A 72,089-nucleotide genomic window follows, 5' to 3' on the forward strand; every position below is an offset into this window, starting at 1 on the left:
TCACCATCAAGGCATCATACATATGCACCATAGAAATGAATTATATCTATCTCATTTGATGAAACAGAGCACCTTATTACTTGTTAATTTACTGCTTAGCATAGGTTGGGGCTTCCCTGATAGCTCAGTGGCTTCCCTGATAGCCACTTGCAATGCAGGAAACTCCAGTTCAATTCTGGGGTCAGGAAGATCTACTGGAGAAGGAATAGGCTACCCACTCCAGTATTCTTGGGCTTCCCTTGTGACTCAGCTGGTAAAGAATCTGCCTGCAATGTGGGAAACCTGGGTTCAATCCCTGGGTTGGGGAGATCCCCTGGAGAAGGGAAAGGCTACCCACTCCAGTATTCTGGCCTGGAGAATTCCATGGACTGTATAGTCCATGGGGTTGCAAAGAGTCGGATATGACTGAGCAACTTTCACTTTCATCACTTTCAGCCTAGGTTGAGCTCCTAGAAGTTCAATAAAGATTTCCAACTTCAAGCTCTTCATTTTCTGTGATTCAACTAGAATGTCGCAAGTAGGCTGACGGTCTCAGATAGAACTTCACTCACAGAGCTCCTGCACTTTGTACCTTCTAGCCCTGAATGAAACAAGTTCCTGTTAAGCACTGGTAGAAAAGAGTCAAGTTCTATGCTGGAAGGGATGGAAACTTCAGGAGGAACAATAGGAAAAATAGAAAAGTAATAGAAAGGTAATAAGAAACATAAGAGGGAGGGACTTCCCTGGTGGTCCAGTGGTTAAGAATCTGCCTGTCAACGCAGGAGACATGAGTTCCATCTCTGGGCCAGGAGGATCCTACATGCCTCAGGGCAGCTAAGCCCCTGCACCAAAATTACTGAGCCCATGAACTCTAGAGCCTGTGCTCTGAAACAAGAGAAGCCACCACAATGAGAAGCCCTCACACTGCAACTAGAAAGAAGCCCCCACTCGCCATAACTAGAGAAACCCCACACACATCACCAAAGACCCAGCACAGCCACAAATAAATAAATAAACAAAAAATTTGAAAAAGAGAAACAAGAGGGAGTATGGGTGTGTTACTTGGAGGAGAGGCAGCAGAGGCACCAAGCCACCTTCCCCTTTATTAACCTCTCCCCACCCCCTCACCCTCACCCCATATTCATTCTTTCTTATTTTTTCAGGGTCAATTTCTAGGTATATTTTATTTCACTTAATATTCTCATTTTATCTCCATTTTATTGGGAACATTTATCTGATGCTGGGTAGACTATTTGTCTTTCTCTTTCCTGTTTCCTTAGCCAATTTATTTTCTAAATCTATAACCTTTCATGGCCTTCCTTGAAGGCAGTAAACTTTTTAGAATTTGCCAGTTGCTATTGACCAATTTAGATTTTTTGTTAGTTGCCCTTTACCCTTGTAAATCAAAATACTATGACCTATTCTCAAAGATGCGAGGTTTGTACTAAACTCATTCAAGGGATTACTCACACACACACACACACACTATATTATACATATTAAAACAGCCTTCACAATTTTTCCCAGCTGAATGAAGTGAACTATCTGTTCTTTTGCAGTGTAATATACAAATGCCGGGCCTGCCAGTTGGCTCAGTGGTAAAGAATCCACCTGCCAGTGGAAGGAGATGCAGAAGATTCAGGTTCGATCCCTGGGTCAGGAAGATCCCCTAGAGGAGGAAATGGCAGCCCACTCCAGGATTCTTTCTGAGATAATCCCAAGGGGTCACAAAGAGTCAGATACAACTGAACAACAGCACAGATACAAATGCCACACAGACTAAATTGTCTCTACTGCTCTGGTCCTCATAACAAAACTATAAAGCACTTAAATCAGTGTCATAGGCCACTTAGTCAAATGACTAATTAGCTAACTTGACTCTGCTATCTTCCCTGTAATGCATGTGATAAAATCAAAGTTAATCAATGAAGGGAAGAATAGCGGGAACAAATTACTTACTAACTGTGGAGATAAACATGATAACAAAGCCAGCAAACATGGGGATGTGATATCCAATCCTAAAAGGGAATTAAAAAAAAAAGAGATACAAGTCCAGTAGCCATCCATATACTTGCACTATATTGTTTGATGTAATTGGGAACAGAAATGTGGTTATTTGAGTGTCTCTGAATGCAGGTATACAGATGGAATATGACACATGAATACATACAAATAAACAGGCAAATTTACCTGTCAGCCAGGACCCAAATCCTCTTTTCCAGAAAAGAGAACCTAAGCAGAGTGCATATCTTTTTGAAACATCAGAATAATCTCAACCATGAAGTACTAAGAGGCCAGCACTCTAGACTGCAATAGGCTTGCCCTATTTCCTCCCATTCCCCATTTAAACCATGTTCCAGGGCACTGAAATAACACCAATAGAATACTTCTGTTCACTGGTTCTCTTCTTGGTACTCAACAGTCATGACGTTGCAAAGAAAACCTGAAACCCGTGGCATTACGCCAATATTGTGTTGTCCTTCCCAAATAGCTGACTGCCTGGGATGCAGACAAGTAATCACCTTTATCCCTTCTAACCACCTTTATGATATCTTAGCCCATCCTCCTATTTCTGAGTCCCTGAGTCCCCTATATGGCACTGCGCCCATCAAGATACCTGTTGGTAAGAGGGCCCACGAAGGGGTTGACCAGAAGTTGCATCAGAGCCTTGGAAGCAAATAGAACCCCGACCCATATGTTCTCTTCCTTCAGGAATTCTGTGGCTTGAAAGCAGTTGTTTCCATGTGCTGGGATGGCTTCAGTGACTGGAGGGGAGATGGTGCCAGAAATGCCACTTGTCCTTGCTATGCCACTGGGCACACTTTCTTCAATAGCCACGGTGTTGTTTTCAAAGAAGGAGAAGATGGTGGAAAAGGCAGGAGTGAGGGCAGGCTGGGTAGTTGTGGCAGAGCCGAGGTACCGAGAACTGTTGGTGTCTTTGAACTCTATGGCATAGAGGTAGGTGGGCACAATGGGCACTGAAAGTGAAGTACAAGTCATGAGGGCTAAGGCCAGATTGTCTTTTGACTATTAGTTAATTCAGGGACATTACCACGCAATCCAGATTTATGCTCATGGAGATGTCTAAGTGACATGATCTGAAGTCTACTCAAAGGCTGTGCCAGGACTTCCCTGGTGGTCCAGTGGTTAAGGACCCACCTTTCAACCAAGGACATGGGTTCAATCCCTGGTCCAGGAACTTAGATCCCACATGTTGTGGGGCAACTAAACACATGTGCCACAACTACTGAGGTCCATGTGCCCTAGAGCCTGTGCTCTGTAACAAGAGAACCCACTGCAATAAGAAGTTCATGTACTGCAACTATAGAGTAGCCCCTACTCACCACAACTAGAGAAAGCCTGGGTGCATCAACGAAGAACCCATGAGCCACAAAAAAAAAAAAAAAAAAAAAAAAAGACTGTGCCTGCCCAAATTATCCTCTTAGCTCAAAAGCCTGAATTCCAACCATCATACAACTGGTCCTCATTATTCATGGATTCCATATTGGCTCATTCACTCACTGGCTAACATTTACTTGTAATCACCAAAATCAATGCTCATAGAGCCAGTACGGTTTTTCTCAGACATACATGCAGAAAACTGAGTCATCAGATGTTCAGTTTTGCACCTGAGGCTGAACAAGGCAGACTCTGCCTTCTTGTTTCACTCTCACACAGATATGCGGAGCATGAGGTGGGGAGGAGCAGTGCAGGGCAAGAACGTGCAGCTCTGGGGCCAGTTGCGCAGAGCTTGAATCCACTCGGCACCTGTTAGTGGAGCCGCCTCAGGAAAGTCACTTAACACTTCTGAACCTCGCTATCTCTTTTGTAAAAAAAAAAAAAAAATACAATCTACCAGGACAGATAACATTTTTTTTTAATTTAAGATTATAATCTATATGGGGTATGCATGTATATGTGTGTATTTTCCCAAGGAGCAATTATGTTATTAAAATATTAATTGACTAAATGCATGCATGCATGTGTGTACACCAAGTCAATTCTGTTGTGCCCGACTCTATGGACTATAGCCTACCAGACTCCTCCATCCATAGGATTCTCCAGGCAAGAATACTGGAGTGGGTTGCCACGCCCTCCTTCAGGGGTTCTTCTCGACCCAGGGATCGAACCTGAGTCTCCTATGGCTCCTGCATTGCAGGCAACCGACTAAATATTAATTGACTAAGTCCAGTGCTCAGGGACTTTCCTGGTAGTCCAGTGGCTAAGACTCTATGCTTTCAGTGGGTCATGGGTTCGACCCCTGGTCAGGAAACTAAGACCCGGCATGCCCCAAGTGAAGCCATAAATAAATGTGAATATAGATAAATAAACCCAATGTTCACAGAAACTTTATAGAGCATAATTACCACAAATAAGAACTGACTGTACTGGATTTACAATTTGCCTCCAGAAGATTTTTATTTAGAAGCATATATTTTACCCAAGGGACTTCCCAGGTGGTGCTAGTGGTAAAGAACTGCCTGCCAATGCAGGAGACATAATGAGACACGGCTTCAGTCCCTGGGTGGGGAAGATCCCCTGGAGAAGGGCATGGCAACCAACTCCAGTATTCTTGCCTGGAAAATATCAAGGACAGAGGAGCCCAGTGGGTTACAGTCCAGAAGGTCTCAAAGAGTTGGACACAACTGAAGCAACACAGCATGCATGCATGCATTTTATCCGAGGGGAAATATGTTGGCACCCATTTATATACCAGCATAACTAAATGTAAAAATTAGTATACTACCAACTTAAAAAGAAGAACTGGGAGGGGATGAGCCACAGGAAAGTAAGATTTGGATAAGGAGTTGGAAATCAAAAAAAAAAAAAAAAAAAGGAGTTGGAAATCTACATAGAATATGTTGGGCTTCCCTGGTAGCTCAGCTGGTAAAGAATCCACCTGCAATTCTGCAATGCAGGAGACCCGGGTTCGATTCCTGGATCAAAAAGATTCCCTGGAGGAAGGCATGGCAACCCACTCCAGTATTCTTGCCTGGAGAATCCCCATGGACAGAGGAGCCTGGCAGACTACAGTCCAAGGGGTAGCAAAGAATCAGACATGACTGAGCAACTAAGTACAGCATAGAGTGTGTTATTTTGACAGAACAGACAAAACAACACAGTGAGAAGTTACTCACTATCCCAGAGGCCTTTGGAATAATTAGCACCCTGGAAAGGAGTAGGGGGAGGAAGAAAAGGATTTCCAGTTCTGGCTCCAGGTCAGGCTCTTTGATTCGGTCAGACACTCTCTGAATCACCTTCTCTTTGAACCTCTGGGGTCTTTCAGCAAAGGTTGGTAAGTTTCAGACTCCATTTCCTGCTGTTTCCTCCAATCCCTAGCAATCTTGGTGTCTTCAAGCACAAAAGGAAAAAGTCTCCAGTCCATTCACTGCAGAGTTTTAACAGGGCACATGCTGCCCCCTGGGGCACACAGCAAATTAACCCCCAGCACCGAGACCCCCAAACGTACCCACCACAGTGAGCAGCATGTTGTCCAGGAGCAGAGCAACAAACACCACCAGCAGCACCAGCTTCCGGGATTCTCTCCCCTTCTTCAGTAACCGCTGAGGAGCATCCAAGACTGTCCTGAGCATGCTGAGGGCTGGGCCAGGGCAACTTCTCCACCAGGTTCTCAGGGAGGATCCTGTTATAGTTACAGATCTTTGCAGAAAGAAGGGAGAAATTCTGTCCAGAAAAGTGAAACTCATGATTAAAATGAGAAGCACAAAGAGTTCAAGTGATAGGATGGTATTTGTTTTGGTTTGTTTTTTTCACTTTTTAAAAATATTTTCTTGAAGTATAGTTGATTTACAATGTTGGGTTAATTTCTGCTGTACAGCAAGGTGATTCAGTTATACCTATGTATATATTATTTTTCATATTCTTTTCCATTATGGTTTACCACAGCATACTGAATATAGTTCCCTAGCCTTGTTTATCCATCCTGTATATAATAGTCTGCATTGGCTAATCCCAAACTCCCAAAGATCAGATGGTATTTGAACTTTTCTGTGCTCGCGTCTCTGTTCTCTTCTTACACATCTCCATAACCCATTCCAGGAATGCCTTCCAAGAAAGCACTCCTTATCAGCTTTTTATATCTGGAACTTTACCCTGCACATTAAGCAGGCTTTATAGAGTATCATGGAGTTCTGTGTTTCTCAAACATCAGACATTTGCCCACCACCTTGGTAGTTTATGGCATATCTGAGGACTACTTGTGTTGTTATTTACTTAATCTTTGCCTCTAAAGCCACTCTTTTAAAAGCTGAAACACTATTGTTTAAAAACATAACTTTATGTGCTATGTCAAAAAAATTATATTCTACATCTATGTACCACCCCAAAGTAGCCCATGTGCCACAGTGTTATTAAAACTTTTGCTGCCAGCGAGAAACACTGACCTCGACCAGCCTTTTCATCTCACAGATGAGAAATCTGAGATTCAAGAAGCTAATTGTCTCAGGTCACACAATTAGTGACAAACTAGAACAAAATCCCCAATTTTTTTAACTTGCAGGAAAGTACCCCACTACCTTTCCTTGTTCTGTGGTACTAGAAACACACCTATTTTTTTGTTTAAGCTTGCTCAGAAATTTGTACTACTCTGTGTAAGTAAAATCCTAGCTTTGATGATTCATTTTCTACTTAGGACTTCACCTCTTTAATCAGCAAGAAGTCACAGTACTTTGTTAAACTTCAGGTAATAACAGTTGCTGGGAAGAATTCCATTTTCTTTTATGTTGTTTCTGTTGTAGCATCAACAATTCCAATTTTATAATGTTTGAAATAGATTACTGTCAAGAAACATATCAGGCTCAAAAAATTGTGTTCCCCTTAATTTGAAATCTATCTTAAGAAAATAATCATAAATACAAATATTTTCAAGTAAATAATTAAATGTTTAAAATAAATAATCCTATTTATGTTAGTGAGGAAGTGATACATTTCGATGGTAGAATATAAATAGTTCTCAAAAATAATGTTTTCAAATAATTTTGATGATTTAGAAAATATCATTAATATGTTAAAAAAATGATATTAGACTATTTATAGCCTGATCTCAATTATATAAAAAATATAGATGCACCATTTTAAAAGAATAGAAAGTTACACACACAAGAGCCACACAAGAGTTATTATAATCAATGACAAATTATCTTCTTTTTGAGTTATTCTATAACTTAATTATCCTAGAATTAACTAATTCCATAATATAAGAAATAAATAATTTAAGTGATTATCATCGGGGTTCAATAGCCAACTTCAAATGTTGGAAATATCCAAGCAGTGAGCTACTCTGTTCTAAGGCAAGGGCTGGAGGAAAAATACCATCCACACTACAGATCCAATTGACTGAGGAGTGCCCATGGAACCAAATTTTCAGATCAGAAATTAAGAAATAAGCAGAAAATGCCTGCAAATCATTTAAGAACCTTCATTTCTCTGAATATAAGGAAAAGCTATTTCTAAATACGAATTGACTTAGGATATATAAGAAATGCATACATAAGAAAAGACTAAAAGAAAAACAATGGAAAACTAAAAGATGTAAAATGGAATAAAATAAGTACTCTGAGAACAGACCAAAAATATATAAGTGATCAAAACCAAAGGGAACAACAAACCAAACAAAACCAGGAATTTGTCAACAAATCAGTAGTAAATTTTAAAGTCATAACTCTCTATTCAGAGACACAAATTATAAAGAAGGATTAAATGTGGCCAGAGAGAGAAACATCTTACCTTAGAGTTCACCTGGTAACAGGTACTCAGTGAGGTATTGCCAGCTGTTAACAGTTCAGCACGGACTTTTCTCATAAAGTGTGCCTTCTGGTGGATTTATTGCCACAGGTTATCTGAGGAGGCCACGTGTGCCCTTTGTCCACAAAGATTTAATTGGAACCTTAGCTCCCTGCGTCACAGGGAGGAAAGCAGCACTGAAGAGCACAAAGAGAGGGGAGAAATTATCCTAAACAAAGATGCACTGGGCTACACTGTTTTCCATCCATGCTTATCTATCATCAAACACATTAACTTTTGTCTGGGTCTGAATACAAATTGGAAGATACAACGGAACCAGGGTACAGATCCTGTCCCTTGTTACTTAGTCAAAGAGCTCCACATATCCACTTGCTTTCTGGAAATAAACAAATATTAGAACACCCACAGGACCAATTAAAAAAAAGACCAAAAAAACCCCAAAAAACTGCAATTCTCAAGTATAAAAATCCAACTCCCGTGGCCTCTTTGGAGGCATCGATTGTGCACTTCCATTTTTATATCCCAATGCTAGCTCAATGCCTAGCACATAGCAGCCTCCAGTAAATATTTCTTGTGTTGATGACTGGATGGATGGGTTACATGAGAGAGTATGGCTCATTATGGAAGCATGGAGTGGCCCTATACTTTTATGACATTGAAGAGTCATCATTAGGGCAAAGAACATGAATGCTAAGTCACTTCAGTCATGTCCGACTCTATTCGACCCCACAGATTGTAGCCCACCAGATTCCTCTGTCCATGGGATTCTCTAGGCAAGAATACTAGAGTGGATTGCCATTTCCTACTCCAGGGGATCTTCCTGACCCAGGGATCTAACTCTTGTGACTCTTGCTTTAACAGGCAGGTTCTTCACCACTAGCACCACCTGGGAAGCTCATGCAAAGAACATAAATAATTTATAAAAGAGCAAATACAACTTTTGAGCAGAGTAGCAGCAGAGTTTTCCTAATTGTGCAAGTTGTAGCCCCTCCTAATTGTCTTAATTAACTAGGGAATTTTCATCTTAGGGCTTAAAAAAAAGAGAGAGATTTAAAGAAAAACTGGAAAAAGAAATAGGAAGGAAACAACAGAAACAGGAGGAGGTGAGTATATGAGTTTGCTATTGCTGATATAACAAATTACCACACACTTAATGGCTTATAACAACACAAACATATTATCTTAGAGTTCTTGAGGTCAGAATTCCATTACAGGTCTTACTGGGCTAAAACTCAAGGAGTTGGCAAGGTTACAATTCTATATTTTCAGTTAACTGTAGCCATACTACTACTTACAGACTAGCCAAGTTTGGAGTGTTCTCATAAATGCTCATCATTGTTAATAATCAGAGTGTTGTCTATCAAACAGAGGTGAGTTCTTATCTTCCTCCTGTTTAAATTTCTAAAGTTAGGGCGGGAAAAGCTAGTGTGAGTATATACTCAGTTGTGTCCAACTCTTTGAGACCCCATGGACTGTATCCTGCCAGATTCCTCTGTCCATGGAATTTCCCAGGCAAGAATGCTGGAGTAGGTTGCCATTTCCTACTCCAGGGGATCTTCCCAATCCAGGGATCAAACCCTTGACTCCTGCATTGGCAGGAGGATTCTTTATCACTGAGCCATGTGGGAAGCTCATTATGAATATAGGGAAATATAAATTCAAATACACTATTAGTGTGCAAATAGATACAATTCTTTTAATGAGCAATTTGGCTTTCTATCTCTTGTCTTTTTTCATTTTCTGCTTTGGGATAATTTTTTAAATTGACGAATAGTTAATTTACAATATTGTGTTAGTTCCAAGTTTTGAATGACTCAGTTATATATTAATATGTATATATAAATTTTTTCAGACTCTTTTCCATTATAGGTTATTTTTGAGCACAGTTCCCTGTGTCATACAATAGGTCCTTACTATTTACCTATTTTATATACAGTAGTATGTATATATTAATCCCAAACTCCTATCTCCCCCATCACTTGTCTTTCAAATCATAAAATATCCATATCTTTTAAGGTAGTAATTGCACTTTTTAAGAATCTATTCTAAGAAAATAAGCTAAAATATAGGGGAAATATCACAGGTACAAAATTTTTATCAGCAGCGAGGGAAAAGTTAGAAACATCTCACTGTCCAACTGTAGAAAAAGATTTAAGTGTATGGATTTTAAGGACTGATGTGTTGATGCTAAAACAAGGAAAAAAGGTTTATTATGAAGGCTATATGTCAAACTGGAAAAAATATATATGTTTATACCTAAATATTACATTTATATTACCTGTGATATTTCCCCTATATTTTAGCTTATTTCTTAGAATAGATTCTTAAAAAGTGCAATTACTACCTTAAAAGATATGGATATTTTATAATTTGAAAGACAAGAGATGGGGGAGATAAATTAGTTAGGAGTTTGGGATTAATATATACATAATGCTAAGTCGCTTCAGTCGTGTCCGACTCTGTGTGACCCCATAGACGGCAGCCCACCAGCTCCCCCATCCCTGGGATTCTCTAGGCAAGAACACTGGAGTGGGTTGCCATTTCCTTCTCCAATGCATGAAGGTGAAAAGTGAAAGTGAAGTCACTCAGTCATGCCTGACTCTTAGCGACCCCATGGACTGCAGCCTACCAGGCTCCTCTGCCCATGGGATTTTCCAGGCAAGAGTACCGGAGTGGGGTGCCATTGCCTTCCCCATATACATACTACTGTATATAAAATATATACTACTTATATAAAGCATATAAAAATATACTACTCTATATACAAGTCAGGTATATATATAAAAAAATAGGTAAACAGTAAGGACCTATGGTGAAAAGGAGAGAAGCGAAAAGCAAAGGAGAAAAGGAAAGATATAAGCATCTGAATGCAGAGTTCCAAAGAATAGCAAGAAGAGATAAGAAAGCCTTCCTCAGCGACCAATGCAAAGAAATAGAGGAAAACAACAGAATGGGAAAGACTAGAGATCTCTTCAAGAAAATTAGAGATACCAAGGGAACATTTCACGCAAAGATGGGCTCCATAAATGACAGAAATGGTATGGACCTAACAGAAGCAGAAGATATTAAGAAGAGGTGGCAAGAATACACAGAAGAACTGTACAAAAAAGATCTTCACGACAAGATAATCACACTGGTGTGATCACTCCACCCAGAGGATGTCAAGTGGGCCTTAGAAAGCATCACTACGAACAAAGCTAGTGGAGGTGATGGAATTCCAGTTGAACTATTTCAAATCCTGAAAGATGATGCTGTGAAAGTGCTGCACTCAATATGCCAGCAAATTTGGAAAACTCAGCAGTGACCACAGGACAGGAAAAGGTCCGTTTTCATTCCAATCCCAAAGAAAGGCAATGCCAAAGAATGCTCAAACTACCGCACAACTGCACTCATCTCACATGCTAGTAAAGTAATGCTCAAAATTTTCCAAGCCAGGCTTCATCAATACATGAACCGTGAACTTCCAGATGTTCAAGCTGGTTTTAGAAAAGGCAGAGGAACCAGAGATCAAATTGCCAACATCCGCTGGATCATGGAAAAACCAAGAGAGTTCCAGAAAAACATCTATTTCTGCTTTATTGACTATGCCAAAGCCTTTGACTGTGTGGATCACAAGTTTGAAACTGTGGAAAATTCTGAAAGAGATGGGACTACCAGACCACCTGATCTGCCTCTTGAGAAACCTATATGCAGGTCAGGAAGCAACAGTTAGAACTGGACATGGAACAACAGACTGGTTCCAAATAGGAAAAGGAGTACGTCAAGGCTGTATGTTGTCACCCTACTTATTTAACTTATATCTAGAGTACATCATGAAAAACGCTGGGCTGGAAGAAGCACAAGCTGGAAGCAAGATTGCCAGAAGAAATATCAATAACCTCAGATATGCAGATGACACCACTCTTATGGCAGAAAGTGAAGAGGAACTAAAAAGCCTCTTGATGAAAGTGAAAGAGGAGACTGAAAAAGTTGGCTTAAAGCTCAACATTCAGAAAACGAAGATCATGGCATCTGGTCCCATCACTTCATGGGAAATAGATGGGGAAACAGTGGAAACAGTGTCAGACTTTATTTTTTTGGGCTCCAAAATCACTGCATTTGGTAATTGCAGCCATGAAATTAAAAGACGCTTACTCCTTGGAAGGAAAGTTATGACCAACCTAGATAGCATATTCAAAAGCAGAGACATTACTTTGCCAACAAAGGTCCATCTAGTCAAGGCTATGGTTTTTCCTGTGGTCATGTATGGATGTGAGAGTTGGACTGTGAAGAAGGCTGAGCGCCGAAGAATTGATGCTTTTGAACTGTGGTGTTGGAGAAGACTCTTGAGAGTCCCTTGGACTGCAAGGAGATCCAACCAGTTCATTCTGAAGGAGATCAGCCCTGGGATTTCTTTGGAAGGAATGATGCTAAGGCCGAAACTCCAGTACTTTGGCCACCTCATGCGAAGAGTTGACTCATTGGAAAAGACTCTGATGCTGGGAAGGATTAGAGGCAGAAGGAGAAGGGGACGACAGAGGATGAGATGGCTGGATGGCATCACTGACTCGATGGACATGAGTCTAGGTGAACTCCGGGAGTTGGTGATGGACAGGGAGGCCTGGCGTGCTGCGATTCATGGGGTCGCAAAGAATTGGACACGACTGAGTGACTGAAATGAACTGAACTGAAATATTAAATTGGGAAGTAAGAAAGTAGAGTATAAAACTTCATGTAAATTCACAGTAGTATTGTGCACAATTGTCAAAAGGGGAAAGTAAGCCAAGTGTTCACTGATGAATGAACAGATAAACAAATGTGGTATTTGCATACAGTGGAATATTTTTCAGCCTTAAATATGAAGGACATTCTGACACATGCCACATGGATAAACCTTCAGGACATTAGGCTAAGTTTAATAAGCAAGTCACAAGAAGACAAATGCTGTTTGATTTCACTTATTTGAACTAACTAGAGTAGTGAAATTCATAGAATCAGAAAGTAAAAAGGTTTCAGGGATCTGGAGGGAGGAGGAAGTAAGTTTTTGCTTTGCAAGCTAAGAAACTTCCAGAGTTTGGCTGGTTGCACAACAATATGAATATACTTAATGCTACTGAACTGTCACTTTAAAATGGCTAAGATAATTTTTTTATTATGTGAATTTTATTATAATCAATTTTAAATTTTATGTGCATTGCAATTTTTTTATCTATAAAAATTTCATATGCATAAGACAAATGCGTGCGTGAGTGCTCAATTGCTTCAGTCATGTGCAACCCCATAGCCTGTAGCCCACCAGGATCCTCTGTTCATGGGATTCTCCAGGCAAGAATACTGGAGTCAGTTGCCATGCCCTTCTCCAACATAAGACAAATACACCTAAGTTATATTAGTGGTTATGCTAAATGGCATAACAGTCCCATCATCTAATTGCTAAATGGAATCCGGTCCCATCACTTCATGGCAAATAGATGAGGAAACAGTGGAAACAGTGACAGACTTCATTTTGGGGGGCTCCAAAATCACTGCAGATGGTGACTGCAGCCATGAAATTAAAAGACGCTTGCTCCTTGGAAGAAAAGTAAACAGCATATTAAAAAGCAGAGACATTACTTTACCTACAAAGGTCCATCTAGTCAAAGCTATTGTTTTTCCAGTAGGCAAGTATGGATGTGAGAGTTGGACTATAAAGAAAGCTGAGCACCGAAGAATTGATGCTTTTGAACTGTGGTGTTGGAGAAGACTCTTGAGAGTCCCTTGGACTCAAGGAGATCCAACCAGTCCATCCTAAAGGAAATCAGTCTTGAATATTCATTGGAAGGACTGATGCTGAAGCTGAACCCCTAATACTTTGGCCACCTGATGGGAAGAACTGACTCATTGGAAAAGACCCTGATGCTGGGAAAGATTGAAGGCAGGAGGAGAAGGGGTCAACAGAGGATGAGATGGTTGGATGGCATCACTGACTCAGGGGACATGAGTTTGAGTAAGCTCCAGGAGTTGGTAATGGACAGGGAAGCCTGGCATGCTACAGTCCATGGGGTCACAAAGAGTTGGACACGACCGAGAGATTGAACTGAACTGACTGATGCTAAATGGCAAAAACTATCGATTTTTTTTATTATGCAAATTATTTTGAAAAGATTTAAAAATAAAAAGTCACCAGTAAAAGTAAGAGCTCAGTCTGTGTGTCATTAGACTTGTAGATGCTGAGTCCCCAGGAGTAATCCATTTCTAGCCAGATCAGCCTGTTGACAATAATCTAGAACTGAAATAGAACTTAGAGGCTCTTTGACAGTGGTTCTGTTATCACTCCAGTTAAAGTGGCTGGAACACAGCATCATCAGACAGACAGCTTTTTTCCTCCAGACCAAAGAACACATATAACACAATTACACTTACATTTGGCTGTGGTCCATGTGGCCTGCCAGAGTAAATGGTCCTGTGACTGCGACACAGAGGGTGCTTTGGTTTCTCATTGCTTCCTCTTTCTCTTGCTTTCAGATATTTAACAATCAGTCCCAACTTCCTCTTATATCATAGGTCAGCATTCCAGGCTCAGACTGGAGAGGTTTGGTTCTTGTCAGAGGCTTCTGAAAAGGCAGCCAGGGGATTGTTGCATTAATGGCTGTGATCTACATGGCATTGTGTGTGCATGCTCAGTCGCTCAGTCATGTCCAACTCTTTTTGACGGAACCAGCTGGCCATCAGGCTCCTCTGTGCATGCAATTTTCCAGGCAAGCATAGTGGAATGGGTTGCCATTTCTTCCTCCTGGGGATCTTCCTGATTCAGGGATCAAACCTGTGTCTCCTGCTTCTCCTGCATTGACAGGCAGATTCTTTACCACTGAGCCATCTGTGGGCCCTGCAGATGGGATCCGTGTCCCCAAACATAGGAATGTCTTTGTCTTGTAAACCGGGGAAAGAGCCTGTTTCAGATAAATGGAAAAGAGACATTTAAAACACCAATAAATAAGCAATAAATAAGTAATAAACAGCAATAAATAAGTAGGCTGAGGATGGGGAGATTCAACCACCTCCCCACATGCCCACTAGCTTCCTTTCTCCCTCAGTGCTCTTAAGGAGAAAGCCTTGCCTATGAAGGCAGCAGACTCTGAGAAACTAGCTCCCTTATCCCTGCAGCCAGGTCCCTCCAGACTCAGTCTGGATTTCCTTTGGCCAGTGCCACCCAGGGGAGCCTGCAGCTGTCCTTTTACAGTGCGGAATATGGTAGGAAAGTGCCCTGGTGTGACTTGTCTGTGGTGGGTGCTTCTGCCTGTTGCTTCTCATCTGCTTGTTGCTGTTGCCCAGTCACTAAGTTATGTCTGACTCTATGCAACTCCCTGCTTCCTTGTCCATCACCATCTCTCGGAGGTTGCTCAGACTCATGTCCTTTGAGTCGATGATGCCATCCGACCATCTCATCCTCTGTCACCCCCTTCTTCTCCTGCCCTCAATCTTTCTCAGCACTGGGGTCTTTTCCAGTGAGTTGGATTTCTCATTCTTTTTCCTTTGATTCTTCAATACAGTCCTAAGCCTCATGTCTGTACGCTTGGATATCTGGAACTCTCTACCTACTATCAACACCCCTTCATCTTCTCTTCTCTGGTCAGGGCCCCCCTTTCTAATTTTTTACTGCCTCTTGTTATGTCATTTCAAAGTCCTCCCTTAACCTGGCATCTTCCCCTGATGACCAGGGGGTACCACCTCTGCCTAATTTGACTCAAGCCTGCTCTGCTCAGGACACACAGCCCCAGCTACATCTTACCAGTCAGTGTTCCCACCTCCTTTCCTTTAGTATCCATTGTATCTATGCAGGAGTTGGTTAAGAACAAAACTGGCCAATATAGGGAGGGGGAAGGATTATTATGAGATCACATGAAATTATCTGTGTGCAACTTTTAAAAATTGTAAGAAAGAAAGAAAGTTAAGTTCTCAGTTGTGTACAACTCTTTGTAACCCTATGGACTGTAGCCTGCACCAGGCTTCTCTGTCCATGGGATTTTCTAGGCAAGAATAGTGGAGTGGGTTGCCATTTCCTCCTCCAGGGGATCTTCCTGACCCAGAGATCAAACCTGGGTCTCCCATATTGCAGGTAGACACTTTACCCTCTGAGCCATCAGGGAAGCTATCCCCAAAATTGTAAAGCACTATAAAATTTTAATTATTTTATTTTCTTGGGCTCCAAAATCACCACGGACAGTGACTGCAGCCGTGAGATTAAAAGACACTTGCTCCTTGGAAGAAAAGCTATGACAAAACTAGATAGCATATTAAAAACCAGAAATCACTTTGATGAGAAAGGTTGGGATAGTCAAAGCTATGGTTTTTCCAGTAGTCATGTACAGATGTGAAAGTTGAACCCTAAAGAAAGCTGAGAGCCATAGAATTGATGCTTTTGAACTGCAGTGCTGGAGAAGACTCTTGGGAGTCCCTTGGACAGCAAGGGGATCAAGCCAGTGAATCCTAAAGGAAATCAACCCTGAATATTCATTGGAAGGACTAATGCTGAAATTGAAGCTCCAATACTTTGGCCACCTGATGTAAAGAGCTAACTCATTAGAAAAGACCCTGTTGCTAGGAAAGATTGAAGGCAGAAGGAGAAGGGGATGACAGAGGATGAGATGGTTGGATGATATCATTGACTTGATGGACATGAGTTTGAGCAAACTCTGGAAGATTGTGAAGGACAGGAAATCCTGGCATGCTGCATTCCACAGGATTGTAAAGAGTTGGGCATGACTTAGCTACTAAACAACAACAATAGACTTTAAATAACCTGAGACTTCACTGGTGGCCCAGTGGTAAAGAGTCCACTTTACAATATAGAGGAAGTAGGTTCGATCTCTGATAAGGAAACTAAGAACCCACATGCCCTAAGCTTGCACGCCACAGCTAGGGAGCCTGTGCACCACAACTACGGATCTCATGTGCTCTAGAAACTGTGCACCACAACAAGAGAAGCCCATGGAGCACTCAATATGCCAGCAAATTTGGAAAACTCAGCAGTGGCCACAGGACTGGAAAAGGTCAGTTTTCATTCCAATCCCAAAGAAAGGCAATGCCAAAGAATGCTCAAACTACCGCACAGCTGCACTCATCTCACATGCTAGTAAAGTAATTCTCAAAATTCTCCAAGCCAGACTTCAGCAATATGTGAACCGTGAACTTCCAGATGTTCAAGCTGGTTTTAGAAAAGGCAGAGGAACCAGAGATCAAATTGCCAACATCCGCTGGGTCATCGAAAAAGCAAGAGTTCCAGAAAAACATCTATTTCTGCTTTATTGACTATGCCAAAGCCTTTGACTGTGTGGATCACAATAAACTGTGGAAAATTCTGAAAGAGATGGGAATACCAGACCACCTGACCTGCCTCTTGAGAAACCTGTATGCAGATCAGGAAGCAACAGTTAGAACTGGCCATGGAACAACAGACTGGTTCCAAATAGGAAAAGGAGTATGTCAAGGCTGTATATTGTCACCCTGCTTATTTAACTTATATGCAGAGTGCATCATGAGAAACGCTGGGCTGGAAGAAGCACAAGCTGGAATCAAAATTGCTTGGAGAAATATCAGTAACTTCAGATATGCAGATAACACCACTCTTATGGCAGAAAGTGAAGAGGAACTCAAAAGCCTCTTGATGAAAGTGAAAGAGGAGACTGAAAAAGTTGGCTTAAAGCTCAGCATTCAGAAAACGAAGATCATGGCATCTGGTCCCATCACTTCATGGGAAATAGATGGGGAAACAGTGGAAACAGTGTCAGACTTTATTTTTCTGGGCTCCAAAATCACTGCATATGTTGACTGCAGCCATGAAATTAAAAGACGCTTACTCCTTGGAAGGAAAGTTATGACCAACTTAGATAGCATATTGAAAAGCAAAGACATTACTTTGCCAACAAAGGTCCATCTAGTCAAGGCTATGATTTTTCCTGTGGTCATGTATGGATGTGAGAGTTGGACTGTGAGGAAAGCTGAACGCCGAAGAATTGATGCTTTTTAACTGTGGTGTTGGAGAAGACTCTTGAGAGTCCCTTGGACTGCAAGGAGGTCCAACCAGTTCATTCTAAAGGAGATCAGTCCTGGGTGTTCATTGGAAGGGCTGATGCTAAAGCTGAAACTCCAATACTTTGGCCACCTCATGCAGAGTTGACTCATTGGAAAAGACTCTGATGCTGGGAGAGATTGGAGGCAGGAGGAGAAGGGGATGACAGAGGATGAGATGCCTGGATGGCATTACCGACTCGATGGACATGAGTTTGGGTGAACCCCAGAGTTGGTGATGGACAGGGAGGCCTGGCGTGCTGCGATTTATGGGGTCGCCAAGAGTCAGACATGACTGAGCGACTGAACTGAACTGAAAGCATGCAGTGAAGAACCCAAAGGCCACAGTAAAGACTCAGCAGAATCAAAAGTAAAAAAAAATTTTTTTTAATATTTCTTCCAATAAATAAAAATAAAATGTAAAAAAACCTCCAAACAAAACAAACAAACAAAAAAGAATAAGGCTGACCAAAAGCCAGATGCAGAGATATAATATAACACTTGCAACATTTTTCCTTGAATTACGTTATCTGTTTCTAGACTATAAGCTACTTAAGCACAGTTTCTTTTCTTTTTAATCTTCGTCAACTTTGTATTCCACACAGCACCTGAAATCTTGCCCAGTAGAGATGCTCTGTAACTATTTATTACTATTGTCCACGATGTCTATAAACATTCTTGCCTCTCTGAGCATAAGACTGGCTGGGATATTGGAAGCCTTGAAGGAGTTTTGTTGTTTCCCAGAGCCTCATTGCTTAAGAATGAGAATAAGGAAATTCAACCTTCCATTCAGAATTCAGCTACCAAATGTACCCATCCTTGAGAATGTGAGCAGAATTCTACAACCAGGACTGAGGGTTTTAAAATCCACCACTAACCCTTAGAATCAGAGCCTCAGTCATGGCCCCTTATTAACTTTATATAAAAAAAAATTTTTTTAACCTCACTGCGAGTTATGTGGAATCTTAGTTCCCCAATCAGAAATCGAACCCATACCCCCTGCTTTGGAAGCACAGAGTCTTAACCACTGAACCACCAGGGAAGTCCCTTCTTATTAACTTTAATTCGTAGACCAGAGTTGGAAGAGCTACCATCCTACAAACCATTGACCAGAGGGCCTGTGGAAATGTCCAAGACTTCAGCGTGGGTATGAAAGGCAACTGTAATTTCTCATAGGCACAAAAGCCATGCTTTCTATAAATATCTTTCTACAAATACCAGGGAACAGAGAAGAAGCACCTAGATTAGCAGAGTTTGGGTCTTACTTCTGCCATTTATTTGCTGTGAGACTTTGGAGAAACTACCTAATTTTTCTGTGCCTCAGAGAGTTTTTGGTAACTTTGCTAATTTATAGTGCTTTGTTTAATTTATTGAATTCCCTTGAAGATTCAGTGAGTAAATTAAGCACTTAGAAAAACAGCCAGCACACGAAAGGTACATATTAGATGCTATGCACTTATCAGAAAAATAATAATGTATTGACTCTGCTCTGACTGAATTCCTCTATTTGTTGGGGGAATTTCCAAACTCTTAAGTTCCCTAAAATCAATTCCTCTTCAAAATGCACTACCCACCATGAACTGCTTCAGAGCTATTACGTCTTGCTAACCACGAGAATTTATGCAACTTTACGCAACAATCACATGGGACACGCAATATTGCTCCCTAATTCAAGTTAACTCCAAATTCTGCCTAACCAAAAAGATCTGCCTTCCTGTGGAGACTAATTTGACCTCAGTAAGTCCTAGATGACCTTTCTGTTGCCATTTAGGCAATCCAGCAAGTCACCCCATGTTCTTTTAGGTGTTCTCTCTGTCAAATCATACGTGTTAATCTTGTCTCTACAATTTAGCCTTTAGGTCCTTAGAAACAGGGCTTCCCTTGTGGCTCAGCGGGTAAGGAATCTGCTTGCAATGCAGAAGACCTGGGTTCAATCCCTGGGTAGGGAAGATCCTCTGGAGAAGGGAAAGACTACCCACTCCAGTATTCTGGTCTGGAGAATTCCATGGACTGTATAGTCCTTGGGGTCACAAAGAGTCGGACATGACTGAGCAACTTTCACTTCACTTCACTTCCTTAGAAACATTCTTTATAGTAAGGTTTGTTATTGTTTAATCCCTAAGTCATGTCTGACTCTTTGTGATCCTGTGGACTGTAGCCTGCCAAGCTCCTCTGTCCATGAGATTTCCCAAGCAAGAATACTGGAGTGAGTTGCCATTTCCTCCTCCAAGGGATCTTCCCAACCCAGAGATTGAACCCAGGTCTCCTGTACTGGCAGGCAGATTCTTTACCACTGAGCCACCAGGAAAGCCCCATAGTAAGGTTGCTGCTGCTGCTAAGTAGCTTCAGTCGTGTGCGACTCTGTGCGATCCCATAGACGGCAGCCCACCAGGCTCCCCCATCCCTGGGATTCTCCAGGCAAGAACACTGGAGTGGGTTGCCATTTCCTTCTCCAATGCATGAAAGTGAAAAGTGAAAGGGAAGTCGCTCAGTCGTGTCCGACCCTCAGCGACCCCATGGACTCCAGCCTTCCCGGCTCCTCCATCCATGGGATTTTCCAGGCAAGAGTACTGGAGTGGGGTGCCATTGCCACCTTCACTTTAAAGATGTGACACAGTGTGCAGCAGAAACTAATGTAACATTGTGAAGCAATTATGCTTCAATTTAAAAAAAAGATGTGACACAGGGTCAGAGAATCGGTCTGCCTGAGGTTACAGAGCTTAGCCCAGTGTTCTCTAGTTCCTCGGAGGCTTTCCAGTGCCTAGCACGATACTGAGTGCATTATCAGTGCTCACTCAATATGCACACATGCATGCTCAGTCACTTCAGTTGTGCCAAACTCTATGCAACCCTATGGACTGTAGCCCACCAGGCTCCTCTGTCCATGGAATTTTCCAGGCAAGAATACTGGGGTGGGTTGCCATGTCCTCCTCCAGGGGATCTTCCCAACCCAGGGACTGAACCTGCATCTCCTACATCTCCAGCATTGCCAGCAGGTTCTTTACACACTGAGACACTTGGGAAGCCTCATTCGATATGCATTGCTTGCTAAAAAATGTCACTCAAGCTCTCAGCCTTAACGCCATCTTTTGAGAAACCTCTGTGATATGAGAGCAAAGTGGAGGAAGAAGCGAATGTGCAGGCTGAAGCACAAAAGAAGAAAGATGAGCAGAGGTCCTAATGAACTTGTACAACCAAAGAAGCAACAGAAACAAGGGAAGCCAGAGGCCAGGGACACTGGTACTAATTGTTGGACTGCATGCCTACAATCTAGGACTTGTCTTAGTGGATCTGGAATATCTATGGCCATTCTGATCACCTCAACCACCTTTGAGAGACCCACCTTGCTCATATCAAAGTGGTCCCTTTGGGTCCTTTGCCCTGGACCTGTGATATTATAGACTAGTTCTCTTCTCAGTTGTGGCTAAATGTAAACTGTGTACAATAAATCATCTCTTGTGCTGTCTTAGCTAAAGAAAAAAAAAATGTCACTCAAGCTTTCACTGAACCTCCCATCATATCATAAGTAAGCCAGGAAATAAGGCCTTTTCCTGGCAACGGTCAGACTCTGATGTTGAGACAGTACGTGCACATTGCCATGACAACTGATGGAAAAGTGGAAATGATCCAAATTAGAATAAACCCCTAGAATTTTTCCTGAGAATCCCAGATGTTCCAAGTCTAGCTTGTCCCCAGGTCATCTTTGCAAGCAAAGAAGGGGCTTCAGACAGACACCAGGTCAGAGCTTGGTCTGGAATCCTCATTTCAGATCATCAAGAGCACCCACCTGTCTTAGAAATAATTTGGTCTTCCAAAGTTCCCCTACATGGACATAAGAGCAGCTCATCTAGAATTAGCCTGCATCAGAGGGAATCTTCCAGATTTATCCAAAAGCCTAATAGGGGACAGAGCCAGAACTGGGCAGCTATGGATGCTATAGAGCAAAAAAAAGCATGGTCTAAAGTCTAGGAAGGTTAGGACTTTCATGGTGGTCCAGTGGTTAACAGTCTGCCTGCCAATGCAGAGTACATGGGTTCAATCCTGATCCCGGAGTATCCCACATACTGTAGAGTGCCTAAGCCTATGTGCTACAATTATTGAGCCCTTGTGCTGCAACCATTTAAGTCCATGCACCCTAGAGCCTGTGCTCCAAAACAAGAGAAGCCACTGCAATGAAAAGCCTGAGCACCACAATGAAGAGTAGCCCCCGCTCTTTGAAACTAGAGCAAGCCCGCACACATCAACACAGATCCAGTGCAACCATAAATAAATAAAATAATAATAATAAAAAATTTAAAATAAAATCTAGGAAAGTTAGATTGTCTTCCTAGAAGCCTGGCCACTACCTTGCTTCTGGAACTTGGGAAATCACCTTACTTCCCTGAACTTCAGTTTCCTCATTTGTAAATTAGAGAGGTTAGGTCTAGTTGATCCCCAAGCAGGAGATGCAAGAGACATGGGTTTGATCCCTGGGTCAGGAAGATCCACTGCAGCAGGAAATTGCAGCCACTCCAATATTCTTGCCTGGAAAATTCCATGAGCAGAGGAGACTGGTGGGCTACAGTCCATGTCCAAAGAATCGGACATGATTGAACAACTAAACACACACACACACAAGGTCTACAGTTTTAACAATCAAACTAGTCTCAGAGGTAAAACAATGAGCTCCCATCAAATGTTGAGTCTATGTTTTCCTTCACCACTTTATTTGTCCCAAATTTCTTCCAGATCTCTGCAATACAGAACTTTTAATTTGCCTGATTACATGCTTATTTTATCGTGAGTTGAAACTGCTGCCTATTAAAATGAAAACCATAATATTCTAAACAGGTGTATCTTAATATTCCTAATTTTATTTCTGATTAAAAAGTATAATATAAGATTACATCAATAAAATGACAATTATAAAGAATGCAAATATCCCATAACTCCAAGATAGTCACTGTTAACATCTATATATATATTTCTTTCCAATATTTTCTCAAAGGGTGCATGTACATCTATAGATAATAGAGATTTTACTGTGTGTGACATTTCCTATAGACTTTCTACTTAACATTGTATTGTGAAGAATTTTCCCATATTTAAGATATTTTTCTGTCTGTCCAAGAGTCTGAATAATATTTCATCAAATAGATGCATCAGCATTTACAGAAATGATTCATTTTGTTTGAAATATTTGGGCTGAGAAACAGCTGTCTTTGATCTAGCAATAAAAGGAAGTCTTTGACACAGGGCACCTAGAGTGTCAAGGACACTTTTTCCCATGACCGTATCATGATAAGGCCAACATCTTATTGCATAAACATTGGTGCAATATGTTTAAACACTGCTGGCTCTTAAGTAGTCATGTTCTTATCGTAGGGGGCCCTCTGCTGTCTCCATCCTTTCCACAACACAACAGTGACCCTAGTGACAATGAAAGTAACATGAAGCAGAACCAGAGATCTCAGTTTTCAGAAGGCCAAAGTACAGTTTCAAGCCTATAAAGCTCACTCTGCATCTGATAGTCAGAATTAGAAAATACCCAACACGGAAAGAAAACACACACACACACACACACATATATAAATATCTATCAGTTCAGTTCAGCCACTCAGTCATGTCCAACTCTTTGTGACCCCACAGACTGCAGCACACCAGGCCTCCCTGTCCATCAACAACTCCTGGAGCCAGCTCAAGCTCATGTCCATCACGTCAGTGATGCCATCCAACCATCTCATCCTCTGTCGTCCCCTTCTCCTCCCACCTTCAATATTTCCCACCATCAGGGTCATTTCATATGAGTCGGTTCTTCCCATCAGGTGGGCAAAGTATTGGAGCTTCAGCTTCAACATCAGTCCTTCCAATGAATATTCAGGACTGATTTCCTTTATGATGGACTGGTTGGATCTCCTTGCAGTCCAAGGGACTCTCAAGAGTCTTCTCCAACACCACAGTTCAAAAGCATCAATTCTTCGGTGCTCAGCTTTCTTTATAGTCCAACTCTCACATCCATACATGACTACTGGAAAACCAGTAGCTTTGACTAGATGGACTTTTGTTGGCAAAGTAATGTCTCTGCTTTTTAACATGCTATCTAGGTTGGTCATAACTTTTCTTCCAAGGAGCAAGTGTCTTTTAATTTCATGGCTGCAGTCACCATCTGCAGTGATTTTGGAGCCCCAAAAAATAAAGTCTGTCACTGTTTCCACTGTTTCCTCATCCATTTGCCATGAATATATATAAAAATATATAAATATATGTAAATATATATTAATTAGCTTCTTTGCCCATCTCAGGCTGAAAATTTCATATTGATGATCTTACTCTTGTTTATGCCTTGTTACATGGAAATGTATAGACCTAGTGATTTGATTTGCTGTGATTTGTCTTCATAATGTTTTCCTTGACCCGGATTTTCCAGCAAAGGGAGACACACGTTATATGGGGAAAATTAGGTCACTGGCATGAGCTTTTCTTCCCCTGCCCTTCTATTAATATAATTTTCTTCCTTTTAATTGTTTGTGAAAAAGAGTAAGTTACATTTACAGTAAATTTACATTTCTGTTTGCAATGTTGATTTCTGGAAGTCTTCTTTTAAATCCTTGAAGACAATGACATGAAATCTTCCCAATTGATATAAGGAGATTCAGAGACAAAAGGAATTGAGGACTGATCCAGGGTCACACTGTTCACAAGGGGACAGTCAGCACTGAGATGGGAGCTGGTGACTCTGAGTCCCATGTTCCAACCACATTCCCTGCTGCTGAGATCCACTGGTCTTGCCTTCCTTGGGGTAAAATAAGGATAGGATTTCAACAAACAACAAGAGGACAGTAACCAGCATACAGTCTGACAGGGTGAGTGTTCCTTAGGAAAAACCCTTCATTTAGCAGTATAATGTTAGTGGAGAACTGTTCATCCTTAGGAAAGGAGAAACTCATTTGCATTCATCTACTAGATATTTTGGAGAAGGAAATGGCAACCCACTCCATTATCTCTCCGAAGGTAATCCCATGGACAGAGAAGCCTGGTGGGCTACGGTCCAAAGAGTCGCAAAGAGTCAGACATGACTGAAGCAATGTAGCATGCATGCAGTAGATATTTATTATGTTATGTGCAAGTTACCTTGCACTAGGTACCACAGATAACTACTACAGATAATGCCTACAGATAGAATACACAAGATATTTATAAGATGTGTGTGTGTGTGTGTGCGCGCGCGCGCGTGAGTATGTGCGTGCTTGCTAAACCACTTCAGTTGTGTCTGACCCTTTGCAACCCTATGGATTGTAATCCACCAGGCTCCTCTGTCCATGGGATTCTGCAGGCAAGAATACTGGAGTTGGTAGCCATGCCCTGCTCCAAGGGATCTTCCTGACCTAGGGACTGAATCCACGTCTCTTAAGTCTCCTGCATTGGCAAACAGGTTCTTTATCACTAGTGCCACCTGGGAAGCCCAATTATAAGATATAGTCCCTGCTTAATACAAACTAGTCAGGGAGATGGGCCATTTATCAAGTTGTGAGAAAAGAGTCTGAGGCAAAGTAATTAATATACACGTGATTGATCAAAGTATACAATAATAATGCTACTTAAAACATATTTAGCACTTGCTACTTGCCAAACACTTTGCAGTAATCTCTTTTAAGGCTTACAACAAGTTTATGAAGATGGTAGCATAGTGATCTTCAGTTTGCAAATGAGACCTAGAGACAATAAATAAGCAAATGAAATTTTGTTCAAGATCACAGAACTAAGGAAACTTGGACTTCAGCTAAGCTGTCTGGGTCCAGAACCTGTTAAACATAATACTGGATTCCACCCCCTCCCCAGGTGATGCTCTGTGTGTGAGTGTATGTGACTTTGAACATTTAACATTCATTTTAGAACAGAAAAATAGACCTCTGTAATTTTCAGTTATTTATATCACTGTACTATGTCTTCTGACTTTTAGCAGTGTACAAAAGTGTTTACACTATTGCAATTGGTCAATATCTCTGTTTAGCTCACTATTATTTTATATAAATAGTTCCATATACTTAAATTCTACCAGCTTATACATTATATGCATGCCACTAAATATAGAATCCTTGTCTAGATCACTATTGCTATTTAGGTTACTACTTCATTTTCTCTATGGGTACTCATTTTGGCATAACAAGCCATAAACATATTCCTTTGGTTAATAATCCCATTATAGAGATTGCTAAAACAAATGACTGGATCAAATACTATGAACAGTTTTATGATCCCCAACCCATATCAGGTTGCTCTCCAGAAGGACTGGCCAATTTATAAAGCCAGGAGTGATGTGTTAGTTCCCTTCTTATTCCCTAATCCTGCCAGTGCTTAAAAAAGAATCACTGGGTTAGTTTTGCTAATTTAACAAATACGGTAGAACCTCATGATATTCCAGCTTGAGTTTCTTCATTATTAAGAAAGCTAGGATTTCCCTCATGATTTCCTATCTATATTTTTCTATGTGTACAATATTTGTTTCACTTTCTCTTTCTTATATGTTAAGGAAATACTTTAAAAAAATGAGGAACAGTGTTCAAATATTAATGCTCTAATAACTGAGAAATTCTCATATTCAATTCACTTGACTAAGATTTTTTTAATTACTTGTACTACACAGATATCATCATAAGACTCTAAGAAATTGCAAAATAAAAATAATTGTAATTGTTTAAAAGTTGGACATGGGACTTCCCTGGTGGTCCAGTAGGGAAGACTCCATGCTCCCAATGCAACTTTGATCCCTGGTCAGGGAACTAGATCCCACATGCCACAACTAAAGACCCAGTGCAGCCAAATAAATAAATAAATACTTATTATTTTTATTTTATTTAAAATCATTTATTTTATTTAAAATAAATTTTAAAAGTTGGAGATGGTGCCAAGTAATACCAGATATCTGATACTACCATTCAGAAATATGATTCTATAAATGGAAATACCACTTTTTCAATTAATGACACTTAGCTATTTTGTTTTCTTTAAGAGTTTCAGGATTCTTTGAGATTCTGACAAAAACCTATGGGTCATCTCCATGAAAGATACCCATATGCATACATTTTGCCCAAGGTCTCATAGATTTCCATGGGTCCCCAGTTAATGATTCCTGTTTCAGCAGTATTATTTGTATAATTTTTTTTCTTCAAAATGTTTCTCCTAACTACCCTCTTCACTATATCCCATTACCGATCCCCCTGGTTTGTATCTGGGGTTACAGAAAGGAACAGCAGTGGACACTAACCTTAATGCTGTCATGACAGCGATGAGTTCTGTAATGGAGGTAAGGCCAGAGTGCAGTGGAGGTGTGCTGAAACAGAGCCATCAGTCTAGTTTGACTCACCACTGCTCACCCCAGACAATTTCAATAGCTTCCTAACTGATCTTGATTTCTCCTTTGCCTTTTGCCCCAATTCACTTTTTGCTTACTAGAACAAAATGTCTTCTTAAAGCCTAACCAGATCATATTATCCCTTTGTAAAACTCTCTAACCACACTAAGAACAAAATTCAAACCGTTATCCATAGCTTCCAAGGCTCTACTTCATCTGGCCCAGTCCTCTCTCTTACTACTCTCTGCTAAGTTGAATCCATCCTAACACCACTTCGCTTTCACCCAAGGACTTTTGCACTTCTTTCCCTACCTGGATCACACATCTCCTGGAGCTTCCATGACTTTCTTTCTCTCTTCATTTAGATCTCAGGTGGCTGAGAGGTGCATTCCCTGAACACACTGTCTAAAATCTTCTCTCAGGACTTCCCTGGTGGTCCAGTGGTCAAGAATGCACATTTCCAATGCAGGGGCTGCAGGTCAGACTCCTGATCAAGGAACTAGATCCCACATGCAGCAACTAAGACCTGGAACAGCCAAATAAAGAAGGGAATATTTTAAAAAACTAAAATAAAATCTCCTCTCCACCCTGATCATTCTTTTACTGTTCACTCTGTTTCATAATTTTTCATCACACTTGTCATCACTGGGCACTTTATTAATATGTGGTTTGGTTTCTGATTTTTCCATTCATAAATGCCATGAGTACAAGGACTTTGTTTAGGTACTGGTGTAACTGTACCTAACAGTGTCTGCCCAGTACCCATAATAAATTGTTCCAATATTTATTAAATAAATGTTGGGACTCATACTTTGCTTATGCACTACAGATCATAACTATTTTCTGTTTACAGAGTAAAAAGTTAAAGAAAACTTTTTAAAAGTTAAAAATCTTCAACTACTATAAAAGGATAAAAAGGTGTAATGATAGCAGTCTAGTATTCCTATCTTAAATGTACCTACTATTGTGAAAAATTAGCATGAGAAGACCAGATTTGTAATATTTACAAAAAATAAAGCTGTCTATAAAAAGGAATGCATTTCAGTTCTAATGAGATGGATGAACCTAAAGCCTATTATACAGAGTGAAGTCAGTCAGAAAAAGAAAGACAAATATCATATATTAATGCATATATATGGAATCTAGAAAGATGGTACTGCCTATTCTATATGCAGGGCAGCAAAGGAGACACAGATATAAAGAATAGACTTTGGACACAGTGGGGGAAGGAGAGGGTGGGATGATTTGAGAGAATAGTATTGAAACATATACATTACCAAATGTAAAACAGATAGCCAGTGGGAGTTTGATGTATGACACAGGAAACCCAAAGCCGGGGCACTGTCACCACCAAAAGGGATGTGGTAGGGAGGGATACGGGAGGGGGGTTCAAGAGGGAGAGGGGTTCAAGAGGCAGGAGACACATGTATGCCTATGGCTGATTCATGTTGATGTATGGCAAAAGCCATCACAATATTGTGAAGTAATTATCCTCTAATTAAAAACAAATAAATAATAAAGCTGTCATACACTGTATTTGAAAAAACTCAGTGTAAACACATATTAAAGGGTTGAAACTACATAGAAAGCTTATTTAATTAAAAGTAGAATTCTCTCCTATTCATATTCAAATATCCGTGTGTGCACCAAGTTGCTTTAGTCCTGTCCAACTCTTTGTGACCCTATGGACTGTTGCCCGCCAGTCTCCTATGTCCGAGGGATTCTCTAGGCAAGAATACTGGGATGAGTTGCCATAATCTCTTCCAGGTGATCTTCCTGACCCAGTGATGCAGCCCACATCTCTTACATCTCCTGCACTGGCAAGTGGGTTCTTTACCACTAGTGCCACCCGGGAAGCCTTCATACACACACACACACACACACACACACACACATATATATATATATATATATATATATATTTAAAATGTATACAAATTAATCTATATACCATTTTTCAATTTCTTTAAAAAATGCTGAATTTATCTTGGAGGATTTTTAAGGTTTCAACACTTAAGGCTACACTAAAGACTTCCCTGATGGTCCAGTGTCTAAGATTCCATGTTCCCAATGCAGGGGTCCTGGGTTCGATCCCTGGTCAGGGAACTAGATTTCCCATGCTACAACTAAGAGTCTGCATGTCTCTAAGAGCTCAGATGACACCACCCTTATGGCAGAAAGTGAAGAGGAACTAAAAAGCCTCTTGATAAAAGTGAAAGAGGAGAGTGAAAAAGTCGGCTTAAAGCTTAACATTCAGAAAATGAAGATCATGGCATCTGGTCCCATCACTTCATGGGAAATAGATGGGGAAACAGTGGAAACAGTGAAGACTTTATTTTGGGGGGCTCCAAAATCACTGCAGATGGTGATTGCAACCATGAAATTAAAAGACGCTTACTCCTTGGAAGGAAAGTTATGACCAACCTAGATAGTATATTCAAAAGCAGAGACATTACTTTGCTAACAAAGGTTCGTCTAGTCAAGCCTATGGTTTTTCCTGTGGTCATGTATGGATGTGAGAGTTGGACTGTGAAGAAAGCTGAGAGCCAAAGAATTGATGCTTCTGAACTGTGGTGTTGGAGAAGACTCTTGAGAGTCCTTGGACTGCAAGGAGATACAACCAGTCCATTCTAAAGGAGATCAGCCCTGGGATTTCTTTGGAAGGAATGATGCTAAAGCTGAAACTCCAGTACTTTGGCCACCTCATGCAAAGAGTTGACTCATTGGAAGAGACTCTGAGGCTGGGAGGGATTGGGGGCAGGAGGAGAAGGGGATGGCAGAGGATGAGATGGTTGGATGGCATCACTGACTCAATGGACGTGAGTCTGAGTGAACTCCGGGAGTCGGTGATGGACAGGGAGGCCTGGCGTGCTGCAATTCACGGGGTCGCAAAGAGTCAGACACGACTGAGCGACTGAACTGAACTACCAAACCCAAGCTTGCTCTGGTTGCCCATCTGATAGGCCAATGAATCCAAGAGATGAAATGTTGAGAAAGGAAGAGGCTTTAACTGGGAAGCTGGCAGACCAAGAAGATAGCAGACTAGTACCTCAAAATAAACATCTTATTGCAGCCGCCTGCACTTTAGCACACCCCGTCGCCCCACGCTCAAGGTAAGAGAAACCCAAGTAAGATGGTAGGTGTTGCAAGAGGGCATAAGAGGGCAAACACACTGAAACCATACTCACAGAAAACTAGTCAATCTAATCACACTAGGACCACAGCCTTGTCTAACTCAATGAAACTAAACCATGCTGGTGGGGCAACCCAAGACAGGCGGGTCATGGTGGAGAGATCTGACAGAATGTGGTCCACTGGAGAAGGGAATGGCAAACCACTTCAGTATTCCTGCCTTGAGGACCCCATGAACAGTATGAAAAGGCAAAATGATAGGATACTGAAAGAGAAACTCCCCATGTCAGTAGGTGCCCAATATGCTACTGGAGATCAGTGGAGAAATAACTCCAGAAAGAATGAAGGGATGGAGCCAAAGCAAAAAAAATTCCCAGCTATGGATGTGACTGGTGAAGGACACAAGGTCCGATCTGTAGAGAGCAATATTGCATAAGAACATAGAATGTCAGGTCCATGAATCAAGGCAAATTGGAAGTGGTCAAACAAGAGATGGCAAGAGTGAATGTCGACATTCTAGGAATCAGCGAACTGAAATGGACTGGAATGGGTGAATTTAACTCAGATGACCATTATATCTACTACTGCGGGCAGGAATCCCTCAGAAGAAATGGAGTGGCCATCATGGTCAACAAAAGAGTCCGAAATGCAGTACTTGGATGCAATCTCAAAAATTACAGAATGATCTCTGTTCGTTTCCAAGGCAAACCATTCAATATCACAGTAATCCAAGTCTATGCCCCAACCAGTAACGCTGAAGAAGCTGAAGTTGAACAGTTCTATGAAGACCTACAAGACCTTTTAGAACTAACACCCAAAAAAGATGTCCTTTTCATTATAGGGGACTGGAATGCAAAAGTAGGAAGTCAAGAAACACCTGGAGTAACAGGCAAATTTGGCCTTGGAATACGGAATACGGAATACGGAAGCAGGGCAAAGACTAATAGAGTTTTGCCAAGAAAATGCACTGGTCATAACAAACACCCTCTTCCAACAACACCAGAGAAGACTCTACACATGGACATCACCAGATGGTCAACATTGAAATCAGATTGATTATATTCTTTGCAGCCAAAGATGGAGAAGCTCTATACAGTCAACAAAAACAAGACCAGGAGCTGACTGTGGCTCAGACCATGAACTCCTTATTGCCAAATTCAGACTGAAATTGAAGAAAGTAGGGAAAACCACTAGACCATTCAGGTATGACCTAAATCAAATCCCTTATGATTATACAGTGGAAGTGAGAAATAGATTTAAGGGCCTAGATCTGATAGATAGAGTGCCTGATGAACTGTGGACTGAGGTTCGTGACATTGTACAGGAGACAGGGATCAAGACCATCCCCATGAAAAAGAAATGCAAAAAAGCAAAATGGCTGTCTGGGGAGGCCTTACAAATAGCTGTGAAAAGAAGAGAATCAAAAAGCAAAGGAGAAAAGGAAAGATAAAAACATCTGAATGCAGAGTTCCAAAGAATATCAAGAAGATATAAGAAAGCCTTCTTCAGCGATCAATGCAAAGAAATAGAGGAAAACAACAGAATGGGAAAGACTAGAGATCTCTTCAAGAAAATCAGAGATACCAAAGGAACATTTCATGCAAAGATTGTATCGATAAAGGACAGAAATGGTATGGACCTAACAGAAGCAGAAGATATTAAGAAGTGATGGCAAGAATACACAGAAGAACTGTACAAAAAAAGAGCTTCATGACCCAGATAATCACGATGGTGTGATCACTCACCTAGAGCCAGACATCCTGGAATGTGAAGTCAAGTGGGCCTTAGAAAGCATCACTATGAACAAAGCTAGTGGAGGTGATGGAATTCCAGTTGAGCTATTCCAAATCCTGAAAGATGATGCTGTGAAAGTGCTGAACTCAATATGCCAGCAAATTTGGAAAACTCAGCAGTGGCCACAGGACTGGAAAAGGTCAGTTTTCATTCCAATCCCAAAGAAAGGCAATGCCAAAGAATGCTCAAACTACTGCACAATTGCACTCATCTCACACGCTAGTAAAGTAATGCTCAAAATTCTCCAAGCCAGGCTTCAACAATATGCGAACTGTGAACTTCCTGATGTTCAAGCTGATTTTAGAAAAGGCAGAGGAACCAGAGATCAAATTGCCAACATCTGCTGGATCATGGAAAATGCAAGAGAGTTCCAGAAAAACATCTATTTCTGCTTTATTGACTATGCCAAAGCCTTTGACTGTGTGGATCACAATAAACTGTGGAAAATTCTGAAAGAGATGGGAATACCAGACCACCTGATCTGCCTCTTGAGAAATTTGTATGCGGGTCAGGAAGCAACAGTTAGAACTGGACATGGAACAACAGATGGTTCCAAATAGGAAAAGGAGTCCATCAAGGCTGGATATTGTCACCCTGCTTATATAACTTATATGCAGAGTACATCATGAGAAACGCTGGACTGGAAGAAACACAAGCTGGAATCAAGATTGCCAGGAGAAATATCAATAACCTCAGATATGCAGATGACACCACCCTTATGGCAGAAAGTGAAGAGGAACTCAAAAGCCTGTTGATGAAAGTGAAAGAGGAGAGTGAAAAAGTTGGCTTAAAGCTCAACATTCAGAAAACGAAGATCATGGCATCCAGTCCCATCACTTCATGGGAAATAGATGGGGAAACAGTGGAAACAGTGTCAGACTTTATTTTTCTGGGCTCCAAAATCTCTACAGATGGTGACTGCAGCTATGAAATTAAAAGATGCTTACTCCTTGGAAGGAAAGTTATGACCAACCTAGATAGCATATTCAAAAGCAGAGACATTACTTTGCCAACAAAGGTTTATCTAGTCAAGGCTATGATTTTTCCTGTGGTCATGTATGGATGTGAGAGTTGGACTGTGAAGAAGGCTGAGCGCTGAAGAATTGATGCTTTTGAACTGTGGTGTTGGAGAAGACTCTTGAGAGTCCCTTGGACTGCAAGGAGATCCAACCAGTCCATTCTGAATGAGATATGCCCTGGGATTTCTTTGGAAGGAATGATGCTAAGGCTGAAACTCCAGTACTTTGGCCACCTCATGCGAAGAGTTGACTCATTGGAAAAGACTCTGATGCTGGGAGGGATTGGGGGCAAGAGGAGACTGAGTGAACTCCGGGAGTTGGAGATGGACAGGGAGGCCTGGCATGCTGCGATCATGGGGTCACAAAGAGTCAGACACGACTGAGCGACTGATCTGATCTGATTGGGGTCTGGATGACAGGTTATTTTATAGATCAGAGAGAAAGAAGCAATGAGTAACTAAAATCAAAGGGCAGAATAGAGTGGGAGATGCAGTGGTGAAGTAAAGCGACAGGGTCTTCAGTCTTGCAAAACATCTCCAAGGGAATGGCCAGCCTTTGGAAGGGGTGTGTTAATCTCTTCTATTCACAGATGGGCAGGGACAAACTCTCTCTCTGCAAGTTGAGCAAAGGCACTTTACTTTACCGTCAAGCAGAGGGGCAGGGTCCTTCAGGAAAGCCATTGAATATGATTATAATAATAAAAGCAAATCAAAGAAACAGTTTCCCACATGAGTCAGAATTGGCTTCCTCCCTCCAACACTATCCTGTAAATAGTTTCCAAATACATGACAGCTTGTCTTTCACACTCTGAAACAGTCCAATATGCTTTTTGAATGGTCAAATGAGCGAATACATTGGAAAGGAAGATAATAAAGTTAGAGAAATGATGGCACATAGTGCCCTATGTTAATATTCAATGGAATAGGTTTTATATTTGTTTTCAGAGTGTTTTTTTTTTTTTTTTTGAACTTGAGGTCTCTTCATTCAGCGTTATGAAATGCCTGTTGACTTTTTCTTGTATGAAGTTGCCTTTCTTCCCTCTCCCTCCTTTCTTCTCTTTCTCCCTTAAATCTTGCCTTTCTTTAGGTCCCTCTCCCTGTCGGGGAACCCTCCTCCCAGCACGCTGGTCAGCTCCTCTCCCAACTTGCTGGTTTAGCCCCGCCCACGCGGAGCCCAAGTCACGAGGCTGCGGGCGGGGCGCGGCCAAGGGGGCGGGGGCTCCGCAGCGCGCACGGGCGGAGCGGGGAGCGGGCCGCCCCAGCTATATCTGCGCCTGCGCGGTGTCGCTGCGGGGCCAGTCGGGACGGAGGAGACAAGATGGCGCTGCGGGCGATGCGGGGGATCGTGAACGGGGCCGCGCCTGAGCTACCAGTAGCCACCAGCGGGCCCCTGGCGGGGTCTCGAGAGCAGGCGCTGGCAGTTAGCCGGAACTACCTCTCCCAGCCTCGTCTCAGTAAGTATCAGAAAGCAAGATGAGTCCTGTCTTTGCTCTTAGCCCCTTGCTCCCACTCACCTGCTTAACCAGAGGGGTGGGTGGGGTGGGGAGGGTTGTTTTTCGATCTCGCGCCCCTCTACCCCGACCTCCGCGTCTCTCTCTAGAAGGAGATTTTCAGTGACTGTTAATTTCCATGCCAGCGGTGGACTAAGGGGAAGAGCACCATCGGGAACTTCTTCCTGGGTTGGTGGGCTCCGGTCTATTGCCTACCCTGTGCAGCTTCCCGAGGCTGGAGCCTGCTCAGGCGCTTGCTTCCTGTCCTCGAGGCAAGGCCGCTCCTTGCAGCTCTCATCCTGATCTTCTGCTGGCCTCATTTGGATCTGCAAGGGTCAAGGGAACGCCCCTCCCCATCCCTTTGCCTCGGGTGTGGACCTCAGGGCAGGTTCTGAGGTCCTGCCGAGGGAGACGGTGTAGTGTCATCGCTGACGTGGTCAGGCTTTTCTCGGATGGAGGTCAGTCCCACAGGCAGAGGGATATGTTGTTCGGTGGAGAGGCAGCCCCGCAGGAGGACATCTAAATACCAGCGAAAGCCAGAGCTGAAAAGTACCCCGCAGGTCATCCTAGTCTAAGCCTCTCATTTTACAGTGAGAAACCTAAGGTTCTGAGAGAGACAAGGCTTGCCAGGCTTTAGACACCTAATTACTGACAAAGCAGGAAAATTCCAGATGTCTTCATTCCTGCTGGACCTTTTTCCTACCATTAACTTGAGTGCAAGGGTGTCTTAAAGAAGACAAGCAGTTTTGCCTGTATATGTAGAATATATGCAAAACATATGCAGAGGCATGTTTAAAATGTTGTTATTGTGAAAAAATCCTGATAACCAGGCTTAAATGGACTGCTCAGCCATTCCAACAGAAACTAATCATTAAGATTGTGTATCATCAGACCTTCTTTAGGCATTGGGGATGAGTCCTGAAAGTAGACTCTTTACAATTTAGGAAAGCACCTGATGTTTCCCAACACTAGTTAATTGCCAGAGTGCCTATTTGTGGGTGGCTCTTGGGTTAAAAAGAATTTCAGATGAAGGGTTTCAGTCTGGGCACTCTCCTCCTGACTAATCCCATCCTGATCAGTCACTGGGTCATGTGACAGCACTGCAGTGTGAAGGAGGAGGAAAGACTTGATCATAGGTTTGCTGAGATGTGCTCGTTTTTTCTTTTTTGGGGTAGAGTCGATCTATAACGCTGTGTTAGTTTCAGGTGTACCGCAAAATGATTCAGTTACATGTATGTATATATGTGAGTGTGTGTGTTTCCCTCTTTAGATTTTTTCCCATTATAATGTTATTAAATTAATTTATAATTATAAAATCATAAAGGTTATTACAAGATATTGAGTATAGTTCCCAGTGCTGTACAGTATGTCCTATTGGCTAATAGTGTATAAATTGTAAATCCAAACTTCTAATTTTTGCCGCTCCCCCTCCCCCAACCATGTGCTTTTTATAATGGGAATTACTTGCATTAGAGAATGCCAGTTGGGAGTTTGTGTGAGCTGAAGTAAATATTTCAAGAAATTGACAGAAGTTGCATTCATAAGAATACATTTGTGCCTAACAATTACAGATACTCTCACTAATTGCATTTGTAGGCTTTGGTGTTCTTTCGGGTGGAACAGATAAGACATTAGTGGTGCTTCTAGGAAAAGATTAGAAGAGGCAGTAGTCATTTTTCCATATAATTATTCACTCAGTCTCAATTCAGAGTATCAACTGAAACGTAGTTGAAAGAGTACTCCATGAGTAAGGTTGTGAGCTCGTAAGGGAGGTATGATTTCTGGACAGTCTGTGTGTGCTTAGCAGTGGCTGAAGAACTTTGGGGGATGAGATTCCCCCAGATAAGATACAAGATTGCAACACAATGCTTAAAACTGAAACTTTGTGATTCAGGAATCCTTTTTGTATCCTCAGTGCCTAGTCCAGTGCTCACACATAAAAGGCATTCTGTTTTGTAATTGTTGTGTAGCTTGTATTTAAACCCCTTATTCTAATAGTTTAGTGTTTGAATCCTTAATGTGGATGGAACAGGAGTAGGGAGTTGGTGTACTTGGTTGGAGTTTTCCTTCTATGTCTGGATTATTCTAAAAAGCACAAATGATACCATACTTATGCTAACAGCTAACAGCATTTGTCATTTTTTTCTTACATTGCTACATTCTTGATTCTGGTTAACACTTTAATCACTTCTGAATAAATATTGATTAACCCTGTCACTTTTCTAATTAAAGATGTTACCATCCTAAGTGAAAAGTTATAGTTATTTAATGTGTGTTTTTTGAATAAAGGAGTGGAATATTGGCAGTTCCACTGTACAAATAGGATGCTGGTTGAAAAATTGGGGGATTATGGGGCTGTTAACAAGGTCTGGAAAATGAGATCTGCAGACTTGAAATATCTTGAGCACATTGGTTAAATTTCTAGTCACAAGGAAAGAAAACCTGATTTTCTTTTATACTTGGAGCAAGATTCAGTAATACACTTAGAGCTTTTGGATGTTAAACATTTTGAATTAATCTCCTGTTTCTTGAGATCCTAGGTCCGCCTGTCTTGCAGTTCTTATGTCATAAAGTAAACCTAACCCCAGTGAAAAGTCCAGTAAAGGAATCATTGGCCTGGCCTTTTTCTAGAACCTCTCTCTCCTTGCCCCCTGCAAGGTGTGGGTCCCTACTTTTCTTGCACAATAGATGATGATTGTTCTGGTTTTGTTTTGCTGATAAGGAAGAGGCTGAAGGACTAGATCCCATATTGTGCAATGGTTGTTGAATTTTCTCTCTGAAAGTTTCACAATCATTAAGAGTATTAGATCTGTTGAAAAGTCTTGTATCCTGTAGGAGGAAGAGGATGTCATCTGACCAAGTATGTGCTTCTTAAAACCTTTGTAGATTTGGGGTTTAAGATATTGTCTAAATATTTATCACCTCCCTAAATATTCAGGATCAAAGATGTAACCATGTCTGCTTTGTTGTCAAAAGTTCTAATCATTTCCTGCAGACCGAAGTTCTTGTTTGTCTGGAATATTCAAGAGAAGAGTGGTCATTATAATTGTCAAACACAGGCATATTTATGTAATTTGTGAATGGATTTTGATATTTTGAAGAATAGCTTAATGTCTCTGGCAGCTTTACTCTAAACAGTTGTCTTTGCTTTGGGCTGTTAATAGTAATGGTGAGGTGTGCGTGCGTGCTTAGTCGCTTCAGTTGTGTCTGACTCTTTGCCACCGAATGGAGTGTAGCCCACCAGGCTTCTCTGTACATTGGGATTCTCCAGGCAAGAATACTGGAGTGAGTTGCCAGGGAATCTTCCTGACCCAGGAATCGAACCTCCATCTCTTATGTTTTCTGCATTGGCAGGTGCATTCTTTACCACTAGTGCCACCTGGGAAGCCCAATGATGAGGAAAGCTGGGCAAATGTTGTTGAGAGATAAAAGGTGGTGTTTGATGTTGTTTTCTCTGCTTATCTTCCCCGCCCCCCACCACCGTTTTTTTATTATGGAAAGGAGCTATAGTTTGTATATAAACTGTCTTCTCCCTGTTTGTAGTCTAATGCTAGGAACTGTGTTATCTCCATATTTTTAAATTATACTGGAGACTAAGGGTTATAGAGTACAAACTTAGAATTAGGAGAAGGGGGCACAAACAAACAAAAGTAATTTTAGCCCTCTCTCTTTGATTTAGTAACAGGTCTCTCAGAGATGTAGTTTAAGTGTGGAATGTGTATGTCAGCCTTGCCTGCCTCCCAGTGTGTTGTTGTGAACTGAAACAAGGTAGCTTATCTGAAGATGATCTGCAAGGGTGGAGCAGTTTGTTTTGGTAATATGTTCTGTTTGGTTTGGATTATGCTATGTATTAGTTTCTTTTGTATCCAACTTTAATTTAAATCAAGCATGTTGCTTAAACTCTGCATTTTATCTGAAGTGGTCTCCTGGTGCTTACCAGTGAGAGAAAACTGCTGAAGCTTCTCCATCAGTTTCTCCCTTTTCTGTTTTAACTTTTCTAATGCATGCACTCCATCGGAGAAAGATTATTTTTCAGTAATGACACAAGAGTGTCCCAGATCACAGAAAAGGACCAGTTCAGTTTTAGAATCTGAGCTGTAGCACAGTTAAAGAAAAAGTGACTGGAGGTGGACTGTGTACGTTCAGATCCTTAGGGAAGTTACTTAATTTCTGGGGGGAAAAAACACTTGGAATAATAGTCATTAACTCATAGACCTGTTATGGAGATTAAAAAAGAATTCCTGTTGAGTACTCATTAAATATTATTGGTGGTTTTGGTATTAATCAATTTGAATGGTTCTTGGCTTTTTTGAAGGCTACATACATTGTTTTAAATTTCGAGACTGTGATGAAGTAGAATCTTGTCTTCTATAATAGCAATCAACTTGATTCACTCTTTCCAGGAAAAGCAATCATTAGTGGTTTTTTTCTTGGTCATACTTTTGTCTTGTGACTGGCAAAACTTCATAGTTTTGAATGAGCTTGAAATTAAACATGAGATTCTAAAGGATCATTGTTGAAGAGGTTAAAAATTCAAAGAAGTTGCAAATTTTTTCCAGAAAGTAAAGAGAATTTCAGAACCTGAAGCATTTTACTGATGTTACAGTCAGCAGTTGCCTATAAATCACAAAACTGAATTCCCCTACCCTCACTGGCCCACTCTCTCCTCCTGTTCCCAACTGTTAAGGTTTTTGAAAAGGTCAGTGTTTTAAAAGCCAGGTGCTAAGAAAATGTGTTTCTAATGTAGTTCACTTTGCACATCCACATAGCAATTTTAGAAAATCATTGAAAATCAATATTTGGAATCTTAAAATGAGAACAACGAGGAAAAGAATCTAAAAAGAGTAAATGTGTGTGTGTGTGTGTGTGTGTGTGTATAACTGATTCACTTTGCAGTACATCTGAAACTAACACAACATTGTAAATCAACTATATGCCAATAAAATTTTTTTCAAAATTATATACACAAAAGTATTCTTAAAAAATGTGAAAAATCAGGGAATTCCCTGATGGTCCAGTGGTTAGGACTCTGCACTTCTAACTTCCTGGCCTGGGTTCACTCCCCGATCAGGGAACTATGGTCCCTCACACCAGGTGACACTGCCCCAAATAAAATAAGACAAGGAAGAAATCGTTTCAGGGGTAGGAATTATTTTTAAAACAGTAGGGAGGATGAATCAGTAGTACGTTAACTGTTTTTCAGGTTAGCGGCAGTCAGTTATAACATGTATAATATTCTCTACCTGGTCTGTAGCTGTAACTATGATGTACAGGCAAAGCGAGGGAGGAGGGAGGAGGGTTCAGGATGGGGAACATGTGTATACCTGTGGCGGATTCATGTTGATATATGGCAAAACCAATACAATATTGTAAAGTTAAAAAAAAAAAAAAAGAACCTGTGAAAACAAATAATGCAATGAAAGCGCTTTTGTATTTTTATTCTTATATAAAGTTATTTGCTGGCTATTGTTGGCCTCTAGTTCAGTCTGTTATTTAAAATCTAATATATGAATTATTTGGCTTGAATTCATGTTTGGGGCCACGTTGTTGTATATATGGATGTAGAGCCTTGAATGTGAATAATTATTGTAAACTATATTTTACAACTTTTTATCTGACTTTATTACATTTTCTATTTGGTCGATGATTTAATCATATCATAATTTAATGAATCTTTATTCTTTTTTTTTCCTCCAAATATCTGTGCTTTAGATACAGTCACCAGGATGAATTTCCACGTATGCTAGGTAGTCTTGTAATAAAAAAGTGTTAAAAAAAAAAAAATAGTCCGGAGGATTACCATAAAAGTAGTAGAAAATATAACAATTGAGATCTTTCTAATAATCTTGAATTGCTTGGGTGTGTAGTCATATCCTACCTACTCTTCGCGACCCCATGAATTGTAGCCCACTAGTCTCCTCTGTCCATAGGATTTCCCAGGCAAGAATACTGGAGTGGATTGCTCTTTCCTCCTCCAGGGGATCTTCCTGACACAAGGATCGAACCCACATCTCCTGTGTGTCTTACATTGCAGGTATATTCCTGACCACTTGAGCCATTTGGGAAAATCTTGGAGGCATAATTAACTTGTCTACGTGGACATCCATTCAGGTTGTGACTTCCTTTTTATCGAAGGTTGAAGAAAAAAAGAGTACTTAGGGACTTCTGTTCGGAGAAGGCAGTGGCACCCCACTCCAGGACTCTTGCCTGGAAAATCCCATGGATGGAGGAGCCTGGTAGGCTGCAGCCCATGGGATCGCTAAGACATGACCGAGCGACTTCACTTTCACTTTTCACTTTCATGCATTGGAGAAGGAAATGGCAACCCACTCCAGTGTTCTTGCCTGGAGAATCCCAGGGATGGGGGAGCCTGGTGGGCTGCCGTCTGTGGAGTTGCACAGAGTTGAACACGACTGAAGTGACTTAGCAGCAGCAGCAGGGACCTCTGTTGATCATTACAGTTATAAATGTATTCAAGCAAATATTTGGTGTCAAGAGGTAAATGTCCTCAGAATGAAAACAAGTGTCCTGATAGTGCTTGCCTGCTCTCTCTCTCTATTTGTACCAGAGCACTTGCTTCCTGGCTAAAGAAATTGTGTCTTTAAATTCTGAAGCTCCTTGAGTGATCAGACTGCTTGTTTAAATGGTTTCCTTATTCTTGGGCATTTACATTCATGCAGAAATTTCTGTGTAAGACCTCATAAGAAATCACGCAAGTGAAAATTTCCCAGCTGATTAACAGCTTCTTATAAATTATTTCATTTGTTTTTTCAGCTTTTCTGATTATGAAATTTAGTTAATTCTGACATTGTTGGATTTGCTCTCCTGAGTTCTGATTTATACATGATTACTATTAATTACACTTGGCAGGTATGGAGCTGTGTTGTGGTTCACCGATGGCTACATCTTTTCTAAAATTAGGGATTTGGGTAGCTTGATGCTATGCATAATTTGCAGTAGAAAATATATAAGCTTCTACAATGACAGTAACATTTGACTTTTTTTTATAGGATACTTGTATGTTCTCTGGCCTTTTATCCCCCTTCATAAGCTCTTTTTTCACAGTTTTTATGGTACCATTTAATGATGGTTTTTTATCTTAACAGACTACTTTTTCTCAGATTTCTTTCATGAGTTTTGTCACTTTTGCTTAAAAAGGGTTCCCTTCCTCTTTTCTGTCTACTTTGCTAAGTGCCACCTTTTCTATAAAGCCATTTCTCTTCTAAATAAGAACAGCTGCACTGTCTTCCCCATGCTCCACAGATCTCTGAACACCTGTCTTAGAACCCTTAACTCCCCTCCTCCTTATAAAATTGTGGACTCTTAGAAATTCTCTCTTTTTGCCTTTGTTTTTGTAGCCTGGGTCCTTGAAGCAGTGTGATTTATAGTAAGAATTCAACATGGTTTGAGGTTTCCCTGGTGGCTCAGATGGTAAAGCGTCTGCCTACAATGCGGGAGACGTGGGTTGGATCCCTGGGTTGGGAAGATCCTCTGGAAAAGGAAATGGCAACCCACTCCAGTACTCTTGCCTGGAAAATCCCATGGACAGAGGAGCCTGGTAGGCTACAGTCTATGGGGTCACAAAGAGTCGGACACAACTGAGCGACTTCACTTTCACTTTCACTTTCAACATGGTTTGGGTTGAATGAAGGGGAATTATGAAAAGTTGTACAGATAGGGGCATATTTATGAATTCAGTGAAAACTTTCATATTGTTTGAGTTGCTCCATGTAATAATGGATGTGACAAAGTAGAGGAGTTTTGGTAATACCAGAGAGGTAATGGAGACTGTTGTCCTATTTGACTGGCACTGACTGTTTCTGTTTCTTTCCAGCATACAAGACAGTATCAGGAGTTAATGGTCCACTAGTGATCTTAGATCATGTTAAGGTAATACCACTGTCCTTATCATCTAACCATTTATGCAGTTAAAAGCATAGTACTAAAAACTGTAATTTTTTGTAATTAAAAATTACAAATTTTAAGCCATTCCTTGGTCTGAATGTCATTGCTACATAGGAGATAAGAATTTCAGAGCAGAAGTCAGAAGATAGGCTTCTAGTACTGGATCTGTTGTGGATTCTGCTTGTGGCCTTGAGTCCCTTATCTGCAAAATTTTTAATTTGTTTAAAAAATTAAATTTTAATAAAATTATTTTACTTAATTAAAATTAAATTTTAATGAATTTTAAAAATTTTAATTTAAAAATTTAATTCTACCTCCTAGGTTTATTAGAGAAATAACTAATATTTGTAAGTATGTTTTATGAATTGTAGGATATTAGATATACAGTATCTTATGGCTCTTGTCACAGTATTATAACTACTTGTTACATATTTGTCTTCTTTACTCTACTAAATTTTAAGATCTTTAAGTGAATAAACATAAACTTTATCTTTGAGGACCTGACACTGGTGTTCAAGTAATGAATAAACGACAGGTTATCTCAACAGCGGCTAAAACCATAAAGTGAAGAATAGCTTTTACCTATTCAGTTTGTTGAAAGACTCTTTTGTTACATTTTTTTTTTTTTTTTAGCCACACCTATATAATAAGAATTATCTTAGAAAAAGAGGCATGTAATACAGTTTATAATTGAGTACCTTGGGTGAAACCTCCTGAGTTCTGTGATTAAAATATCTTCAGAGGAAATAATTTGTGTGATATGTCCGGTAATTCTGCTTTGGTTTTTGTTGAGAGTGGATTGGGGGAAAGGTACACATTTATTAGTTGGTTGAGAGAAGTAATGACGAAAGTGTGTTTGGCATGTGGCCCTTCTAGATGCAGAAAGTAATCAAAAGACATTTCCTGAAAGAGTGCAAAGTGCATTGTCTTTTCAGCTTTATTTAAATTAATATTTTTATGCATGACAGGGTACCTATATAAATCAGATTAAGCATGTGGCTTACTCCTGGCCATAGCTAGTATGCAATTTGATTCAGAACTTCAGTATGTAGCACTGAAGTTGTACATGTATGCAGATGTCCATTAATGTTTTGTGAAAGGATGGAGCATACACTTTTCTTTTTTGAGAAAGTATTTGGAACATTATTTGTTTTAAATACTTTGTTTTATTTAAATATTTTTATTTAAAATTTTTTTTAAATAAAAAAATTTTAAATATTTTAAAAAAATATTTTGTTTTAAATACTTATCTTTGTCCTTTATTCTTTTTTATATACTTCTTATTAGATAAAATTGGGGGCTTATATTTTTAAAATATGAAGCAAAAATACACTTTCAAACAGTCTAAAAATATTCATGTTTCAACTATATTAAATGTTGAACTCAGCACCAAAAATATACAATACAAATATGTAAATGTCTAATTGGTAAGGGCTGTGAAGGGTAAGTACAAGATACTATGAGAGTCAGTAACGGGAAGGACTTTGAAAACATCTTGGAGGAAGTAATTTTAAGAAAGCTGAGAAAGTTTTATTGAATGTTTGGGGTATAACTCCAACTGAGGAAAAACTGGTAAATAAAGCTTATGTAGTTGTAAGAATTTATATGCCATAATTTATATACTAGAATCAAGGAATAGATAATTTTATACAAATTGTATCAGAATAGATGATGGAGACTGCTATATTTAACTCATTTTCTGAAGGTAGCACATCTTTCATTCCCAAACCAGAGAAAAGATAGTATCAGAAAAGAAACAGTAAAGTTATTCTCACTCATAGGCACAGATTCCAAAATGTGAGCATAAGTAATTTTATCAGATATATTTTTGGTATTTACTGAAAAAAGCATAAGCTTTCTCTAGCTTAATCTATGAATGACCTGAATTATACTGACATTTTCTAATATTAAATCATCTTTGTATTACTAGGATAAATTCTACTTTGTCATAATTCTGTTGACTTTTTAAAACATGCTCTTGCTAATATCCAATATGTGGATATTAACAAGAGCATGTTTTAGTGAATATTAGCAAGAGCATGTTTTAAAAAGTCAACAGAATTATGACAAAGTAGAATTTATCCTAGTAATACAAAGATGATATGATATTAGAAAATGTCAGTATAATTCAGGTCATTCATAGATTAAGCTAGAGAAAGCTTATGCTTTTTTCAGTAAATACCAAAAATATATCTGATAAAATTACTTGCTTCTTTAAAAAAAAAAAAAGAAGAAAAAAAAGGTGGTTTTAGAAATAAGGGGTAGAGCAAACTTTCAAATTCTCTTAAAGGCTATCCACCATAACCTACCACAAACAGCATCCTAAGGGGAGACTCTGGGAACATTCCCATTTAAGTCAGGAACAAGATGAGGGGGCCCATTGTCACCACCACTCTCCATCTTTGTTTATCCTTTTGCTTGAACCCTGATCAGTGTTGTGGGAAAAAGAAATTAGGGGATATAGGGATTAAAAAGGAAAAGGCACAACTATCATCATTTCTTGGTACTATGATTAAACGGAAAACACAAGTCATTCAGTGGACAGACTGTTGGAAACAGTGGTGGTAAACAGTGTTGCTGGATACAGAAGATCAGTCTGTAGAAATCATTAGTGTTTTGTATGCGAGGAGTAACTACTGGAATAACTAGTAACTTTTTACAGAAAACTGTGAAACTTTGTTGAAAGACATAAAAGAAGACTTCAAGTAAGAGGAGATTCCATACCCATGAATGAAAAGACTCAGAATTCTTCCCAGGTGACAAAATCAGTTAGAAGCAGATAATAAAGATTTGGTACAGGAGTGAGCAGGCATTTCAGTGGAACAAAATTAAGATTCTTAAAACCTGCTCTTCTCACACCTGAGAATTTGCCTTGATAAATGATAAAGTCTACATTACAAGTCACTGGGGGCTATTTGTATTACTCAGTACATAAGAGTTGGGGCATTTGGCTTCCTGTATAGAAAAAAGAAAAATGAGAAAAATACAATTACTTACCAGAAATAAATCCAAATGGATTAAAGACCTAAACATGAAAAATCTATCAGAAGACAATATAGAAGACCATTTTTATTTGTGATTTTAGATTGGAAGGTTTTCCTACAAAAAAGGCAAATTATAAAGGCAAATAAGTCATTTTATTGCAAAAACTTCTGTATGATTAAGATTACCATAAATAAAATTTAAAAAGACTGGGAGCAGATACTTGGAAAAGAATTAATATTCAGAATCTATGAGACTTATCTAAAAATAAATTAGAGTAAGCAGATTCAGTTGAAAAGTGAGGAAAATATGTTAATAAGCCAGTTACAGGAAGTGAAGTCAGAATTGTCAGTGAACATGAAAAGATGCTTAGTAGAATCAGAAAAATGCAAATTGAAAGATACTATTCTTTATTTTATCAAAATGGTAAAAATTAAAGTTTGATATAAGATTGGCAAAGATGTAGGGGAAAGATACTTTTCTATGCTACTAGGAAATTGTAAAGATTACTCCTTTGCAGAGTAATTTCACAGAAAAATGGACACAACCTGTAACCTGCCACTAGGTAACTAAATACCGTAGGGAAACTTAGACCCACTTGCATGAGGAGCCACATGTGAGAATGTCCATTGCAGTATGTTTGTACTAGTATAAATTTGGAACAACCTTGAACACCAGTGATAGAAGAACAGCTGGATGAAATGTAATATCACTTGACTTTATCTTAAATATTACCATGACGGACCCAAAATATTCAGGCAAGTGGGAAAAAACCAAATTGCAAGATGATATGTTTAGTATGTTCCCGTTTAGGCAAATGAAACATTAACGGTATATTTTTGGAAACATGCAATTTAAAATATTAAAATGGACTAGAGGAGTACACTTCTGGTTAGGAGAAGTGTATATTGAGGGGGGTATATTAGCATTATTTATAATGAGTAATTATTTTGTTGTTTAGTTGCATTTTATTCCTGTTCTCCAATAGCACAAGATGATTAGTGATTAAACAGCCCAGAAGCAAGCATCATTGCTGAGTAGAGGGAATATAGTTGTTAGTTTTATCATCTTTCTATAGTCTGAAAACCTAAAAATATACATGGAAGAAAAAAGAATTAACTGCTGTGTTTCCATAGAATCAAGATTCTTCTTTCTATGCCTTTTGCTGTGTTTGCCAGAATGTGTGCCAGCAGTGAGTGTTTTAAGGACTTAAACTACCTGAGGATATTTTAACCTCTTGATGTATACCTGCATGTATAGGGGATGTGTAGGGATTGCACAAGCATGTGTGCTGTGATAGAGCCTATAGAGCATTTGGGCTTCTAAAACGTTGGTTTATTGAGCCTTTGTTTTTTTCCTATTTAGTTTCCCAGATATGCTGAGATTGTGCACTTAACACTACCTGACGGGACGAAGCGGAGTGGGCAAGTTCTAGAAGTTAGTGGTTCCAAAGCTGTGGTTCAGGTAAGCATTACTTTAAAAATCTGGCCAGTTGAACATTTTTCTAATCACAAAAAAGCATAAGAAACACCAGTAGTGTTTTCTGGTGATTATCACATAAGTATACAGATCTTCCTTGACTTACCTGTGGCGTGACAGCTTGATAAACCCATCAGTAAGTTGACAATACCATTTAAGTTGAAAATGCATTTAGTACACAGAACCTACTGAACATCACAGCTGAGCTTAACTTCCATTGAAGGTGCTCAGAACACTTAGATTAGCATGCAGTTGCATAACACCGTCTAATGCAAAGCCTATTTTATAATAAAATGGTACATATCTAATGCATTTCTACCATATGACCCCTCTGTTTCTTTAGAGATTGGTTACTGACTATAAGGGAAGAAAATGAACTTTTCTTGTTTTCTTGCCAAATGTCTGCCACCTGTGTGCATTCTAGCCCAATAGCTCCACTGGTAAAATGGCTTTTTTTTTTTGATTGGTAAAATGAAGCAGATAATCACATAGAAAGACAGAGACAAAAAAACAGAATTCACAGCTTGTGGGTTGAAACCAAAACAAGATCTGAGTCTGTGTCTGTAAATTGTCTCTGATAAGTCTAGTTTTTAATGTTACTGACTATATAAAGTGGCAGTTTTCTAGAATAACATATTGCCCTAAAAAGTAATATGGATGGCATCACTGACTCAATAGACATGAGTTTGAGCAAGCTGTAGGAGATGGTGAAGGACAGGGAAGCCTGGTGTGCTGCAATCCATGGGATTGCAGAGTCAGACACAACTAAGCGACTGAACAACAACTAAAAAGTAATCTAAAGCAGAAGTCAACAGAATTTTTGTAAGGGGCCAGATAGTAGATTTTTTTAGGCTTTGTGAGGTTTTATCCAAAGTCTTCTCTGTTGCATGGTCTTTACACTTTCTTTCCCTTCTTTTTTTTTTTTTTTTTTTTTAAGAAAACCACCCTTTAAAACTGTAAAAAAAAAAAAAAAAAACAACCACACACACACACATTCTTAGCTTGCTTAATATGTTTGGCCTGCAGGCATGACCCTGGTTAAGAGGTGGAAGTTTGGTTCATCACCCACCATGAACACTTCTTCATTAGTGATATTAAAAATAGTATATACATTTATGTATTTTACTTTATAAGGGCCATTTAAGAGGCAAATAAATTTTAAGCACTTATGATCAAATTTCTTTTACTCTTCTGTTTTATTTTCTTTCTTGATAGGTATTTGAAGGGACTTCAGGTATAGATGCCAAGAAAACGTCCTGTGAGTTTACCGGGGATATTCTCCGAACGCCAGTGTCTGAGGATATGCTTGGTAAACAAATACTATTATTCATTCTGAGCAGAGATCTGTTTCCTTTTTAACATATTTCCATGTAGTTTTTTTAAGTGAACGTTTAAAAACACAGTTAAAAAAGTGAATATTTGAGTCATTGTACTCTCTGTACTGCCTTGTCATTGTTTAACAGGTCGGGTATTCAATGGATCAGGAAAACCCATTGACAGAGGTCCTGTTGTCCTAGCTGAAGACTTCCTTGACATCATGGGTAGGGACAGAAAATGGATTTTGTGTTTAGAGGAAATAACATCTGTCTTATACCTTTGTCAGAGAAAGGATGCTTTTTATGATACTTAAGTAGATAACCAACATGCTTCATATTTAATTAGTTATTTTGTTAATTATTTAGTAATTTTATTTTTCCCAGAGCTTATCTTAATTTTTTATGTCAAATACTACAAGATATTGTAAAATATTACTATATATTACTATAATATTACAATGTATCTGAAATATTAATAGTAGAGCCATAATGGCTTTGATATTAGGATTTCTTTCTTGCTACACCATATAATTTATGAATCTACAAAATATTAATGGAAAAAAGTTTCAGATTTCAAAAATAACTCACTTTTTGAGTAGAAAGAAATGCTTTATATGACTGTAGTCTTAAAATAAAGATGTATTAATGATCTCTTTTGGAAATGCATTAGGCCAGCCAATCAATCCTCAATGTCGAATCTATCCAGAGGAGATGATTCAGACTGGCATTTCGGCCATAGATGGCATGAACAGTATTGCTCGGGGGCAAAAGATTCCTATCTTCTCTGCTGCTGGCTTACCGCACAATGAGGTGAGAACTAGAATCTATTTGATGTGAAATTTAAGAAGAAAGGATCTCCAAATGTTTCACTGTTAGTGAGAAACCAAATAAAGGATTTTCAAGGTAAATACCCAGTGTTACTGTTTATATAATCCAGTTCCATTGACTGTCTGATCCATGTGTATCTGACTTCTTCCTTACTCTTAGGAATCTTTGCAAAAATTGCAGAATAATTTTGTTAGGGAAAGACCTTTAAGACATCCCAATTTCATTTGTGATTTAACTCCCAAAAGTTTAGGATAAAGGTTATTTTGTTATAGAAGATATTATTTTAGCTTTCAACTCTGTCCTTTTATACTCCCCATCAGATTGCAGCTCAAATCTGTCGCCAGGCTGGTTTGGTAAAAAAATCCAAAGATGTAGTGGACTACAGTGAGGAAAATTTTGCGATTGTATTTGCTGCTATGGGTGTAAGTATAATCTTTTCCTATTTTAGAATGAAATGTAAAATTGCTTATGTTCTTAAAACAGTGTAGAAAAATACACATGTATCATTCAATTTATCTCTAGGTAGAGAAGTTTCAACTTGGTATTTTGGGCAAACCATGGATTAGTATTTAGCAGTTGACTGGAATATAAGAATAATTCTCTTTGTGCCCAAAGCTGTTTACTCTCTTGGCTTTTGTGAATGTTTTGGGAGTACCTGAAGCTTTAAAAGAAGGAGCAGTGCATATCTATAGCTTGGCCTTCATTAGAAATAAATGCTGGGGGAAAAAAAGAAAAAGAAATACTGAGAATCTTGCGTCTCTGAGCACTGATGAAGTCATTGCTATTTAGGTAAACATGGAAACTGCCCGGTTCTTCAAATCTGACTTTGAGGAAAATGGCTCAATGGACAACGTCTGCCTGTTTTTGAACTTGGCTAATGACCCAACGTAAGTAAACAAATATGCTCTTTCTCTCTGTTTACACAGGCTTCTGGTCAAAAATATCACCTTAGACTAGGGAGGTAAAACATAATGAAAGCTTCATGGGCCTAGGAATAAGATAACCATATGTAAATTCCAGCTCTGCTTTTTGCAGGTCACTTGGTTTTTGGCAAGTCATTTAAGCTCTGAAGCTCAATGTCTTCTTTCGTAAAATGTGATAAATAATATTTGTCTCACAGAGTTGTGCATTATTAAATGAGATAATAAGTTACTTAGCACATGGCCATACTCAGTAAATGACTTTTTCTTCTTACCTGTAAAATCTGGCCCCTGTTGTTTCCTCCTTTCTCCTTCTCGCTCGCTTCCTTTCTTGCTAGATTTTGAGAACTATGTAGTTCTGAGAAATTATGGGGCATTTATAAAATAGTCAATTTAGCTGTGTAGCACTGAGTAAATACATAAAAGAACTCTGCCTTAAGAATTTTAAAGTAGTAATTTCTTCACCTTCCTCAGTTTGTGTAAAACTTTAAATGGGAGATTGTACTATTGTTTCCGGAATCATTTTATTTTGTTTTTGGCCTTTTTGTCTGCGTGACATAGTACTTAATGTTTCATTTCAGTATTGAGCGAATTATCACTCCTCGATTGGCTCTAACCACGGCCGAGTTCCTGGCCTATCAGTGTGAGAAACATGTATTGGTTATCCTAACAGACATGAGTTCTTATGCTGAAGCACTTCGAGAGGTAATTTTTCTCTTAATTACAGTAGGTTATCTTGCTGCTCTGCAAGTTTTCATTTTTTTTTAATCATTTTTTAAAATTCATTATTCATATGTTAGTGTAACACCTTAATCAGGAAAGAAAATACAGTATGTCAGCCTAGTTGAAATGATTGAAAATGAGATTTAAATTATTAGCCTGTTTGTCATACTGTCACTGTCTCCATTGATTAAGACTGGATTCTCAGGACTTTTCCTGTGGTCCAGTGGTTAAGAATCCACCTTCTAGTGCAGGGATCGTGTGTTTGATCCCAGGTGAGAGAACTAGGTTTCCACATGCCACGGAGCAGCTAAGCCCGTGTGCTGCAACTAAGATGTGACACAGCCAATGAATGAATGATTAAATAAATGCTAAAAAAGAAAAAGTTTGGATTCTTAAAGAGAGTAAATCATGCAAGCTATTTAATCAGCTACTCTACCAGGAAGTTCTGTCTCTCCGGACAGTCCATTTTTAGCCCTTTTCAGGAATTTCATTTTCAGTGATGTAAATTTTTATTTATTTACATAAATAAAGACTATACTCTGGCAGAACCCTCTTCAGAACTTTTTTCCCTTCAGAAAACTCAGTATTTAGAAACAATATAAGATTCTAGCATCCAGAAGTGTGGGGTGTGTTCTGATGCGAGTTAGGAAATTTTGAATGAGTTGCTCTTTTAAGTAAGTAAAAAAGAGAAAAAGACTTCTGAAGAGACTTGCTATATAAATATCTAGCTTCTTAAAATTCCTTAAGATCTGTCACCATATCTCACTCTGCTTTGGTGCTTTTCCATTGAAGGACTTTTTTTCTCCCATCCATCCATCCATACTTACATAAAAGGCAGTGAAAATAAGTATTAGTGAAAATTTTTAAGAAAGACAATTTAAAAGCCCTTTTAAAAAAATTATTAGATTCAACAGACAGCTGTTCTGTCAAATAGCCACTTAAGTTTTCTATATGTTTATCTTGCTTTCTACATGATCTCCTTTGATGTTCAGTTGCTAAGTCATGTATGACTGTGAGCCCATGGACTGCAGCATGCCACATTGATAAAAACTGGTCTGCAGGCCACAGTTTGAGTAGCTCTGATGGAGCGTACTCTTGGAGGTGCCGAAGTAGCACTTAGCAGTTGGGCTTCATGCTTTAGGGTTCTTAGTGGTTGTAGATTAATATGTATACATAATATTCTAGTGTGCATGTCTCCGAGAGAAAGACCTTTTATTACTGTTCTTGTGCAGTGATCTAGGGAAATTATCTGGCCCTTGATTCCAGTTGTAAATTGGGGTTAATATTAACTTCTTCATTAGAGTTATTGTGAGGATTAAATTAAATGATGTATGTAAAGTATATCTGGAGAAGGAAATGGCAACTCACTCCATTCTTGCCTGGGAAATCCCATGGACAGAGGAGCCTGGCAGGCTACAGTCCGTGGGTTTGCAGAATCAGATGCGACTAAGCACACACACATAAAATGCATCAAATGATTTATGTGTATATATATATATATATTTTTTTTTCCCTTTTGATTTTTTTCAGAGATAGTCTATGTAAATCTGCAGGATACATAAGATGAAATAAATCATGTGAACTGAGAATGTTCTCTTGGTTTTAAAATGGACTTCCTTTGATTTATAAAATTGCAAGCTGGATTTTCTTCTGGCAAGCTATTTAAAGATTCTTGTTATGGCAATAATGATTTTAACAAAAATCTTCTGGTCCCCGCTTGTCAACATTTCTGTTGTAGAATAATCTGAAATTTTGTTTCTAGATTTTTCTTAATGAGACAATACTTAAAATGAACAAGATGATATTTCTGACTTTGTAATTTGGCCTATTCAAACAAACGTGTTCTAACCAAGCGTCAGTTCTCATATCCTGGTATGTGATACTATTCTCCTTGACTCACTGTCAGGTTTCAGCAGCCAGGGAGGAGGTTCCTGGTCGACGAGGTTTCCCAGGTTACATGTACACAGATTTAGCCACAATATATGAACGTGCTGGTCGAGTGGAAGGTCGAAATGGCTCTATTACTCAAATTCCTATTCTCACCATGCCTAACGATGGTAAGTTTTGCGTCTTTGGATTATAGCAGGCCTGATCATTGTAAAGGGCTTTAATTTCAAGAGAGAAGATCACTATCGTTTTGAGAGTATTCTCCAGGAGTTGAGTTTACCTATTGATTTGTTTCTAATAAAATTTTTTCATTTCAAAACTACCTATAATTATTATTCTTTAGTAGAAAAAATTTTCTTGTAATTTTAATTTTTATTAATTAGCTAGTATTTAGTGTCTGCTATTTGCAGTCCACTGGTCCAGATGTAAGGAAATTTTTTAAAACGTATGAGCTCTTCTTATTGTAAACTACTCATTCTACTTGGATGTTTTCTTTATATATGTGCACCAGTAATTTAAGGTAGCTTAAGTGCCAGATAAAGAGCACAAGTAGCAAATGCCACAAGACTGGAGGTAGAATGATTGACAAGGCTTGTTAAACATGACTTGGTTTTACCATGTGTGTAAGCGCACAGTGCAGTGCCTGCCTGGGTGTCCGCCCAGTAGCTCCTGGGTGAGACTTTCAGCACTCCCCTTATGTTAGTGTCTTTTTGTCTTTATCTCAGTTTTTTTATTTAATACTTTTACAGAATATTTTCAGAAACAGTAATAACTATAACTGAGCACTGTTTCAAGTGTTTTGTAAATATTGACTCATTTGATCTTCATGGTGACTTTGAGGTGTCCGCTCTGCTGTGAGGCACAGGGAGGTAAAGTGTCCCAAATAGGAAGTGGTGGCTTTAGAACCCAGGCAGTCTGAGTACTACCTCAGACGTGACAATGATTTGTTCCAAGGAAGTAGCTACAAGATTACTCTCTGAACAGACTAGGGACACCTTGCTCTGTAGGGCCTGTTTGGTGCTGCCTGTAGCGTTGCTTTACTTGTTTAGCCTGTTTGTATTTCCCATGTTGAAATGTTGGGTACCCATCTGGGATAATTTATGGAAGAGTGCTGTCTCAGTATACATCAAATGGTCAAATCTCTGCAAGAGAACTTTGTGTTTAAATGGAACGTTATTTATACTTGGGGGAGAGGCAGCGCATCTAGGAGAAATAGTGCTTTTTATGAATGTAGCTAATTTAACTTGCGTCAACACATATCTGTGCTGCAGCCAAGTAAGTTAAACTGGCCATTGTGGTAATGTCGAACCATTTTGGCTGTTTAAATTCTAAACTTTATTAAAATCAGATAAAGTTTTGAAATAAAATGTTTCAGTCACAGTAGCCACATTTCATGTGTTCAGTAGCCACATTTGACCAGTGGCTGCCATATTGCATAGCACAAATAAAGAATTTTTCCATCATCACAGAAAATTATTTTATATAGCACTGTTTTAAGTAGTACAGATCGACTTCCTGTGGTTTTGTTTCTATGAGATGGACAGTAACTAACATCACATGTCTTCCTCTGGTAGATATTACTCACCCAATCCCTGACTTGACTGGATATATTACAGAGGGGCAGATCTATGTGGACAGACAGCTACACAACAGACAGGTATTGAACACTTGTGCAGTGCCATAAGCTTACACGTCTGTTCTTCAGTTATTCTTTAGTGTCTCTGACTTTGCTCTTAGGAATTATTTATTTAGAAAATACCAACTTGAATTGTTTTTAATATGACTATGAAACTGTCATTTCTGTAATACTAAAATCCTAGTGTGGAAAAGACTACCAGAATTAAGAATTAAATTTCCACTTTCCTTATGCCTTAAAGTAGAGTCCATTGTCTCAAAGAACTTTTTTTGGGTCTTTATTCCAAAATGGCATGGTCCACCAAATTTGTTACTAATATAAAAATAGATTTTTCAGATTATTTTCCTTTTTATTGTTATTTTTAATTGAGGTATAATTGACATAACATTTCATTAGTCACAGGTGTACAGTATGATGGTTTGATATTTGTATTTGTTGCAAAATGATCACCACAGTAAGCCCAGTTAATGTGTCACCTTACATAGTTAAAGTTTTTTTTCTTATGATGAGAATTTTGGAGATCCAGTCTTCTAGCTACCTTTAAATACGCAGCACAGCGTTATTAGCTTACATGCCACCATGCTGATCATTCCATCCATGTGACTTACTGACTTCACCACTTACCCTTTGATCTCCCTCACCCATTTTTCCCACCCCCATCCCATGCCTCAGGCAGCCACCAGTCTGTTCTCTGTGAGCTCAACAATTTGTTTTTTAAGATCTCATGGATGTGAGATTATACATATTCTCCTTTTTTATACATTATACATATTTCTCTTTTATCTTTTTCTCTCTGACTTATTTCACTTAGCATAGTGCCCTCATGGTCCATCCATGTTGTCACAAGCAGCAAGATATCATTCTTTTTTATGCTGAGAAATCAAAAATGGAATCTTTTAATTATTCTTTAATAGATGCCAGCATCTAATAATGAGCTTTTCGATGAAATTGTTAAATCTTTTTATGTGTAATTTTATGAGAGTTCAGAACCATTTTGGATTTGATATTGCAGACAGATTTTGAAAATTCAGTTTTTTTAATATAATCTTGTACTGTTTTGTAGATTTTACTTTTTGGATTTGATTTCGCAAAAGAAGTCTTAAGCTTTAAAATATTTCTTCCTTATCAGGAAAAGATATTAGGACTCATCTAGGAAGCAAATGCAGCAGCTTTATCCAATTTAAATAATAATAATGAGGTTCACAATCCTTTACTACGAGTAAAGCTTGAATTTTGTACTTAAATATATTTTCTCCCTTCCCATTTTACCCAAGATTTACCCACCCATTAATGTGCTGCCCTCCTTGTCGCGGTTGATGAAGTCTGCTATTGGAGAAGGCATGACCAGAAAGGATCACGCCGATGTGTCTAACCAGCTGGTACGTGTGTGCTCTCCAGAATGAGTGCTTTCTTAGTTCATTCCTTCTGCTTTCTTAACACCTCTTGTCTTTTTTCCACATCACTTTTCTTCTCCCCCATCAAAGCAGGAGTGTAATATAGAATAGTGGAATATCGGTAGAATTCATTAGAGCCTAGTAGTTTTCTCATAAGGATAAATAAATGCTCATGACAAAGATCAAAAATCACATGCCTAGGAGAAGGAAATGGCAAACCACTCCAGTATTTTTGCCTGGGAAATCCTATGGACAGAGGAGCCTAGCAGGCTACAGCCCAAAGGGTCACAGAGAGTCGGACATGACTGAGCGACTAAGCACATAGCTACTTAGGTCTTAGAAGTTGGCCCTTTGGTGTGGCTCACTGCTCCCATCTGGTGTTGGGCCCAGGGTCTCTCCCTGAGTTGCCAGTTGTCAGCAAAGAGGAGACCTTTCCCCTCTCCGCTCAGTTCATCCACCTGACAGCCGTGTAAGGACTCATGTGTCCTGAGTGAGATAGTGCCTCCCACCTGCTCCTCAGGTCCCTGATCCCTCCCACCCCATCCCCTCTCCAGTCTCAGATGCGAATGAAGTTTAAAGACAAGGGAAAAAAAGAACCACATGCTTGAGACCTGCCTCCCATAGTGTATGAATTAGTTTTTAAATAAAAAAAATCAAGGCCTAAAGCCTTTTAAGTTTTTATTAGTAATCTTAATAGTAATTATACAGTATTTCTGAAAGGATATTCTATCTTATTTTTTGTTTAACATAGTAGGCAATCACCAGAACACTAAGGGGTACATATATATTCTGTGAAATCCTTGGTTTCTATAGCCCTGAGACTGTATAGCAAGCATAATTAAAGGAAGATGCATTTGACCTTAAAATAGGCATGATACACCTACTAACATCACAAGTATTTTTTTGAATAGAATTTAGAGATGGATTTCTCCCATAGTGTAAGTTGTATGAAAATGCGCTACAAAATGTAAGCTCATTGATATGTTGGGAGAGCATTTTTTTGTACATTGTTTGTAATGTTGATGTGCTGTGTGCCTGAAGATTCCTTTCTGAGTGAGGTTACTGTATAATAAAGTCTTTCTGACTGGCATATGAACTTTGTGAGTTACATTTGGAAGTAGCATGAAAGCCTGTGAAGGCAGCTGCAGCGGTACACCTCTGAAGCCCGGATTACTGTTGGCATTTATAAAACCTTATCTCCGCTTTTGCCTCTGTAGTATGCGTGCTACGCTATTGGTAAGGATGTACAAGCCATGAAAGCTGTCGTTGGAGAAGAAGCTCTTACCTCAGATGATCTTCTTTACTTGGAATTTCTGCAGAAGTTTGAGAGGAACTTTATTGCTCAGGGTAAGATGACTGTTTTCCCATGAATATAAACAGCATCCTAGGTAGTTTTGAGAACTTCTTTCCTAGTCTGAGAGAATTTACATTGGTCTCCATGCAGTTTTCCTTCTGATCGGAGAAGAGGTTCTTTCAGCCATCTGCCATGTCTTTCTTCTTAGCCCTCTGCCTTCAACTCCTTGATCCAGTTATTTGGCTCTTTCCCTTCTTACAACCAGCCTTCTGCTCTGCTGCCTCCCTTGTCACTTCTTAACCTCTCTGGAGTGCTCTCCTCTGGTTTTGGGGCTTTCAGACTTTTCCAGTCCATCTATCTTCATCTTCCTGATTTCCTATCTTCTTGCTTCTTAATTGTTAATGTTTCCAAAGGCTTAATTACCTCTTCTTTCTGGGGTTTTCCCCCTACACTGACTGACTTCCTGTTTATGAGCCTTTAGCCTCTTTCTGGGAGAAGGCAATGGCACCCCACTCCAATACTCTTGCTTGGAAAATCCCATGGATGGAGGAGCCTGGTAGGCTGCAGTCTATGGGGTCGCTAAGAGTCGGGAACGACTGAGCGACTTCACTTTCACTTTTCACTTTCATGCATTGGAGAAGGAAATGGCAGCCCACTCCAGTGTTCTTGCCTGGAGAATCCCAGGGATGGGGGAGCCTGGTGGGCTGCCGTCTATGGGGTCGCACAGAGTCGGACACAACTGAAGCGACTTAGCAGCAGCAGCCTCTTTCTGAAGCTCTAATCCCACGTCTCTAACTGGGATAACTTTGTTTATGCCACTACCTTCTCAGACTTCGCATGGTGAGAAGCAGAGGATTTTCCCAACTGACCACCTGCCTAGCAATTAATTCCCGTTTCAATTTCTGTCTACCTCTTGCATGACCATTGTCCCAGTTAGCCCAGGCTCAGGAATTAGGGATTCTTAACCTTTTTCATTTATTTTCCATCATTAAATATTGGCTACTTTGCATTGTTCTCCTTCAAAACATCCTGTTCTGTTTTTTTTGTTGTTGTTGTTCCTAATGTAACTTAGGCCAGTGTTTCTCAAAATTGAACACACCTTTGAATCTACTGGGGATCTTGTTGAAATGCAGATCTGATTCAGTAGATCTGGGTGGGGCCAGAGAGTCTGTTTTGACGTTTCTGGGTGATGTTGAAGCTATACCGACCTCTGTCCTCTCTGAGTCGGAAGACCTAGTCTAGTCCTTCTCTCCTCGTCCGTGGCCGGTGTCTTCACCAGTCTCCCCAGCTCTCTATACCATTGCTGAAGTAAATTTACTGTTAACTATATTGAGTGTCCTTCTGTTAAAATGTCTGTGGTGGTTTTAATCACATAGCATGTGCAGGGCTTTTGAGCTGTTTTGTTTGGTCTGCTAACACTGATGAACTCTGTTTTTTACTTCACTGGTATTTATAAAAGATGTGTTTTTATTAACATTAAAAATCCCCCAAATAAGATTGCTGGGTTTTCTTAAAAAAAAAATTATGTAGAACCGACTTTAAAGGATAACAATTAATTCTGGTAGAAAAAAGGACCAAGAACTCTAACTCCTTAGCCAAAATATGAGATTCATTTGCAGGATAAGGATGACTTTGCTATTAAAAATAATAATGGCAATAACAACTTTGAAAGCCACTGCTCTATTCAGGAGCATAATTGGCATTTAGTCTTTTTATGTGTCTGTACAAGACTCTTTCAGGCTAGCCTCTTTTTTTCTGAGGAACAGTTTTCTCATTACTCCCTGGATAAAACCCTGACTCTAGTTTCCATATTCCTTGAAATATATTTAGAGCCCACCCAGTTGTCAGAAAAAGGCATGTGTGTGCATACACACGCTCATGACTACCCAATGTCTCTCCCTGCGGCTTTCTCCCTTTTCACTTATTCTTATGTCTAAACCCTCATTTCTACATTCAGTGACATCCAGTCCAGGGGGACCTAGCTATTTGTGCCTCTTTTTTATACTTCATGCTCCCAGTGCTAGGCCCATAACAGTAAATTTTGAATAACTCTGGTAAGTTGACAGTAGTTGGCCTTTACTCATCTGATCTCAATTTTTTGTAAGGTCCTTATGAAAACCGCACTGTGTATGAGACTTTGGACATTGGCTGGCAACTGCTCCGAATCTTCCCCAAAGAAATGCTGAAGAGGATCCCTCAGAGCACCCTGAGCGAATTCTACCCTCGAGACTCTGCGAAGCATTAGCTGCTACTTCATCGCTGGCTCGATGCTCTTGTGAAGTACTGGTTCTATTTTCTTTATTCCTTTTGCACTCCCCCATCCCCACCTTTGTGTGGAGTTTACTGTGTTACCCTGTAATTAAAAACAAAGACTAGGTAACATACTGTGCCAGTGTTGCAATGTTTTAAACTGCTAACAGACTTTAAAATATCCCCTGTTTAGAAAAACCTGGATCCTTCCAACGTTTTCTTCAAAGCAGCTGAGAGTTGGAGGTGGAGTTTTTCATCGATGTGTGTATTTGTGCATAGTGGTGTACCTTACTGCCTAGTGTCCTCATTATTGGGGTCTCTTAGCCCTTGCCTCTCCACCCTGGCAATAGTATCACTATCTGAAGTTACAGTGCTTTGGTCTCCAAGCTAGGGACAAGAGAGGGGTCTGAAAGACACTTCTCAGAGCCAAGAGGCTTTCCTGAGCGCTGGTTTTAGATTTTGGTATGCCTCGGGGTCTGTGCCGCTGCTCTCAGCAGATGGTTTTTACTGCCCGCCTGCTCTTTCCTGTCTAATAGATAGACTAGAAGAGGAGTTTCCATTTCCTCTTTGGTACGGATTAGCTTCAACGTCCATGTCTTACTGCTCTTCCTCCCTATGAATAACACAGAATCATGCCACTTTTGCCCTGCTGGCATCGCTCTGAGCAGCAAGATGCCCTGTCCTAATGATCATTACTGGGTTTCCATGCAGAAGAATCATCATTACAATAATTAATAGAACTTTGCTTGGAAAGAGTTGGGATACAATTTTTTAAGAGTTAAAAAAAAAATCCTTTCTACACTTGGACATGCCAACAGTGGTTTTAAGTTTCTAGAATGTTGACCAGATGCTAGAAAGGCAAGTGGGGAAGAGAAAGCACTTCTGTTTATGGATTTTTTAATTTAATGTATGGATATTTTAAACTCTGTTAGATAGTAGCCTTTGGGAAATCCCCTATTGGGTCCTGCTTTTCGACCTCTTTGCCTTTTCAGGGTAGTCTTGTGGCACAAGTGACAGCATTAAAAGCTTTAGCCTTTTAATTCCTCCTCCTTCCTGCTGCGAGCCCTGAGCTGTCTTCTATGCACTTCTGACATGTCTCCTGTTGGGTCTCTGTGTTCTTTGTTCCTTGGGTGCAATAGCAGCTTCTCCGTGCATTCCATCTTTCTTTCAAGTTGTGTAAAGTTCTTCAGTTTTTTCTCTGAAGGTGTAGGGGGTGGGGGCGGGGGAGGTCAGCATGATTATATTTTAATGTAGAAAATGTGACCTGGATATAAAATGAAAATAAATATTAAATTAAATGAAAATTACCTATAGTGACTCTGTATCTTCTCATCAAAAAAGTAGTAGCAAAAAGCAAGTATATAATAATAATGCACCTCTTTGATTCACAGTTTTGAGCATCATAACCAATGTTGTGAATCAGGTCCTCTTACAGGGGAACCATGTTTTGTATACCTGTCTGCGTTGTAGGTTGCCCTTTCGAGCTCTTTTCTATAATACCTCTTCCGCTGTATTACAGTTTGATTCAGAGTCGGGAGTCCCTAAGGTTGTTATAGCATTGTTTGTTGCAAACATTCTCCAGACTTTGAGAGCCTGTCTGCCACGAATGAAAGAGGGTAATAAATAGAAAGTGAAAGACATACTGAAGCAGACTGAAACTTATTTCCAGTAAAATCTGAAACAGATGTCCAGTATATAAAGAAAACATAGTGGTTAAGGCACAAGAACGTGGCATCACGGCAGCCTCCCACTTCTTTCCCCTCCTCAACTCAAAGCGCATTCAGATGTGGAGGAAAGGCTCCGTCATGGCAAGAATAGGGAGACCTGGGTTCTGAGTCTGGTGCTGCCGCTAAGCATGTGATCTTGCTAAGTCACTTAACAGATCTGTGTTCCTTGTAGGGTTATTATATGGACTTGAGGTTTTGTATATGAAACATTAAGACAGTGCTGGGTCCATGGCAGGCACTCTTACAGTAGGCCACTTTTAATAACAGCTTTATTAAGGCAGACTTAACTACTCTTAAATGATACTTGGGATTAGTTAGTTAAGTAGCACTCTTGTTAGTTTGTTATCTTTTAGTGAAACATTTTCTTAGTGTACCTCTTTGTGCCAGTGATAAGACTTAACTAAAAGACCAATTAAAGTTATGCTTTAATGTGGACTCTCACTATGATTAAATTTTTTAAAGAGAAAAAGTTTTCTTTGCAGTTGGCTTAGAGTATTTGGGAGGTCTCTTCAAAGTTCAGGCTAACTAAGCCATTAAGCATTTATTGCTTGCAGTTGACTGTCACTTCAGTCTCTAAGGTTTCATGTAAGTGAAAAAATGTTTTCTGGCTAATAAATGCCTCACTGAGATGTTTTATTCTCAGCAGCTGTGGATGGTGTCCGGTGTCTGGGGTGAACAAAGCATTGTCTGCTTTTGAAATTTTCTCTTATACCAGTAATGGAAAGTTAGCTTAGTCCAGTATTAGGGAACAACAGAAAATAGTTTCCTAGGCCTAACTGAAAATACAGTTTAAAGATGACCAGAAAAACTCAGCAAGGCAGTTCTTGAAGGACAGAGAATGTAAGTACAAAGAAATGGGTTTTGGGGACTTCCCTACTGGCTAAGACTCCATGCTTCCAATGGAGGGGGGGCCAGGGTTTGATCCCTGGTCAGGGAACTAGATCCCACATGCTGCAGCAGATCCATTGCAGTCAAATAAATAAAGATATATAATGTAAAAAAAAATTTTTTTTTTCTTTAATGAAAATCATATTCCTTACTCAGCTACCAACTGTAGTTTTACTCCAGACTTTCTCCAGTCTGGAGTTGAATACCTGCCTAGCAGTCAAGCAAATGATGTGGAGTCCTAGCCTGCATTCGCCCTGCAGTAGCAACAGGGAACCGATGTTGAGAAACAGAAATCTCGCCAGTGACTCATCAGCCACAGAGCTTTGTATCTTTGGCAAGAATGGCAAAACCTGCCCCAAAGATGTGGTAAATATTTTCAGACAGCTGGGCAACTTGGGCATTGTTGATCCCCCTCCTGATCAGTCTGCTGCTGCTCCCTGTTGAGGAAAGAACAGCCTCTGCCTCTGGCTGCCCTCGAGGCTAAAGACAGATGACCATTGTTCAGTCGCTCAGTCATGTCTGACTCTTTGCGACCCCATGGACCGCAGCACACCAGGCTTCCCTGTCTTTCACCGTCTCCCCAAGTCTGTTCATAACTCATGTCCATTGAGTCAGTGATGCCATCCAACCATCTCATCCTCTGTCACCCCCTTCTCCTGCCTTCAATCTTTCCCAGCATCAGGGTCTCCCATTGAGTCAGCTGTTCTCATCAGGTGGCCAAAGTTTTAGAGCTTCAGCTTCAGCATCCGTCCTTCCAATGAATATTCAAGGTTGATTTCCTTTAGGATTGGCTGGTTGTCTGGGCTTGGTCAGTCCCCTGGCAGACCTAACCTTGAGTAGAAAACAAGGCAGTTTTATGTGATTAGTAACAATAAGTAGTACACATATGACAGACCACTTTTCTCCAAACTCTAGAGCATTTTATACATTTAATAAATTTGTGACTTGTTCAGGGTCCTGCAAGAAAAGCAGAACATGAGCTAGAACCAGGATCTTTAAACCGAGTTTAGAGCACTTTCTAGAGTGCTCTTTTCGAGTTTAGAGCACTTTCTAGAGTGCTCTTTTAACAGCCAGGTGTCACTCGATAACTGAAACAGGCATCCAAAAATCTGGCCATTCTCTGGAAACGAGGACTTCAGGTAGTGGCTAAAGTTCCAGTATTTTATGGGATGTAGTGGTACTGTGGATATAAACAAAAGCCTTGATGGGCTCGGGTCAAGAACCTTGATGCTCACACCACAAGCTAAGCTCTTTGAGACACCAGACTCAAAAGGCTATATGAGGTTACTTTTCAGTTCAGTTTAGTTGCTCAGTCGTGTCCGACTCTTTGCGACCCCATAGACTGTAGCACGCCAGGCTTCCCTGTCCATCACCAATCCCTGGGGTTTACTCAAACTCATGTCCATTGAGTTGGTGATGCCATCCAACCATCTGATCCTCTGTCGTCCCCTTCTCCTCCTGCCTTCAATCTTTCCCAGCATCGGGGTCTTTTCAAATGAGTCAGTTCTTCGCATCAGGTGGCCGAAGTATAGGAGTTTCAGCTTCAACATCAGTCCTTCCAATGACTATTCAAGACTGATTTCCTTTACGATGGACTGGTTGGATCTCCTTGCAGTCCACAGGACTCTCAAGAGTCTTCTCCAACACCACAGTTCAAAAGCATCAATTCTTTGGTTCTCAGCTTTCTTTATACTGCAACTCTCACATCCATACATGACTGCTGGAAAAATCATAGCTTTGACTAGACAGACCTTTGTTGGCAAAGTAATGTCTCTACTTTTTAATATGCTGTCTAGGTTGGTCATAACTTTTCAAGCAGTTGTATTCTTCATTCCCACTAGAGGGCAGCAGCTCCTGAACAGTCAGGTACATGCAGACACTCCTTGAAGCAGAAGGGCAGTCAGAGTTCACTGAATCCCATGGTATGTTTTTGGAGCCGCATGTTAGCCTGGGTGCCATAATGGAACACACTCTAATAAAAATAAACAGAAACTTGTACAAAGGGGCTTACACTGTAGAATCAGATCTAGAAGAATCATAAGAGTTTTCTCGTCCAACCCTCCTCTTAACTAAAAGCCCTTTTAAGCCTCTGCAGTGTTAAGACCGAGCTTCTGGTGAGTCTGGAACTGTCTCAGGAGGCAGTCCACTCGAGGGATGGACCTCTCTCGTGGTTGAAATCTTCCTGAATCGAGGTGAAACTTGTCTCTCTGTAAGCCTTCCCAGATGGCACTAGTGATAAAGAACCCACCTGCCAGTGCAGGTAGATGTAAGAGATGTGAGTGTGATCCCTTAGTTGGGAGGATCCCCTGGAGGAGAGCACGGCAGCCCACTCCAGAACTATTGCCTGGAGAATCGTATGGACAGAGGAGCCTGACAGGCTGCAGTCCGTGGGGCTGCAAAGAGGCGGACACGACTGAAGCTGCATAGCACACATGCATCAGGCCACATAGCAGTGTCCTTGACCTTCCTCCCAGGGCTCTTCCATGTGAAAACACACCACTGCTCTCAACATAGTTGCCACTTCTATATCTTCAGTCTAAATATTTCTAGATCCCTTAACCATCTTTCACTTCATGGGTGATAGGATTACAAACCTAGAAAGCATATTAAAAAGCAGAGACATCACTTTGCCTACAAAGGTCCGTATAGTCAAAGCTGTGGTTTTTCCAGTAGTCATGTATGGAGGTGAGAGTTGGACCATAAAGAAGGCTGAGCAGTGAAGAACTGATGCTTTCAAACTGTGGTGTTGGAGAAGACTCTTGAGAGTCCCTTGGACAGCAAGATCAAACCAGTCAATCCTAAAGGAACTCAGCCCTGAATATTCATTGGAAGGACTGATGCTGAAGCTGAGACTCCAAAACTTTGGCCACCTGATTCAAAGAGCTCACTCACTGGAAAAGACCCTGATGCTGGAAAAGATTGAAGGCAGGAGGGGAAGAGGGTAACAGAGGATGAAATAATTGGATGACATCATCGATTCAATGAACATGAGCTTTGGGAGATGGTGAAGGACAGGGAAGCCTAGTGTGCTAGAGTCCATGGGATCACAAAGAGACATAACTGAGCAACTGAAAACAACAATGAGGATTATTTATCCCTTCAGTAACTGACCCAGATCTAATATAGAAAAGGGATCTTTGTACTTCAGTTTTAGCTTTATGTTGTAGCTTTATGTCTGTAGGTGGTCTCTCAAATGTAGAGGCTTAACCCATGGAAATCAAGTTCTCTCCTCACTGAGGAGTTGGAGTTGATCTTCAGGACCAGTTATCACTGAGGCTAAAGTTTCTGGAAACTTCAGTATGCTGAAAGCTAAAACATTTTAATCTTTGGTTCTATTATACTTTCCCCTGATCTGCCGCTCAGCAGCAGTCGGGTGTAACCCAAACACAAAGGAAGTTTCTTTAACAGCTTACTTACTAAATACATTACTCACTGTACAGATAAGATTCAAGTACAGATAAGTACAAAGACATAAGAATCCTGTAAACCTGTCACTCAGGAAAAGTATGAACATTTTGTCCTACAGAATCCCTTAACAGTCGTGCCTTTGCCAACTGTGGCTTTGCCCACCCATCTTTCTAAGCCAAAGCCCTTGGCAATTATGGCTTCTTTCTCCCACAGACTGAGTATACTGACTGTGGGACTTACGTCAAGAAGAGATGTGTTTAAGCTATAACTTCTCAGTGTGCTGTACTCAGTTACTTCAGTTGTGTCCAATTCTTTGTGACCCTAGGGACCGTAGTCCACCAGGCTCCTCTGTCCTTGGGATTCTCCAGGCAAGAATACTGGAGTGGGTTGCTGTGCCCTCCTCCAGGGGATCTTCCCAACCAAGGGATTGAACCCTCATCTCTTGCTTCTGCAGCATTGGCAGGTGGGTTCTTTTCCACTAGCACTACCTGGGAAGCCCCTTAAATTCTCAATACATACACTTACAAAACAGTGAGCCACATGGTTTAATCAGAAAGCCATCAGAGTTAAAGCAACACAGATCATGGATTTCTCCAACCTCCATGAAGGGAATTATGGTCCCCTAGCATTGGAGAAGGAAATGGCAGTCCACTCCAGTGTTCTTGCCTGGAGGGTCCCAGGGACGGTGGAGCCTGGTGGGCTACCGTCTGTGGGGTCGCAGAGTCGGACACGACTGAAGCGACTTAGCAGCAGCACCAGCAACCCCATGGATGGAGGGGCCTGGTGGGCTGCAGTCCATGAGGTCGTGAAGAGTTGGACACGACTGAGTGACTTCACTTTCACTTTTCATTGTCATGCATTGGAGAAGGAAATGGCAACCTGCTCCAGTGTTCTTGTCTGGAGAATCCCAGGGACGGTGGAGCCTGGTGGGCTGCCGTCTATGGGGTTGCACAGAGTCGGACACAACTGAAGTGACTTAGCAGCAGCAGCAGCACTACTCGGGCTTCCTAAGGGCTTCAACAACCTGTGAAAACATCAGGCAGTTATTTGCATTTTTGCCAAGGATTCTGAAAGATACAAGAACACGAGTGTGAAAGATGTTTTAAGCCAGTAAGGGCTGGCATGGAGGAATGTAATCACAGGAGTTCTCTGGTGACCTAGTGGTTAGGATTCTGGGCTTTCCTTGCCATGACCCGGCTTCCACCCCTGGTCAGGGAACTGAGATTCTGCAAGCCAAGTGGTGAAGCAAAAAGAGAGAGAAAGAAATGTTAATTATAGCTTCCTTCTGCAGACCGTGCTTTCCAGGAGAATCTGACAAATCATTACCTGAAGCAGGAACACTGAAGGCCTGGCAGAAGAATGGTTATGACTGAGTGCATTTTTCTAAAAATAGCAACTTTATTGAGATACCATTCACATACCATACAATTCATCCATTTAAAGTGTGCCTTTCGTTTCGTTTTTTTTTTTTAGTATAGTTATGGAGTTGTGTAACTGGCCCTACAATCAATTTTAAAATATTTTGATATTCACCCTCTCCCCCCCAAAAACAAATCCTGTACCCAGCAGAAGTTATTCCCCATTTCCCCCAACCCTGTTAGTCCTAGGCAACCACTGACTTTTCTGTCCCTGTGGTTTGCCTATTCTGACCATTTCATATAGATGGAATCGTATAATATGTGGTCCTCTAATGACTGCTTCTTTCACTTAACCTAATGTTTTCAAGACTTCAGTGTACATACATCAATGCTACTCTCAATTCATCCCACCCTCTCCTTCCCCTCCCCCAACCCCCCATGTTCACAAGTCTGTTCTTTACATCTTCATCTCTATCCTTGCCCTGGAAATAGGTTAATCTGTACTACTGGACTTCCTAGGTGGCTCTAGTGGTAAAGAACCCAGCTGCCAATGCAGGAAACAAGACATGCAGGTTCGATCCCTGGGTCGGGAAGATCCCCTGAAGAAGGGCACAACAACCCATTCCAGTATTCTTGCCTGGAGAATCCCATGGACAGAGGATTCTTTCGGGCTACAGTCCATAGGATCGCACAGCGTAGGACACGACTGAAGCGATTTAGCATGTACGTGCATACCATTGTTAAATCAAGTTATCACAAAATTCCTAACCTTTTCCACCATTTGTTTCTTTTGGTAATCCAGGGCCTATGCTTTGCAAAGGTAGGTTTATTTCCAGGTCCCCACCTGGTGGGAAAAGAGAGAACCACATGATATCTAATCCCAAGGGCTCAGACTTGACCTCAGCTGTGTGCTGTACTTAGGCCCAGCATCCCTCTTAAGACTTCTTCCTTCTTGTCTTGCTTATGTAATGATGGGCGTTTTTTTGCCCTTCATACATCATCAGACAAAACTCTAGAGGATGCCGTTCTAGGATTTTATGACAGCAACAGAATTTTCACACAGTGGGTGAGCCATTGTACTCAAGGAAAGCCACTGTTAAACCCACAGGTCTGCTTCCAGATCAGTTTTTCTATTGGAAATGATCTTTTCTAGAACAAGAGCAAGTTCGTTAGGAAGCCACTGCTCTTTCCCCCACATACCTGGCAGAAGCTTGGAATGAAGGAGCTCTTGTTTTTCCAGGGCTGGGAACTACAGGACATTTTTCTTCAGCCTGCCTGGTCAGCTCTGTTCTCTGGTCTTCCCTTTACATAGGAAAGAGATGGCACATAGGAAGAGATGGCATCACAGATTCAGGTGATGAGAGCTTCTGGGGAGCACGTGGTTCTCTGCTGCTGCCACGTGAAGAGAAGGGATGTGAAACAGGATTTTACTGAGTCTCTTGGAAGATTCCAGCCGTATTGCTATTCTCAGCCCTGCCACTCAACCTCACCTCAACCCACCGTATTATATTATTTACAACCATCCCAAGTTAGGCCGAGATAACCTTGTTCCCCTTCACCGGAGAATCATGGCAGCCAAGCAGTGGACCCGGATTTGACGGCAGAACTGGGATTGGAACCCGGGGGATCCTGAAGTCAAGTCGAGTGTCCTTCTGTCATTCTGTATCTCTGTTGTGGATAGAAGCCTTCGGACGGTGGCAGCCTAAGTGGAAAATTGTGCGCTTCAGAGCACAACAGACCCAAGCTGAAATCTATGGTCTATACTAAACTATGAGAATGTAGGCAGGTCATTTACCAACTCTGAATTTTATCATACAATAAACACAACACCTACTCTAAACTGTTAAGGATTAAATGAAAACACTACAAAATACCTAGTCAAATACATGGATTTGAAAAAAAAAAAATCCTCCTTATTTTACTAATGGTAACTGATCACAGCTATGGAGAAATTAAATGCCTGCTTCTCAGCGATTAAGTCATTTAACCTTAGTTTCTTCAACTATAAAACAAAATGAGCAAGAACCATCCTTATACTGTAGGCTGGTGGTAGAAATCAAGTCATTAAGAGGACTTCCCTTGTGGGCCAGTGGTTAAGAATGCGGCTGCCAATGCAGGGGACACAGGTTCAATCCACAATCTGGAAAGATTCCACCTGCCTCTGGGCAACTAAGCCCATTTGCCACAATTACTGAAGCCCACACACCCTAGAGGTGTGCTCAGCAACAAGAGAAGCCACCGCAGTATGAAGCCTGAGCACCACAACTAGAAAAAGCCTACTTGCAGCAACAAAGACCCAGCACAGTCAAATTAAAAAAAAAAAAAAAGTCATTAAGAACCATTTAAAAATTCATGATCTCAAAATAAGGAGAAAATATTAAGGATCCATGTTTCTTGAAAGAATTTCTGATCTTAAGATGCTTTAAGGGACTTCCCTGGTAGTCCAGTGGTTCAGTTCAGTTCAGTTCAGTTGCTCAGTCATGTCCGACTCTGCAACCCCATGGACTGCAGCACACCAGGCCTTCCTGTCCATCACCAACTCCTGGAGCTTACTCAAACTCATGTCCATTGAGTCAGTGATGCCATCCAACCACATCATCTCCTGTCGTCTCCTTCTCCTGCCTTCAATCTTTCCCAGCATCGGGGTCTTTTCAAATGAGTCGGCTCTTCGTATCAGGTGGCCAAAGTATTGGAGTTTCAGCTTCAGTATCAGTCCTTCCAATGACTATTCAAAACTGATTTCCTTTAGGATGGACTGGTTGGATCTCCTTGCAGTCCAAGGGACTCTCAAGAGTCTTCTCCAACACCACAGTTCAAAAGCATCAATTCTTCAGGGCTCAGCTTTCTTTATAGTGCAACTCTCACATCCATACATGACTACTGGAAAAACCATAGCTTTGACTAGATGGACCTTTGTTGGCAAAGTAATGTCTCTGCTTTGTAATATGCTGTCTAGGTTGGTCATAACTTTTCCTCCAAGGAGCAAGCGTCTTTTAATTTCATAGCTGCAGTCACCATCTGCAGTGATTTTGGAGCCCATAAAAATAAAGTCTGTCACTGTCTCCACTGTTTCCCCATCTATTTCCCATGAAGTGATGGGACCAGATGCCATGATCTTAGTTTTCTGAATGTTAAGTTTTAAGCCAACTTTTTCACTCTCCTCTTTCACTTTCATCAAGAGGCTCTTTAGTTCTTCTTCACTTTCTACCATAAGGGTGGTGTCATCTGCATATCTGAGATTATTGATATTCCTCCCGGAAATCTTGATTGCAGCTTGTGCTTCATCCAGTCCAGCATTTCTCATGATGTACTCTGCATATAAGTTAAATAAGCAGGGTAACAATATACAGCCTTGACGTACTCCTTTCCTGATTTGGAACCAGTCTGTTGTTCCATGTCTAGTACTAACTGTTGCTTCTTGATGTGCATACAGATTTCTCAAGAGCCAGGTCACGTGGTCTGGTATTCCCATCTCTTTAAGGTCTAGTGGTTAAGACTCTGCAATCCCAATGCAGATCTGGGTTCAATCCCTGGTCCGGGAACTAGATCACACATGCAGAAAGTAAAGACCCTACAAGCCCTGAAGATCTAAGGTCCTGTATGCTGCAACTGAGACCTGGGGCAAAGTTAAAAAAAACTACCAAAAAAAAAGTCTTAAAAAAAAAAAAAAATACTTTGTGTATCCAGGGGAAGTTACACTGTACTGTGTCTTTTATGTGTCTGTTGAGATACTTTCCATTTTGTTACGGTCAGTACTGAGGCGAGATACTAAATGACTTGCCCGAGGTCACAGAGATGATATGATTCACTTGGCTATGACTCACAGCTTGTTCTTCAAAGACTTTTTTTCGGGATATAAAGGTCATATCCAGGCCCTTAAGTCTTGTTATAGAAATGAGACCTCTAGCCATAAAGATGGGTCATGCAGAGACTTGGAAGAGCCCCATAGGGCTCCTGGAAATATTTGTTGTTGTTCAGTTGCTCAGTCATGTCCAGCTCTTTGTGACCCCATGGACTGCAGCATGCCAGGCTTCCCTGTCCTTCACTATCTCCCGGAGCTTACTCAAACTCATCTCTGTTGAGTCAGTGATGCCATCCAGCTATCTTAGCCTCTGTCATCCCCTTCTCCTTCTGCCCTCAATTTTTCCCAGCATCAGGGTCTTTTTCACTGAGGCAGCCCTTCGCCTCAGGTAGCCAGTACTGGAGCTTCAGCTTCAGCATCAGTCCTTCCAGTGAGTATTCATGGTTGAGTTCCTTTAGGATTGACTGGTTTGATCTCCTTGCAGTCCAAGGGACTCTCGAGTCTTCTCCAACACCATAGTTCAAAAGCATCAGTTCTTCAGTGCTCAATCTTCTTTATGGTCCAACTCTCACATATCCATAAGCAAATCTGAGAGATGATGGGTTCAGAATTGCCATCTTTTCCAGAAAAGCAAAACAAAATAGCAAACCCTACTGAACCTGTACTGCCTTCTCTCCTTATCCACTATCACTGCTCCCAAATGGATCAGGAGAGAAGCCTCTAGAGGCCTGGTGCGAGGCTGGTCACCCGGCATCTGTGTGATCCCATCCTTCTCGCCCACGGGGAGTATGTCTCATTTCTGCTGTGTGGTATCCACCCAGGAGTGGATCTCAGAGGACAGGGTGGCCGTGATGAGGGAACCCTTGAAGCCTCAGGACAAGACAGGCTCCCGTGCTTCCAAGAAGGCATAACCCTGCATGCTGCGGAGTCTTAGTGGCACATCCCTGTCCTCTCCAAGAGAGGTTCCCTTGCCCAAGGCGAAGCTCAGGAAGACAACCTTGGCATCACCCCAGGCAGCAGCTGAGTAGAGAGAAGTGTCCTGAGACAGGCACATCTGAGAGCTGAAGCGCTCCTGAACTCAGTGCCCCAAAAGAGAAGAGGGCTTGCCTTTCCTCAGCCCAGCCTGACAAGTTTATTGAGATGTAATTGACATACAGGGCTTCCCTGGTGGCTCAGTGGTAAGGAATCCACCTGCCAGTGTAGGAGATGTAGGTTTCATCCCTGCATCAGGAGGATGCCCTGGAGAAGGGAATGGTAACCCACTTCAGTATTCTTGCCTGGAGAATCCCATGGACAAAGGAGCCTGGCTAGCTACAGTTCCATGGGGTGGCAAAAGAGACACCACTTTGCAACTGAGCAACAATTGACATATAACATTGTCCAAGTTTCAGTTCACTTCAGTCGCTCAGTCGTGTCCGACTCTGCAAGCCCATGAATCACAGCCCGCCAGGCCTCCCTGTCCATCACTAACTCCCAGAGTTCACTCAAACTCAAGTCCATCAAGTTGGTGATGCCATCCAGCCATCTCATCCTCTGTCGTCCCCTTCTCCTCCTGCCCTCAATCCCTCCCAGCATCACGGTCTTTTCTAATGAGTCAGCTCTTCTCATGAAGTGGCCAAAGTATTGGAGTTTCAGCTTTAGCATCAGTCCCTCCAATGAACACCCAGGACTGATCTCCTTTAGGATGGACTGGTTTAAGGTATAACAAAGTAAGAATTTATGTATCTATTGTAAAAACATTGCCACAATAAAAGATCC

General features: G+C 40.5%; 2 protein-coding genes across 5 annotated transcripts in view; one reads left to right on the forward strand and one right to left on the reverse strand.

Annotated features, from left to right (window-relative positions):
* The window catches only part of SLC18A1 (solute carrier family 18 member A1), a 41,954-nt gene extending 36,344 nt beyond the window's left edge, over nt 1-5,610 (reverse strand). For all 3 annotated transcript variants that reach the window (XM_055578675.1, XM_055578674.1, XM_055578676.1), the window contains exons 1-3: nt 5,450-5,610; nt 2,597-2,957; nt 1,939-1,997 (exon numbers count right to left, since the gene is read on the reverse strand). In XM_055578675.1, the coding sequence (XP_055434650.1) occupies nt 1,939-1,997; nt 2,597-2,957; nt 5,450-5,573 (544 nt within the window). In that variant the 5' untranslated portion in view covers nt 5,574-5,610. The remainder of the gene's footprint in view (nt 1-1,938; nt 1,998-2,596; nt 2,958-5,449) is intronic.
* A 16,181-nt stretch (nt 5,611-21,791) lies between these two features.
* ATP6V1B2 (ATPase H+ transporting V1 subunit B2) lies at nt 21,792-59,327 on the forward strand. Of its 2 annotated transcripts, none has more exons than XM_055578672.1 (15): nt 21,792-21,803; nt 34,336-34,498; nt 42,369-42,424; nt 46,787-46,885; nt 48,116-48,209; nt 48,364-48,441; nt 48,887-49,026; nt 49,365-49,466; nt 49,834-49,931; nt 50,546-50,669; nt 52,594-52,744; nt 54,149-54,231; nt 55,485-55,589; nt 56,822-56,951; nt 59,004-59,327. In XM_055578672.1, exons 2-15 carry the CDS (start codon nt 34,363-34,365, stop codon nt 59,141-59,143), a joined length of 1,536 nt encoding a protein of 511 aa, XP_055434647.1. In that variant the 5' UTR covers nt 21,792-21,803; nt 34,336-34,362; the 3' UTR covers nt 59,144-59,327. The 2 variants fall into 2 exon arrangements, with proteins under 2 accessions (XP_055434647.1, XP_055434648.1); XM_055578673.1 differs by having other exon boundaries at nt 34,342-34,498.
* Nucleotides 59,328-72,089: the final 12,762 nt, after the last annotated feature.

The sequence above is a fragment of the Bubalus kerabau genome, chromosome 4 (genome assembly GCF_029407905.1).
Source record: "Bubalus kerabau isolate K-KA32 ecotype Philippines breed swamp buffalo chromosome 4, PCC_UOA_SB_1v2, whole genome shotgun sequence".
Taxonomy (NCBI): domain Eukaryota; kingdom Metazoa; phylum Chordata; class Mammalia; order Artiodactyla; family Bovidae; genus Bubalus; species Bubalus kerabau.

Coding starts and splice junctions, on each gene's coding strand:
- ATP6V1B2 (XM_055578672.1), top strand. CDS start 34,363: ATGGCGCTGCGGGCGATGCGGGGGATCGTGAACGGGGCCGCGCCTGAG. Junction 42,425..46,786: donor TGATCTTAGATCATGTTAAG/GTAATACCACTG, acceptor TTTCCTATTTAG/TTTCCCAGATATGCTGAGAT. Junction 46,886..48,115: donor GTTCCAAAGCTGTGGTTCAG/GTAAGCATTACT, acceptor CTTTCTTGATAG/GTATTTGAAGGGACTTCAGG.